The sequence below is a fragment of the Notolepis coatsorum genome, assembly GCF_963971535.1.
Source record: "Notolepis coatsorum genome assembly, chromosome: 9".
NCBI classification, from domain to species: Eukaryota; Metazoa; Chordata; class Actinopteri; order Aulopiformes; family Paralepididae; genus Notolepis; species Notolepis coatsorum.
The window spans coordinates 132,109,578-132,181,666 of record NC_140173.1 but is presented as its reverse complement, the minus strand read 5'-3'; the positions used below and the strand labels follow the sequence as shown (position 1 = coordinate 132,181,666).

Genomic DNA, 72,089 nt, shown 5'->3' with positions numbered 1-72,089 from the left:
AATTAGCTTCACTCACAAACCATTTGTCCTATGGTATAGTATTTATAATGCTGCTGTCTGTAATCTGTAGTACCCAGGGGATAATACTGGTAGCTGAAGGACTCTATTAGTCATGTCATTCTAAAGTAGTAGCCACTGCCCACCCAGGTTCACCCAGACCCAGTCCATCCCATCAGGACTGAGCATACACCTGTTAAACAGTAGGAGACATCTTTCCACTCCTCTCTGCCTATTATGTCACCATGGTCAGTTAGAACATGAACAGCATGAAACAGTCCCATGATTCAAAGGGAAAAAAGGCCTGCACACACACACACACTCATACATGCACGCACGGACGCAAGCGCACACACAAACACACACACACACACACACACACACACACACACACACACACACACACACACACACATACACATACACATGCACATGCACATGCACATACACACACACACAACATGCATGCACGCCCACCCGCGCACACACACATGCACTTCAGCTCAGAAAAATCATACTCTATCACAGGCATCTGTCGGTCTCGCGTGACAGTTGGAAATCAACTGAACACATTGGTCTCTTATCTCTCTCAGCGAGAAAATGAAGGCGAGAGGCGGAATAGAAATTCGAGCAGGATGAGATAAAGTGAGTCCTCTCCACATCCTGATATCTTTGTGTTCTCAGAGAATATTCAGATTTCCTGCCAAGATTTCATAAGAAATCAGCCGAGAGGGCCAGAAAAAAAACCCTAAGGCCAAGTATTTGTCTGTAATGCATGCCTGTTCTGTCCTGTTTTGCAAATAACTGTGGCTTTGTGTTTTTTCCTTTCACATGTCAGAGTCAGACCTTTCCCTGTAACGTTTTGGTTTGCTATCCCTCATCAGCCCGGGACAAGAACATAATTTCCTCTTTGAAGCTGTCTTGTTGAATGCCTCATATTTGCTCTCTTCGCTGCGCCTAAGCCAGGGGCTTTCCAGAGGCAGGGTACTGTACAAGTTCAAGAGCAGTAACGAGATAAGTCACTATGAGGTAGGGATGGGAATTGATGAGATTTTATCGATATGATTCCATTATCGATTCTGCTTATCGATCCGATTCTTTATCGATTCTCTTATCGATTCCTGGTGCATTTATAATTTAAATAAATAAATTGGAAATGCAACAGAACTAAGCTGGTTAGAATAACATCATGCAACTTGACATTTCTGATTGTCATTTATCATTTATTGTTGAGCCCCCATGTCAGAAAAATACAAAAACTGTAAAACATTTTTTAACTATACACTTAAATAAAATTATGTATTTGAGAACAAATTTAATCTATTGAACTGTAGTTGCATTCAAAATTATTGCAAAAGAGAATTTGTTAGCAATAACCTACCTGTATAAATAAAGGCCAGCTCAGTGTTCTCTCTCTGTGTCTCTCTGCAATGAGCATGGCTATTTAGCTAGCTAGCGGCTAACGTTACTTTACTTTCAGTTTTCACTGTACACACAAAACGGTCGCAATATCGAGCCCTTTAGGTTTTGCTAGTCAATGAATCAAATAGTCTGCTATGGCTGCATGCGTGGCGCTAACGTTATTGTTTTTAAAGGAGCAACTGTCGTAAAAACATGGCATCGATAAGAGAAATCGATAGTCACGGAGGCATGCGATTCCAGGAATCGGACAATTAGGAACCGGTTCCCAATCGATTCCGATTCTCGATTCCCATTCCTACTATGAGGTGCATTGGGAGGAGGTGTGTGTGTGTGTGTGTGTGTGTGTGTGTGTGTGTGTGTGTGTGTGTTTGTTTGTCAGAGAGGAAAGGGATTAAGTGTAACAAAGGATATCTCAAAATGCAACTGGATGAATAAGGAGATGTGTGTGTGTGTATGTAGTGTGATTCTGTAATACCTAATCACGTTTCCTCATTTGCAGTTAATCACCTCAACAAATTCTCGACACATTGTCTAAACACTCTTCACCTTCGTAGAACCAGTTTCACAGTTCACACCCAGTTTTACGCTTCACAGACGACAACAGCAGCTGTGAATTAGAAAGACGGATACATCCCCAATTAAATCACAGTTTGTATTTAGGTGGGACTCGGAGGAGAATGTAAGAACACATAACCATAGAATAGAATAGAATAGAATAGAAATACTTTATTTATCCTGAGGGAAATTCAGCACTACATATTCACTGACATTAGGATAGGAAGTCGACGAGGCATAATTGTGTGTGTGTGTGTGTGTGTGTGTGTATGTCAGAGAGGAAAGGGATTAAACAGCCAACATGTGATTGTGTAGTAGGGATGCTTGATTATGGCAAAAGTCATGATTATTTTGATTGATATTGAAATCACGATTATTAAACACCATTACTCATTGATTTGAGAATATCATATGATGACGACTGAATTTGTTTGACCTTTCTTCTCGACCAAAGGCTGCTGTCATCTTCTACAAGTTACCAAAGATGTTTTTAAATAACTGGAGAGACGCGCTGTGGCTCCCTCCTCCCGCTCAACTCAAGCTGAAACTACTTGGGGGGGTAAAATGAGGGCAACACGGCATATGGCACAATAATCGTCTTATCTTGATTATTTTGTTTCATGAATACGAAGCCAAAATTGTAATTTAAATTGAATCTTGATTAATCGCCCAGCCTTGATTAGGCTATTGCGTAGCCTGCGCTCAATTGAACACCACAAACGCAACACCAATGAATAATTCAAGTGAATGCAAATAAGCCCCTAAGAAATCCACAAATTGATTGATTGATTGAAAACTTTATTAACCGATTGCAGAATGGGTACAATACAGTACGGCTCAATACAAACAACTGCTAAGAGGATGCAGACCAGAAAAATACTTTAATCTTGTTTACATAAGGGTCCTCCATTCTTTTTCTTTTTTTTAACATGTTTTTGTAGATCTTTATTGGTTTGTACTACCGGGCAGTCCGGTAGAGAGAGAGGGAGAGGAGGAAATGGGAGACAGAGCAGGGGAAGACATTCGGCAAAGGACGCCGGGTCCGTGAGTCGAACACGGGTTGGCCGTTTCGCGACTCAGCGTGTTACATGGTGTGCTACTAGAGCGCCCCAGGGTCCTCCATTTTCAATTCATCAAGACATTTATGACATACAAGACATACAAATATACAGTACTGTGTACCCCGCACACACAAATGCACACACACTGTGTTTAAGTTATTAAATCATAATAATTGTCCAAATCTCTTGTCGGTTTTATTTATTTTTTAATAGGCCTTTATTTTCACAAGTACATTTCGGACAAGTAAGTTTAGCTAGTAAGTAAAATATCTGAGCCACTTGTCCGAAGGTTAATGTCAAGCCCTGGAATATATATATATATATATATATATATATATATATATATATACGGTATAAATATATATACTTACCATATATATTCGATCCACATCTGTCTGTACATACTGTATATACTATATCTATAATATCTGTATATAACCCTACTATACCTACTCTTACTAGTTATGCTGTTGCCCAGTGTGACTTACTACCATAGTGTCTTTATACTTGTATGACTGTACATAATAATACTACAACTCTTATTACTCAGTAGTAGTAGTATCCAGTTTAATCAGCTGTACATTGTATATTACTACTGCACTACATTTGGTAGGTAATATTTGGTTGGATGCCAAACTTCTTTTCGTTGTAATAATAATAATACAAAAATGTATGTTGTTGTTTACATGCGTGCATGTATCCCCTCCATACTTCCCATTTCCCCATGTGGAAGGCACTTGATTGGATAAATGACAGGCTGGTGCTCTAGTGCGACATCTAGTGGCTGAATGTTAACTATAGTTATAATAGTTAATTAATTAACAAATACATTTGATTTATAGCACCTTTAAGATTGCATAGCAATAGCATTAATATACAGTATATTGTGTTGGTTTGTCAAAACACGCCCTTGATGCACACACATGTGTTTGGTGAGGGACAACACATCAAACCGCAGTACAGATAATGTGCACGTGTATCTGTCTGTACCCTTGAAGCAGAGGCTGTATGTTGTGACGTATATATTGATTGTATTGTGACGAGCCTGGTGGTGTTCAGGCTCGACACGGTTCAAAACAAACAAATTGAACTGTCCACACAAGCACAATTTCAATAAATAAAATATATAGCTATTGAATAGACGCAACAATAGTCCAATGGGCAATTAGAATAGTCGGATAACAGTCCAGGGTCAAAAACACATATCAGGCTCTCGTACAAAAAAGGGAATGTTCAATACTCAGGGTTTGTCTTCCGGTCCAGGGTCAGTTTCACAAGGGGGTTTCTCAGCCAGTCTAGGGTCCAGTACCACGAACACCTTCTCGCTTTCTCCTCTCCTTACAACTACCTCTCACCTCACAAACTCTGGATATCGCTCTCTCTCTGCACTCTGCTCCTTCCTCACCTCCACTCACCATTACTCTGTCTTTCCTAGGGTTTTATGTTATGTGGTGTGTGTGTCAGCGTTTCCGTTAGAACATATTCGTGCCGGTCTGAGTGTCCTGCAATATTTCTATCACCGGACATATTCAAGAAATTCCGGTCAGAGTTTTAAACAGCAGTCTATTATAATCACATTTTTATGAGCTAACGAATTCCGTTATAATTGGACATGTGTATTAATTACATCAAGCGAAGAATGAGAAATTGATTTGCAGAATCAAATTACTATCTCTCGCCTCTCAAGTTAGTGCGATACGCTACCAGCATCAAGCTCCCGCCCTGCAGGCTCCCGCTGCAGCAGCTCTGTCACACGCACTCCCAAATGAATCTCGAGTCGACATCGCTTCACCTCGTTGTATCAGACACGTCACACATATCATAATGTTCAACTTCACACACAGCAAACTGTAGTTGATCATCACATTGCCTCGTTATGCAGAGAGGACGAGCCACGTGCGCGTAACGCATTTGTTAATTTCATTATAGGTTATAGCCTACATTTAGTTATAATCAATAATATGCATTACTATGTGACACGGCAGTCAACCAACAGTTGCATATGATTAAAAATGTCAACACTCACTCACCCCGTCTCTCGTTGTGACTATCCGTTTTGTACCTGCGACGGCTGCGAGAACAGTGACTTTAGTTGCTGGTTCGACTTTAATAGATCCCCATTGGAACAGGCGAGGCTCGCAACGGTAGCAGCAGACTGGGGATGCTCTTTGTGGTTCAATCAATAAATTAATAGTAAAAGTACGCTCGACATTTTTGTTTCTTTTCCGCGGGTGCCACCACGGCATCAGCGTCAGCGGTCTCTGTGACTTCAAGTTCAGAAGACTCATCTTCGTTGTCATTATTAGACCTGCTTGTGCTTGGTTTCATGAAATATTTACTAAGCTTAGCTTGTTTCGCCATCTCTCTCTCTTCCTCGTGTACCTGTTTGTCGTTATGATGGCCAGAGCGTGCAGGCTCAAAAAAAAAAAAAAGTTAAGTTTCACATTTGCGCGGCGCCATCCTATCAGAGTGAAGCAACAATGAAACTGAAAATAGAATTATTGTTTCATTCATCGCATAGGCTATTTAATTTTAGCCGATTTTAATACAATTCAAATAATAAAATTGTGCTTAGAGGAATTATTTTCACCGGACATTAAGACCGGAGATATTTAAATAGTCGGACTTCAACATATTTTGCCGGTCAAAAACCGGTAATTACCGGCTAACGGAAACGCTGGTGTGTGTGTGTGTGGGATGTGGGTGATCACGTGGTGCACAGGTGTGTTCTATCACTCCTAATCATCTCCCTAATTGACTCCTCTGCCCGTGACATTAATAATAATATATATATTTTTTTTGTATACTAGTGAAGCACTGCCTCACTAGTAGTCATGCATTAACCTCCACTGCTCCACGTAACCATGGAACGGGGGATGATATCTGCCACAGTATGTATAGAAGAAGTGAGGCCTGGAATCAGAACTACAGGAGTCTGCCAGTCTGGTTATATAAACATTTATACAGAACATCATCTAAGAGTGTAGCATGGTCTGTCTCAGAGTGATGGAGGTTACAGCCACCCTTCTAGAACACAGCCTGACCTTCTAGGGAAGAAAGGAGACACAATGTTACCAGCTGAACAACAACGCCAGGCACTACTATGTTTTGGAGATTAGTGGAACTAGCTGTCCTAACAAGGCACATGTTACTTGGGTCATTCGGGGACTCAAGATGGGGATCCCTCAGTCAGCTGTCTGAATGCAAATCAATATTAAGACATTGATAATGATGATATGATATTATTATGATATTAATATAATGATATTAAGATTAAGGGAGTACATACACACAGTATAAAGATGTGTGTGTGTGTGTTCGTGTGTGTGTGTGATTGATTGATTGATTGAAAACTTTATTAACAGATTGCAGAATGGGTACAATACAGTACAGCTCAATACACACAATTGTTAAGGGGATGCAGACCAGAGAAAGACTTTCGTGTGTGTGTGTGACTGTGAATACACACCATACAACATGTGTTGTACTATATGTTTCAACTTGGCTGTCAACTGGCAGTCCTCTGCCTAAAATATTTCCAAATGTGTGTGAGTGTATGTCTATTGTGTGAGTGTTGTGCACATACCCATGGAGATGTGGAGAATTGTATACTGACTTCTGTCAGACAGGGATGCCTCTTATCTTTGTGTTTACAGAGAAACAGCGTGATTCCACTCCATTTATCAGTTTACATTCCTTGCAGCGTGCTGACATCGCTGACATCGCTCCACACTCCCAATTTGTGTTTAAAAGCATCTCCGCATTTTTTACAGAGAGTATTTGTATTTGATAGTTTATTTGATAGGGACAGCACATGTTAATGAACATCAAGTACAAAATACAAAATGTAAACATGCAGGGTTGTAGCAAGAGCTAATTTACACCCGTAGTCCCTAAACAGGAGACAGCAAAACTCTTTCAATAAATAAATAGCCTGCTTAGGGCATTGTGACAAATAATGATAAAAACAACAATAAAAACAAGAAACAAGTTACATAAACTAAATCAGATTAAAAATTATCACAGTTCTGGTTTGCCTTAAGATGCCGTTAAGATGGGTCTTGAACATGGAGTATGTGGGGCACTCTCTAATCACAACTGGTAGACTATTCCAGTAGTGCACCTTTAACAGAGAACACAGTTTTAGCAAAGGTAGTATACCGAAAAGGCACCTTACAGTCCCCTCTACTGATGGCCCTGGTGGTAATGCCAGTGTCTCCTTTTTGTTGGATGAACTCATTCAATGTGGGAGGGGCAAGTCCATGCAGAACCTTGTACATGAAGCAAGTATATTTGAAAACTTGGAAATTCTCGAAACTTAGCATGTTATGTTTTTCTAAAATATTACAGTGATGAAATGAATTTGGTTTCCTATCAAATACTTTTATGGCTTTTTTGTAGAGTAATTCTATTGGTGTAAGAGTAGTGACATATGAAAGAGACCAGTTGATAAAACAGTACTCAATGTGTGATAAAATCATTGAATGCAGAAACATCCTTGCAGCATTAACTGGAAGGCAGGGCCTGATCTGCCTGAAGTTTTTGATGTTAAACTTGACTGTGTTTGTTACTTTCTTCACATGACTTTTGAAGGTCAATGTAGAGTCCAATGTGACCCCAAGATACTTAAACTCGTTTACAATGTCCAGCTCCGCCTCTCCCAGAAACACATTAGAGTGAGTGACCTCTACTGGTGACTTTGTGAACACCATACACACTGTTTTCTTGGTGTTAAGTAAAATACATGATTTTGTTAGCCAGTCTTGAACATGAGTCATTGCAGATGTCAGAGTTGCAGAGGCATCTTGTATTGATTTTGCAGATGTAAAGATTACACAGTCATCAGCATACATTTGGACATTGGTGTTTTGGCATGCATCAGGTAGGTCATTGATAAATAATGAGAACAGTATTGGCCCAAGACTTGAACCCTGTGGAAGGCCTGTATAACAGTCAAGGTAGGGAGATTTGACACCATCAACACAAACACATTGCTTTCTACTGGATAGATATGATTTCATCCACAAGAGAGCTCTTTCAGAGAAATTAAAATGTCTAAGTTTGGACAATAGAACTTGGTGGTTGACAGTATCAAATGCCCGCTTACAATCAACGAAGACGGCACCAGTGTCCAGTGAGTATTTTACTTTTTCTAAGAACATAGTTTGCTGATTCTGTTGAATGATGGACGCGGAACCCGAATTGCATGGGGTGCAAGAGGGTACAGCTTTTATTTAGATGTTCATTCAATAGCTTTACTACCCACTTCTCAGCTACTTTAAATATGACGGGAGAATACTGATTGGCCGGTAGTTAGCAATGTCATTTTCCCCCCCAGATTTAAAGATTGGGGCAACCGTGGCCACCTTCAATGCTGAAGGAACAGTTGATTCCCTGAAGGACAAATTGACCAGATGTGTGATTGGGGGGACCAAAATAGTCTATATGGGTTTTCAAAAAATTGGTATCAAGCCCATAGGCATCCTTAGCTTTGGAACTGTTTAGTGTACCAATAATATTGGTCACCTCCAACTCTGTTATTTCCTCTAAATTAAAAATAGGCTGTGCATATCTGTGGTATATCTTTGCTCTGCATGCTGACAGTTGGAAGGCTGAGAGTAACAAGGGAGACACAGGAGGGAAGGCTCGTGGCAGATGCACCGTGTTTGAGGCAGCAGGGGTCCTCACTCAGTGCACAGTGCACTCAGTGCTCCCCTTAAAGTGCTTACCGGCTTTTCCAGAGTCAGACAAGATGATAGATACCAATTTTCTCCCTGTGCATTCAGTAGAAAGTTATCCAGCTGCGAGCTAGCCTATAGTATACAGATCAGCCAACCTAGCTTAAAACTCCTGATAGAGGTGTTTTATGGTATCCGCCTCCATTAATTTGTGCTAAGCTAGGCTAGCTTGCAGCTGGATAGCTTTCCACTGAACGCACAGAGAGGAAATTGGTATATATCTTCTTAATTTCCCATAATGTTGGCATTTTCCTTTAAAGTTTGGTTTAGGTTTATTTTATTTGTTCAAGGGGGACAGTGTACATTAATAAAACATTTTACAGATGTAAATGCACCCAATTTTAGCCAAAAGGCTAATTTCCATTGGCAGTCCCCCTGCCAGAAGGTACAGGCTAAAATCCTGTGTAAAAAAAGGGTTAGCAATAAAAACAGAATAAAATCAAGATAAATAACATTAGAATATTAAAAACACAACAAAAGCACATAGACATAGTAGGGATACAGGTCACAATACAGTCATGGACACAAGGACAGAGCACATCATGACATATTAAGAGACCCAGACATAGACAGACGCACCATATCCACGCACACACATACATACACAGACACCTCAGTGTTAACAGTTCTGGTTTTCAATGAGCCAATCCCTAACCCTGCACTTGAATGAATGGTATGATGTGGACACTCTAATTGTTTGAGGAATTGAGTTCCATTGGTGGGATGCTCTGTATGATAAGACGGCCTGGCCAAATGCACTTTTTTTTAAAGGGATTGTACAGTCCCCCCTTAAGTTAAGGGTGGCGTATTAGGTTCTCTTCTGAGTGTGGCGGTGGTGGAGTTCTACCTGATCTCATTCCTTGGAGGTAAAAGGCCCGCAGATTAGGCACAGTAAACAGTGGCGTCCTTTCAGTAAAAGGCAAGGTATGGCGAAGAGGGGGGGGGGGGGGGGGGGTGAAGGGGGGGTTTCCCCCCCTTGGTGGAATTTTTTTGTCAAATCAGTTGTGCAATAGTCACTTTTGGTGAGTTGTTTCTATACAATTCAGTTATATGACATTTAGGTATGACACAGGACTACACAAGCATTTTTAGTATAGAAATGTGTCAACAGACTAAAGCAGGGAACCACAATATTTTGCATACGAATTATGCAGAATGTAATATCATAACTGTCTATTACTTTTCTTGCAATTGAGCCAATTTTCCTTAGGTACGGTTTTGAGGTGTGTGTTCAACAGAATGTAGTATCAAAAACACATTCACAAAAAGTATGGGTTACTGAATGCTGAACTGCACTATTATAATCACTAAGCCAGACCTTACCTGTGTCCCTGTATCACTTGTCTCTGCTGCCCTTTGATAAAAAAAAACTCCCTATGTCCATTTTCCTTTTTTTTGGCATATTTCAGTTAGTCACAGTAAAAGTCACCTAGTAAAAGTGAGATAATTGACAATATCAAAACATGCTAGGGCTGTTCCGAATAGTTCGAAGCTTCGTTCATAATGTTGACATTCGAATTCTAAATCAACATAAAAAATTGTAAAAAAAATATATATATATATATATTTTTTTTACATTTTTATTTGCCAAGGTATGGCGAGTGCCATACCTTGCCATACCAAATGGACGCCCCTGACAGTAAATAATGACCCACTGAGTGACACGCCACTGGACTGATTTTTACTATCGAATGTCATATCATAGGTATCCCTGCTCTAGCCATGATGTGGCGGGTCTTGCCCCCCCCCCCCCCCTGAACATTCATCAAGGCGGCTGTGAGCCATGGGTGCATATATGTGCGCAGTGTGTTGGACAAGAGCCCAGCATAGCTCGCCACTTTGGAGCTAGTGCAGACAGGAGTCTGCAAGCTCTCAAGGAAAGCCATGACCAACTGGCATTGTAAACAGGCCAGTGTGAAAGACGTGTGAGCTACACAAGGCATGTGTAACCTTCTGTGTTGTGATCGTCCATCACTCTCAACATTTGTGGTCATTGGGTTACAACACCATCTAATGTAAGCAGTGATGCAGTGGTTGAATAACAGGTTGCTGAATGATCAACTCAAGTGAGTGTTCACAGTTCACAGAAACATCGATAATCACCCATTTAACCCATTATCATGTGACCATTCAGCATTGGAAATCAACTTCATTAGATTTACTTGTCCAATGGATTATTTTTTTTATAAATGTTTAAATTAAGTTAAGTTTGTTTCCAACCACAGATCAATTCTAGACCCATGATGTCTAATGCTTGTGTACTCTACTCCCCTCTCTTTCTTTCACGCACGCACGCACACACACACACACACACACACACACACACACACACACACACACACACACACACACACACACACACACACACGCACACGCACACGCACACTTGGATTTTGTCCACGAGCAGCCACTATCTCTAATGGGTATAGATGGTAGAAAGGTAGAAAGGCCAGCGAATGATTGAATTTAAACTATATAAATAAATACAGTAGCTGAGACCTCTGTGTGAGACCATGGGACAATAGTTAGTTCTATAAAACCTGTGTCAAAATGATCTGTTTTATAATTATAATATGCAATATGACAATTGAACCTTTGCATTGAAGAACCATATAAGTCAGTTTTGAAATGATTTGGACAGCCCATATATTTGCAGTTGTAAAATCAATCCAAATCACTTGGAGTCTGAATGTGATATATGGCCAGCAGGTACTTAGCCCCTACTGTCTTTAACTATGAATGAACACAATACTTACCATCTTTATACAGTTTGAAAGCATTATTCCTCTGAAAACGTCAAATGGACTCATATTATTCTTCGTCTGAGGTACTCAATTTCATTATCCACTAACATCTCCAGTTTGTCAAATCAATCATGCCTACTGACATATATTGTGTATGTGTATTGTACTGTCACTTAAATATGATATATTTTTCATGGTAATATGTACATACGTAATCTATATTGCAAACATATAATATATACTTGTCAGCATATATGATTTATTTGACTAACTGTCTGTAATTCAAAACTAAAAACGGTGCTGGAGTTCATTGTTCCTTTGTTGTCAGCCTTCTCTTCCTGTGCACCTGTCCACCTACACTCTGGTGTCCCACTCTGCTAACCATCTATGATTTTAAATAACAAACTTGTAAATTGTCTTTCTTTCATAATATGTTTAATATATTACAGGATACAAAAAACAACATTTGATTTCTTGCTGTTCCTGAGATCGAGCTGCTTGCCATGACAATTTTATAGTTGGCAGCTTGACATTTACAGTTCTGTGCAGTCAAAAAGACATTGGCATGTCGTTTTTACTTTGAAAATAGTAGTCTGATATTATTACATCGTCATTTCTAGCTTAATTAGGGCTTTTTCAAATAAGTCCTATCTGAAGCAGTGTAGCCTGTTTCATGTCGGTTACACAGTATGCTGTAATAAATTATGACTTAATGTCATTCTTGTGTTTTTTGTGGTTCCATTTTTAACAGCTCCCCAGTGTGGATATCGTAACTATCGTGCAATGAGAAATAACATCAAATTAGATAATGTTTATGTAACTCACTTGGACTGTGCTTTCATTTCAGGGTCCATTGGGATTGTTCAATCTCGTAAGACCCTGAAAGGAAAAGAAAACTAAAACGTGTTACTGGTTGAGGAATTATGAAAAAGGTGTATTAAAGATTATTTACAGCTCTGTGCCTTGCATTCGACAGTGCACAGCTCCAGAAATAACAGCCTCTGGTTTATTTTTTACTCACACGATGGGAGAGGTGGGAGAGAGGGGGGGGGGGGTACTTCCACTTGCCCTACTGCTTCTCCACCTGTATCAATACATTCTTGGCATCATGTGTAAAACCGTCATGTTGAGAAGTGATATTTTCAGGTTAGCAAAACAAAACTCTGCACCATATGGACTTCTTACTCATAGGGAATAATGGTGTGTTTTTAGTTTTGAATTACAGACTGGTCGTTATACTGCCCTTGAGAGTCTCTTACCAGAGCTTTTCTCTATTTAGTCCTCATCAGACGCTATGGGGATGTACATCGTGCGGACCGCACACACAGCTGCTGACCTCAGACTTATTACAGGTAACCATTGGGGGAAGCTGTCCAGAGTAGCCCCCTTACATCTGAGGTATTCGTGCACGGAAGCCTCACAAGTGGAGTAAAGCGCCCTCAAATACCTTAATCTCAGTATAACACACAACACATGGTCCTTCAGAAGTGTGGAAAATGACCTTGTCTTAAGTGGAACTCTGCTACTGCTCAACCCTCATGCCGAAATAAATTGCTTTACCCTTGTGTTTTAACAACTGCTTTTGATGCAACTTGATACAGTACGTTTTTGGTTTTACAGGAGGTCCAGCTGAAGACATGGAACCAATGAGGGCACATTTGGAGGGAAACTGTGACCTCCATGTCGCCATGTTTTGATCTACGCTGGATGGATGTTTCAATGTTTTTTCCCCCCCACATGTGACACACAAGCTCCAATAGATGAACCTTTAACACTTTTCTAAGACAAACTACCCTCCGACTTTCTCATTCCCTCCCCTACATGTCTGCCACTGCCCTCGCGTCAGTATGTCACTATCAGACGACAAATATGAGGGAATTCCCCAAATGGATGACAGACACGACTCTACAGAGGTAAACAAATACAGGAAGAGGCCCGCGTTGCGCTGGTTTGACCACAGTCGCGCGGACTCACCCGAAGGTCTCGAGGTCAAGCGGGATCCTCGATGGTCGTTGGCGGCTTTGAGGAATATCACGAAAGTAAAAGTGGTTAGCTTCCTGTTGGGTTTGACGTTGACCTTCCTGATCATGGCTTCCTACATCCTGACCTGGGACAGGAACGGAATTCTGCTGACCCCGCCCCCCTTTCAGCTCAGGTCCCTCCCCATCGGCACCGTTGCCCCGGAACCTTCCGCTGATGATAATTATTTAGATCTGAAACCGCTGGTCGAAAGCATCAGCTCCAAACTTGAATACGCTCCCCGCAAAGTCACAGAAGAAAGGGTTGTAATTGACACCGACTCCCATGTAAGTTCTGGAAACAGTTTTTCACTCGAGTCGTGTTGGCTTGGGATGGAACAATCTTCACTGATGAACGTAAACACATGGCCATAAGAAATACAATATTATTTGCTAATAATTTACATTAAACTCAACATATTCATTACTATTCAGAAGTGGTATGACATACTTACCAGTAGTGTAATCGATGTCATAGCCATTAGCTGAGTTATCTCAATTCTGGCTGAGTGAGCCGGGCAGCTTCAGACAGACAGCACACAGGGTCTGTTAACAAATTTGTTTTTAAACCACACTACAACACTGTATGTGCTATTTCACCAGCACAATGGATTAATAGATGAGTAATGAATGTGTTATGAACATCTAGTGCATGTAAACCGTTACCTCTCATTTAAATGTTGCTAAAGGTTAATTATCTGAGAGCCACCTTTTGCCTAATTTTATCACTGTCCACTCCACAGTTATTCTCAGCGATTCCTCGCCAGTTCCTGTCCAGCGTCAAGAGCCCTTGCTGGCACGAGGAGCTCCCCGGTGAAACCACCGTCAACCCAGGCAGGAAGAACCTTTTCACTTTTCGCTCGCAAAGCTTCAAAAATGTCTTTGACTCTCTGAGGACTAAGTTCGACAAACGTCTGTACTATAGAGATGGCAAACAGTACCGCCTGCGCTGCCTGCCCTACTTCTACATTATTGGCCAGCCTAAGTGTGGCACGACGGACCTGTTCAACAGACTGCTGCTCCATCCTGAGGTCAGGTACACCACCATGAAGGAGCCACACTGGTGGACCAGGAAACGCTTCGGTGAGAACTCTTACCTGTATTCTGACGGACTTATGTGGATTTTCTACGACCTGTTGTTTGTGGTTGTTGTCGTGGCGATTTCTTACATGTTCACTCAACTTTTATTGCTTGCGAGCAGGTTCCTCTGACAGATAGTTCTAGGCAGAGTGGAACCTCAATAATCAGGCATTCCCAGTATTTATACAGTTGCCTAAATACAGTACATGTATCACATTGGTATACGCTTTTTTTTTTTTTTTTTTTTATATATCTTTTTCCCCCTCCTTTTTCCTCCGATTTTCTCCCATCCCAATGTTAGTCATATGCCAATTCCCAATCCCTTCCTGGTCGCTGCGCACCTACCCCCCACAGTCAGATCATCTGGGAGAGTGGAGGCTATCACGTGCTTCCTCCGACACACGTCCAGCCAATCAACCGCTTCTTTTCACCTGGCAGCGCGGATCCTCCCTGAGAGGGCGTAGCGTGTGGAAGGATCACACTATCCCACTCAGGTCCTATCCGCGCTTAGCAGGCGCCCCGACCGAACTGTAGGAGTCGCTGTTTACAACGACCCGGACCCACCCCGCCTGCTTCTCCCACCCTCTAATACAGCCAATTGTATTGTATACACTGTTCTTTTAATGTTTGTAGATGTAGAGGGTAACCGCCCCAGGCGGTTTTGGTTAAGCCTTCGCCCTTTTCCTGTTTTGCAAATGTTTAATTAGTCACACATATCGCTATAACAATATCTGTAGAGTTTGTTACACATGACCCAGGACTTCACATCACGCTGACAGTCTGGGGTCTATTTGCTCACATCCACAGAGATCTTCTCTGTTCCTGATGATTCCATTTCGATTGAGTCATTTAGCTGACGCTTTTATCCAAAGCGACTTACAAGTTTTGTACGACAAGTCAGCAGAAAGCGTACGACTCTCACAACTGAGTAACAATGTTCATCAAACAGTGCTGAAACGTGGGTGCTGCAGTGATGAGTGCATAGTAGTAAAGACTTAGGGCTAGATCCACAAAGAAAGGATTGCACGGAGCAAGTTGCACCCTTACTTACAATTCATAATTAATTGAAAATGGGGGACCCTGATGTAAACAAGACTAAAGTCTTTCTCTGGTCTGCATCCCCTTAACAATTGTGTGTATTGAGCCGTACTGTATTGTACCCATTCTGCAATCTGTTAATAAAAGGTTCATTCAATCAATCACCGTGCAGATTGATTGATTGAATGAACATTTTATTAAGAATGGGTACAATACAGTATGGCTCAATACACACAATTGTTAAGGGCATGTAGACCAGAGAAAGACTTTCGTCAGGGTCCCCCATTTTCAATTCATAATGAATTGTAAGTAAGGGTGCAACTTGCTCCGTGCAATCCATTCTTTGTGGATCTAGCCCTTAGTGTAGTAGAAAGAGTGCATGATAGTATAAGACAGTAAAAATATTAGTTTTCTTAAAAAAGAATTATTCAGATATTGATTAAAGAAGTGTGTTTGTATGTGAGCTATTTGTGCATCTGGCACATCAGGTTAGCATAATACTTACAACACATTGATGACATAGCAATATTTAATGTACAATAGCATTTATGTAAAAACAGAGTAGACAGATTGTATTACAGAGAGAATGCAGATATAAAAAGCCCTCTGATGTGCGAAAAGAACAAGTGTTCAGCTATAATCTCTGCGGAGGAACTCTCTAACCTGTAAGTGGTGCTCAAGGCTTCTGTTGTCCAAGAACCTTGGTGTTGTCCTCGACGACCAGTTGAACTTCTCTGCTCACATCGCAGCGACAACCAGAACCTGCCGATTCCTCCTGAGCAACGTCAGAAGGATCCGCCCCTTCCTGACAAAAGAATCCACCCAACTCCTCGTCCAATCAACAGTCATCTCCCGCCTCGACTACTGCAACGCACTGCTCGCTGGCCTCCCGGCCACTGCCACTAAGCCTCTTCAACTCATTCAGAACGCAGCGGCCCGCCTGATCTCAAACCTACCGAAGTCGGCCCATGTCACCCCACTTCTTAGGGACCTGCACTGGCTCCCCATTGCTGCACGAATCCGCTTCAAGGCCCTCGACCTAGCATACCGTGCGGCAAAGGGAACTGCTCCCGCCTACCTCCGGTCAATGGTCTCTAACTACACACCCTCAAGACCCCTACGCTCTGCTTCTTCTGGCCGCCTCAGACCTACTCCTATCCAAACTCCGGGAGGGTCATCAAAGAGAAGTCGCCTATTCTCAGTCTTTGCCCCACAATGGTGGAATGAACTACCCACCCTAGTTAGGACAGCCGAAACACGTCCAATCTTTTGCCGTCGACTAAAGACGCACTTCTTCAACCATTATCTGAATAAAAAAAATAAAAAATAAAAAAATTATCTAACCCTAACTAACCATACTGCCATGCACTTGTCCTAATAAACTAACCTACACTGTAGCACTCAACACTTTGACGAACATTGTTACTCAGCTGATAGAGTTGTGCCCTTCCTGATGGCTTGTCGTACAGAACTTGTAAGTCGCTTTGGATAAAAGCGTCAGCTAAATGACTAAATGTAAATGTAAATGGTGGGTTAGGGTGCCACCTTTTGTTTTTAGTGCTAATTGAGTGGTTTGCGTTGCATTCCGGTTCCAAAAGCAGCCAGCGTTGGTGTGGGGATCACACACGGCTATCCGCGCTGACAGCACTGATCACGTGGCTCCATCTGAAGAAGCGGCAGCAGCGGACTTTGTGGGTGTTGAAAGTGCCAGGCTATGTTACGTCTGACTCCTGTCTTTGTTCCAATGGAACATACATGCAGATATTATTGACCATCAGGCTCTGAAAAAAACCTAAGCTCTACACACGGGTGAAAATGGACTCTTTCCAGACAATTACGTAACGGCAATATATACAGTATGGCTAGGGATGCTCGATATTGGCTTTTTTACCGATACCGATATACCGATATTGTCCAACTCTTAATTTCCGATACCGATATCAACCGATATCAACCGATACCGAAATATGCAGGGTTTCCCCCCCAAAAAACGGAATAATTTATTTAGTTGTGGAATTAACACATTATGCATACTTTTGACAATAAATAAAGTCAGAATTTGTTCTTACTTGCTTTTGCCTGGGTAAATAAAGGTTCTAGAAATGTAAAAAAAAAAAATTAAAATAAAGAAATTTGAAAACCGATACCGATATTTTCCGATATCACATTTTAATGCCGATATCGGCCGATAATATCGGTAGGCCGATAATATCGGACATCCCTAAGTATGGCCTATATATTTCGCAAAATAGATCATGGTCTGAGATTGGTGGGTGTCAGTGGTGAGTAGTTGATGGTATGCAGTGAAGTATGCTCACCTCTTTTCCCCCCAAGGCACACAGGACATCACACTCTGCTACATCACGCTCTGTACATCACACTCTGTACATCACACTCTGTACATCACACTCTGCTACATCACGCTCTGTACATCACACTCCACACATTACACCCTGAAAAACGGGGGATCGTCGTTAGAGATTGGAGGAGTTGCGGTAAAGAAGCTATTACTTTGAAGCAATATTTAGCCCCCTTTCGGGTAAACTAAGCATTTTTGGTATCAATATGGATTCCTGGTAAATCCTGGTAAGATTCACATGATATCACACTAGCTTACCAACTGAGCCTGGCAAGGCCTTTAAAAGACAGTGATGGTGTAATGATATGGGCTGATAGCATTAGCTAACCAAACAACTTTCACATTCTACCACTGGCACCGCCAACACCGCCCTTGGGTCTGGAAGATCTCCTGCTTGTTCTTGATATAGAGTATAAGGGCGCCAGTGGCTCATGCTTGTTCTTGATATAGAGTATAAGGGCGCCAGTGGCTCGTGCTTGTTCTTGATATAGAGAGTATAAGGGCCAGTGGCTCAGGAGGTAGAGTGGTCATCTGGTAATCAGAAGGTTTATGATTTGATTCCGGCTCCTCCCAGCAGCATATCGAAGTGTCCTTAACCCCCAACTGCTCCCGATGAGCAGGTTGGCACCTTGCCTGGTTGCCTCTGCTGTCGGTGTGTGAATGTGCTCACAGGCACAGCACCTTTATTTTATTTTATTTGAAATCTTTATTTCGAACATGTAAATACAACAATATAAAATCAAAACAAGTCATTGATCTCTAGAAATTAAAAAAAATTAAAAAAGCAAAATGGCCAATGAGTCAGTGAATATGTAAGCCAAATTATGGTGGTTTTGTGGTTCCTTGTGGTACAGGTTATATCCGTTTTAAAGATGGCCTCCAGGATCGGTTCCCTTTGGGAGATTACCTGGACCTTTTCGACCTGGCAGCTTACCACATCCAGGAAGGCATAATAGGAAATACATCCAGAGATCACAGAAAGCTCCAGCTCATCACAGGTAAATACAGCTTTAAAACACATCTTTTCTAGAGTGTATTGGATTTATGATGTGTGTGTGTGTGTGTGTGTGTCAAGTCAAGTCAAGAGTTTTATTTGTCACGGTATACGAGTATACAATGAAATGCGGGTGGTCTTGCCCGCAACGTTGTGCAATACAGTGGGTACAACATATAATAGAATCCAATACAAAAACATTGTGCAATAACAGGTAACAGGTAACATGGTGTGACATCTCGGTATCTGTACATAGTTATTTACAGAGCATATAGGACATGCTAGGTAGCTTTGGTAGTGCAATACACTGTTACTGTTGCTAATACTAATTTAAAGTGGCCTTTCCTTTTGGCAATAAGTGTGGGTGTGTGCGGCATGAGTGTGTGCCCGCTCATGTTAAAGTGTTAAAGTGGCTGCTAGTGTGTGAGCGTGCACAGCGTGCGTGTCGTGTGTGTGCTCATGTGTGCTTATGTGTGGATAGTTCAGTGTTCTGTGGTACTCAATGTTCATTGTTCAGGACTCTGATGGCCTGGGGGAAGAAGCTAAGCCTAAGCCTCTCTGTCCTAGTAGCTGGGGTTTGCAGGCGTCTGCCTGATCTCAGCAGCTGAAACAGGCTGTTATTGGGGTGGTGGGGGTCTTTCATTATTCTGCAGGCTCTGGATTTGCACCTCTTGTTGTATAGAACCTGCAGGGGAGGTAGTGCAATACCCGTGGTACGCTCGGCTGAGCGCACCACTCTCTGTAGGGCCTTCTTGTCCTGTGCCGTGCTGTTTCCATACCAGGCAGTGATGTTTCCAGTCAAGATGCTCTCTACAGCCCCTGAGTAGAAGGACTGGAGTATCTTCCCCGATACTCTGAACTTCCTTAACTGTCTCAGGTGGTAGAGGCGCTGTTTCGCCTTCTTTACTACTGTGTCTATGTGTGTTGACCATGTCAGATCCTCTGAGATGTGGACCCCCAGGTACTTAAAGCTGCTCACCCTGTCCACGGTAGCCCCGTTAATCATCAGTGGTGTGTGCGTCTCCTGCTGTCCTCTCCTATAATCCACGATCAGCTCCTTGGTTTTACGAATGTTCAGGAGTAGGCTGTTGTCCTGGCACCAGCGTTCCAGTACCTCAACCTCCTCCCGGTAGGCCTTCTCGTCGTTGTCCGAGATCAGCCCCACCACCACCGTGTCGTCTGCGAACTTCACTATGGAGTTGGAGCTGAACTTGGCCACACAATCGTGTGTGTAGAGTGAGTACAGCAGGGGGCTCAGAACACAGCCCTGGGGGGACCCGATGCTCAGGGTGATGGTGTTGGAGGTCTGACCCCCCACCCTGACCGCCTGGGGTCTTTCACTCAGAAAGTCCAGTACCCAGGCGCTCAGGGCGGAGCTCAGACCTAGCTCGATCAGCTTGTCCACCAGTCTGGTGGGGACTATGGTGTTGAACGCTGAGCTGTAGTCAATGAACAACAGTCTCACATAGCCCCCCTTCTGACGGTCAAGGTGAGAGAGGGTGCTGTGCAGTACCTGGGAGACCGCGTCGTCAGTGGACCTGTTTGTCCTGTATGCAAATTGCATAGGGTCCATATCACTGGGGAGGGAGGCACAAATGTGGTCCTTGACCAGCCTCTCGAAACATTTCATGACCACAGAGGTGAGTGCCACCGGTCTGTAGTCATTTGGACATGTTGGGGAGGGTTTCTTCGGTACAGGGATGATGGTAGACATCTTGAAGCAGGCAGGGACCACTGACTCCGCCAGGGATTGATTGAATATGGCGGTGAACACCGGGGCCAGCTGGTTGGCACAGGACTTAAGTATGCGTCCTGTTATACCATCTGGGCCAGCAGCCTTCCTGGTGTTTACCTGCATAAATGCTCTTCTCACACTGTGTTCCGACAACGAGAGAGCGTCCCCGCCCCCCCGCGGTTACCCCCCCCCCCCTCCACAACAGCCGGCGTGCCAGTGACGTCACTAGCCGGAGAGCCAGCAGCGCCACTGTCTACACCAAACCGAGCGTGTGTGTGTGTGTACACATGTTTTTGTATGAGGTGTGTTTGTGTGAGGGTGCATACTGTAGCTACTGTACCAGGGTTATTATAGTTTTGTATTTTTCATTCGTTTTAAATTGTAGGTTTTCGATTCAATTTAGTTTCTATTTGTTTCCCGAGTGGGTTTGCTAGTTTCAGTTTAGTTTTTATGGTTTAAAATTGTTTAGTTCTTATTAGTTTCATAATTAGATTTATACTTTTCTTTGTAATATGGGTGGTATTTGTCAGGGGCAAGATTTAAGAAGTTCAGAACAGGTGGCATATTCTGTAATACAAATCACTCACAGTCATGTAGACATCTGAGTCTCAATGAACATTATGCACCAAAGCTTCCTCATGCTTGTTGTGTTAACTTTACCAAATTGACAAAGACTGAAGCTAAAGACACTTTATGTATATTTCTATTTTATTTTAGTTCGTTTTCTAAGTACACAATGCAGTTTTAGTTAATTTTTTTTCTTTCTAAAGTCTAGTTTTACATTTTTATTTCAGTTAAAGGGTTTGGTTAAGGTTCCTTTAACTAAAATGTTTTTTTCCCCTCACACATAGCTTTAGTTTTTCATCTAGTTTTTGTTAACTATAATAACCTTGTACTGTAGTACTGTATGTGTCCAGTGGCGTAGGGGAGGCCCCCGCACCCCCCACGGCGCGGGGGAGCCCCGGAGCTTAGGGGGCCCCGCCCCCACTGTAGGCTATCCTCATAGATTTCGTAACGCGGGAACAGGGCGCAGAGGGCGGGGCCCCCCCCTCCCTGCTATGTTGCTAGGCACCCCATCCCTGTCATGTGTATGCTGTAGTACAACAGTGTATCATTATAATTATCTCCAGCGCAAAGACGTGGACCTGTTACAGGCGACAGCAATGCTTGGTAACGCAACCGACACACTTGCCCAACTCCGAGGAGAGTTTGATGGCTTAAAAGCGCACGCGCAAGAGCTGGCATCATCATGGGGGGTCCACAGTCTCTTCAAAGACAGACGCGTAATGCTCTTAGGCCTAATACTATAAAGAACATTGAGCGTGGAACAATCAAAGACCTTGCACAAACCCTGCTCATTGAAAATCAGTCCATTTTGCCAAGTATCCCCGATGTTGCCACAGCACTGAAATTGTTTTTTAACTATACCCGTGACTGTTGCCAGTGCTGAGAGATCTTTCTCAAAACTTAAATTAATAAATACCTATTTGAGGAGCACAATGTCGCAAGAGAGACTGTCTGGGTTAGCTGTCCTTAGTATTGAGAGCCGACGCGCGCGCGCAGTATAGATTTAAAGACTGTCATACAGGACTTTGCGCAGAACAATGCCAGGAGACACGCTCGTATAAAATAATAGGCCTACAAAGCAGCTCCTGATTGCATCCTCTATGTAGCCTATAGGATGTGTTTTGTTTGTTTGTTTTTTGTAGGCTACTTTTATACAGAATGTTATATGTGAACTGTTCCGTTGTATGAACTCCAATGATGATAGCGTTCTACAACCTTCATGTTACAAAAAATACACAGCCACTTGTTTGTATTTGTCAATGATGTTTAAATCAGATGTATATTATTATACAGTTCCTACTGACCTTACTGTTTAAATCAGATGTATCTTTATACAGAAAGTGCCTACTGACCCTATACTGTTTAAATCAGATGCATCTTTATACAGAAAGTTCCTACTGTTTACAAAAGATGCCTGAAAAAGATAAACATTTAAAAAAGTGGCCGCGATGTCTATCCCATGTACTCTATTATTGATTTAGGGGAGGGGGCGGGGCCCCATGGTCCGACCTGCGGGGGAGCCCCGACATATTGCGCAACGCCGTATTTAAGCATTACATCACACGCAGGAGTGGTTTGTGACCAATAAACCATGCCTAGGGGTGGTTGTTAGGCCCGAGGCGCAGCCGAGGGTCGTTAGACCCCCCTAGGCATGGTTTATTGGTCACAAATCACGACTGCACGTGGTGTAAAGCTTTTATACAACTGCCAGATTCATCCAACCTTATTTCTATACAATAAACACACATTAATCGAAGATTTATTGAAAAAACCATCCGCCAGAAAAAGTAGTTCCCACAACTCCATGTGGAAGCAGCTTGAAGTGCATCCAACCAAACTAACACATCCAACTGTGTATTATTGGAATGATTGAGAGAAGTTGCCTCATGTGGAAGCAGCTTGAAGTGCATCCAACCAACTAACACATCCAACTGTGTATTATTGGAATGATTGATTGAAAATTTATTAAAACGTTTTCTTTGCCCTATAGGAAAAAAACGTTTTCTTCGCCCTATTTTTTTATTTATTTCTTTTAGCCTAAACTTAACCAGTTGGAAACCAGGGGTACAGTAATAAAATTAGCAATCAACCAATCAATCAATTCAATAGACCATGCTCACTTAAAACAGCGCTGCTTCTCTCTCAGTCTGACTCCCCCGCTGTTGCAGACAGGAGTGTGTGTGTGTGTGTGCGTGTGTGTGTGTGTGTGTGTGTGTGTCACAGTGTGTGTGTGCGTGTGCGTGTGTGTGTGTGTATGTGTGTGTGTGTATGTGTGTGTGCGTATGTGTGTGTTTGTGGGTACGCCAGCGTCGGACAGTGTGAGAGAGAACGCTGCAGTCGGAAAGTAGGAAGGAAGAAATTTAAATCAATCAATTAATCTATCAATCAATCCGCGATTTTTCTTTTGTTCTAGATTGAGTCAAGACCCATCAATTACATCATCCAACATTGTTTAAAATACTAACACATTCCCCTTGACAGAATCGCTTCATATTTAGTCGTTATGGTGCTTTCAACATAACCATTTGTTCTCCGCGATCCTGTTTTCTCCCGGAGTGAGCCGGGGAGGGTTATGTGATTTGGTTGTGGGCGGGTCCTGAGCCCAGGACCGTGGATTGTTACCAATAAAGACGTGTGAATGGCCAATCAGAATCGAGAAATTTGCATGCCGTTGTATAAGTGTCCATACTTTCTGTGTGAGTGTGTGAGTGTTCAGATGCATGCATCTGTTGTCTAATTAGGCAGCGTATCCATGGGAAACATCCTTTTCAGCTGGCAGTGGCTAAGGGAAGCACTAAAAACAGCGCTGGTCGTCCCTACTGTCCCTACAATTGAAAACTCTTGGGAAGCGCGGTTGTCTTTAAAACATTTTTTATTTCTAGCACTTTTCTTCCTCCTACTATTATCTACTATGCTACTATGCCTATACTACTATCTACTATGCTAATATGTCTATACTACTATTTACTATACTACTATGCCTATACTACTATCTACTATGCTAATATGTCTATACTAAGGCTGTCAAAGTTAATGCAGTATTAACGCGTTAACGCACAATTCTATTAACAGCACAATTTTTTTTAACTCACAATAAACCTTTTAGAAAAAAATACATTTATTTTTTTAATATTTTTTTTACTAGACTTCACTCAGGTGTATTATTGATACTCTCATTTGATACTATGTTTGTTTCTGACTCAAAGTGTGCGTGTGTGTGTGTGTGTGTGTGTGAGATAGAGAGAGAGAGGGGGTGAGAGATGAGGAAGGGGCAAGAGAAAAAGAGAGTTGGGAGAGTGTGTGTGTGTGAGAGAGAGAGGGGGGGGTGTGAGTACTCAGCCCTTGTGTGGGTGAATGTAACAAGTTCCTAACGTTCTTTCCCCTATTATTTCATGCACACTTTATTCATTGTTATAAGTTATTTTGTGCATCACTCTGTTTTGAATTTGATGAAAATTTGTAATGCATGAGGGTCATCCTTTTGTGTTAAATGGCTGCATAAAGCAAGCATTTGTTGACTCATGTTGATAAGAGTATTAAAACTTGGGACTTGAAAAATATCCGTTTAAGGTAGATAAATAAACAAATACAAATAAATTAGATTAATTAGCGATTAATCGCGAGTTAACTATGGACAATCATGCGATTAATTAGATAAAATATTTGTATCGATTGACAGCACCAGGGCTGTACGCTAAGCTTTTTCACTAGGGGCACACTTGCCCCTAAATGAGAAATTTAGGGGCACAGAATATTTTTTAGGGGCACATTTTTAAATAACAATTTTACCATTATAGTGCAAAAAAATATGTTCCTCCTGCCTCATTACTGTGGTCCCTTTTTTTTTTTTTTTATATATCTTTTTCCCCCTCCTTCTTTTTCCGATTTTTCTCCCATCCCACTGTTAGTCGTTATGCCAATTCCCAACCCCCTTCCTGGTTGTTGCGCACTTTCCCCTACTGTTGGTCCGAGAGGCCGGAGACTGTCACATGCTTTCCTCCGACGCATGTGCAGCCAGCCGGCAGCCAGCCTGGCCGCGCAGATTCTCACTGGGAGAGTGTAATGTGTGGGAGGCCGCACTACCTCTCACCAGATCCTACCTTCGCTGAGCAGACGCCCCGACCGAACTGTAGGGGTCGCTGTCCACAACGCCCAGGACCCACCCACGGCTCCCCTCCCCCTAACTCAGCCAAACGAGTTAGTATAGCGATCAGCCCGAGCCAAGGTAATGCTGACTCTCCGGCAATGGTCCTTTTATTTAACATTTAAGTGCGTTTGTTTTCAGGTTTGTATCTTTTATAATGAACCAACTGAGAGTGTGTAAATCACTAATAGAACAAAAACAACAAACTGTGTGTGTGTGTGTGTGCGCGCGCTTGTAGTGCTCCTTGAATGAGATCACCACAACACACACACACCATTGCATTAATCAGGAGGACAAGAAACTCTGCATACCTTTGTTTCACAATGAAAAGTGCTTTATACATAAAATGAATTATTATTATTGTAAATAACCCCATGAAAGGTTTATTATTTTTATGGGTAATTACTCGCTTCATATTTGTGATGTTACTGGTTTCAGGGTGTGCCTAAAGTGATCAATGTGTTGGGCCGTTTATAGAGATCTATGCCAATTAATGTTTATGTATATCCAGGACTTTTTTTAATAAGAATTGAGGGGTATTTGTATATGTGACCTTTATTTTGAAAACCGTGTTGCGACGCAACCTTGTTTAAGTTTGCGCTTTTGACAGTAAAATGTTCAGTTCAACTTAGCTCGAAGGAAAGACTCTAATCAAAAAGGTTTAATTGACCCGTATGAGGCTCTTACGGTAGGACTTTGATTGTTTATAGAAGAGGAATGTAATACTATGCAAAACGAGAAATAAACAGTGATTTTACCAGCAGTAAGTTGCAAGCCACTTTCATACGGGGAACCGTGACAATTATTAGTATTATCTTATTTGCATATTGTCTCATTATTAGATAGATAGATAGATAGGTGATACTTTATTGATCCCCGGAGGGAAATTTAAGTAGACGGTATTTAAGTATTGAAAAACGTCCTAATAGTGGGCGACTCACCTAATGCATGGCTGAACCTGAACGTTAGAAGTGTGTCCCCGTCAATCATCACTGCCAGATCGGACTTAATTTAATCGGCTATGGTCTCTTATCATCTCTCCACATTGGACGTGGTTGTCATAAGATGGACTGATATCCGCTCCGTTCTTCTTGCAGAGCTAAATTAGCGGCTTAAATTTATTGAAAGGAAGATGCCACATTCAGTTTCGATTCGATTGTTCGCTAGGAATTATGGGATTTGGTGTTGGATGTATGGACTCTATGCAGACGGGACATGGTATTTAATCGCACGATAGACTACAACTACGAAGTAGGCCTATATAGCGTGGCCCAGATTCACTTCACACGCAAATCTTTTTTTCACACAGGCAGCTACGCAGTAAATTCATTCATTGCCGACAGATTTTTTCATAGCACCGCAACATTATGTCCCACTGTACAACCCTGGTTGTAGGCTAATGTTTAAACAATTTTTTATCCAATTTGTATGGATTAATTTAGGAGTGAAATGCGAATGAAGGGTTTAAATCACTACTCGCAAGGTTGCCCCCAAATATTATTTTCCACTCGCACGGGCCAAATTAAGGGCCAATTTGCGATAATCTCGTCGCAGTGTACAGCCCTGTATACTACTATTTACTATGCTACTATGCCTATACTACTATCTACTATGTCTATTATTACTATGCTACTATGCCTATACTACTATCTACTATGCTAATATGTCTATACTACTATTTGCTATGCTACTATGCCTATACTACTACCTACTATGTTAATATGTCTATACTACTACTTACTATGCTACTAGGCCTATACAACTACTACCTTCTATGCTACTATGTCTATATTGATTGATTGATTGATTGAAAAGTTTATTAACAGATTGCAGAATGGGTACAGTACAGTACAGCTCAATACATACAATTGTTAAGGGGATGCAGACCAGAGAAAGACTTTCGTCTTGTTTACATCAGGGTCCCCCATTTTCAATTCATCATAACATATATGACACACAGGACATACAGATAGACAGTACTGCTACATCTATACATTTATGACATACCAGATTTGCAAATACAGTACTGTTTGTGATACAAAAAGTGTCCAGAAAAGAGTGTATATACATTTGACGTAGAAACTGTACATTGGAGGAGGTTGGGTAGGTGGGGTGGGGTTGGGTGGGGGGGGGACTGTACATTGGAGGTGGGGGGGGGGGGCACACTGTACACTGTACATTGGAATACTGACAAAGCCTTACTTGGTAATTTACTGTACAACTGGGTTAGGACATTTGTAGGGGCCAGTTTCGAATTGCAGTCTCCCGTAGGTGTTCTTTGAGAGTGTTTTTGAAAGTGGGTAGTGATTCACATTCCTTTACAGCTTTGGGTAGGGCGTTCCACATTGATGTGGCATAATTGCAAAAACGTGTTTAGTCCCTTGTTTGAGCCGAATCTGGGTTTAACATGATTTGTGGAGCTCCCTCTGGTGTTGTGATCGTGGTATTCACTGACCTTTGGGAAGTATTTTGACATGTACATGGGTACCTTGGTCGTGTAGTGTATCTTGTAGACCAGGCCCATTGCAAGTTGCTGTACTCTGTCGTCTACTCTAAGCCATCCTAGGTTGTCAAAGTGGGCAGGGGTGAGGTGGGTTCTAGGAGTCAGGTCAATCAGTAGTCTGACTAGTTTGTTTTGAGATGTTTGTAATTTGGTTTTTAGTGCCTTTGAGGTGCTTTGGTACCATGAGGTGCAAGCATAGTCGTAGTACCCTTGAATGAGTGCTCCTGCCAGAGTCTTCATGTTAGGGTTTGTAACCGACCCCAAGCGCAACGGCACAGAGAGAGTTGTTTCAGAGTTAGCCAAAAACAAGGGCGTGTTTATTCACAGCGTCACAAGATTGAATTAGGTGGAAAACAGAACAAACGGGGAATCTGGCATGTGAAGAATGTTTGCGGCTCTGCAGATTCTCCCAGACGGTGATGGTGAGGAATTTGCTTGTGACGTCTGAGCCGCTCTGCAGATCCCCCCAGCATACACTCCAGGTGGAAACGGAGGGGGAGAGAGAAATCCCAGTTAGCTCAGCGCACAATAGAAACAGAGAGGTGACTGATCCAAACAATATATCCAAGTGACTTGATCTTCGGTGTGATACACACAGTTAGCAGTGTCCAGAGAAAAAACAATACGGTAATCCAACGTGAAAATCCTACAACAAAAAATAGGTGAGAACAGTATAACAAAACGGGATCTCTTCGGTGTTTCACAAACACACAAAAACGATTGATCCAAAAAAGACTGTTTCCAAAAACTCACCAGAGCGCAACGCGTAAAGCGGGCAGATAAACGAGGCGTAGCTTCGTATGGGGAATCAGGTTCTCCAACAGGGATACTTCACGAGAGTCCTGGGGAGCAACAGACAGCGACGGGAAAGAAAGGCAGATGCAGGGAATATTCAAAACGATCCAACATCGATATTAGGGAGATCAGGGTATTTAAAGCCACGGGGCGCTTAATGACAAGCTGTGACAGCTGCGGGATGAAATTGATCATTGCTCCAGAAGCGTGTGGTGGGGAGAGCACCAATCACACGGCATCTTACAGGAAAGAAGCGTGAGGCGCGGAATGCAATTAATTAACAAAATACCTTAAAGGAACGGAGCGAGTGGGTGGGGAGCGGACAAAACCTCACACTTCAGGGTATTCTTTTTTACCAGAGAGGAGATCCGGTACAAGAATCGAGTTCGTTGGTTGACTTTTTTTATTACATTGGATGCCATTTTGTCACATGAAAGATTAGCCTCTAGGATGGAACCCAGGTAGGTAATTTCATCTTTCCTTGTGACAATATTGTCACCCACTACTACTAATACTACTATGCTACTATTATGTCTATACTACTACTTTCTATGCTACCACTGCCGCCAGAGGTGTAGGCCTACCCCTCCTGCTGACTTGTTGTACACAATTTGTAAAATCGCTTTGGATAAAAGCATCAGCTAAATTACTAAATGTACAGTAAATGTAAATGTTTCAACGGAAACACTGCATTGCAATTTCCTGACATCCCTGAGAGTGAGCATGACGCTCACTGGCCCACTGTTTGAGAATGGCTCATCTAGGACCCGGGGAACATAGAACCCTTTTTTTGGGAGCGGGGAACATAGAAGCCGGGGAACATAGGGATGACCCCGCACAGATGTATGCTCCCATTGCACCCTCAACACCCCAGACAACTATTTCCATGCCACCTGGCTCTGCCCACCTGTTCAAGACTTCTGGAATTCCGTAATCAATACACTATCCCGGGTCATGAGCAGCAGCATTCCTCTCTCCCCCTCCCTCTGTCTACTCGGGGATACTACTGCTATCCATTTAATAGTCCAGAACACCAAACCCCTGCTCATTTCTCTAGCTGTCGTGAAGAAAACTATCCTCTTAAACTGGAAGACAAGACAAAATGTGAATACTGGGCAATGGTTGGGCCTTCTCTCAAATTACATATCACAGGAAACAATCTCAACCGTGGATCACATCGAAGTCTCACAATTTAATAGCATCTGGGAATTGCTTGTGGATAATCTAGGCTCCTAATCACATGAGATTGACCTGTGAGCCACTCCACAACCCACCCTTCTCTCAATCCCCCTCCTCACCCCCTACTTTACTTACTCCCCTCTCCGAGAGGGCAATGAAATGTCACGATTTTTCTTATTTTACTACAATTTTTATTGTATTTTGCATTGTAAATAGTTAAAATGTATAATAAATAATACAGTAAAGTTGTTCCCCGAAGAGGGGGGGGGGGGGGGGGTGGATGGAGTGCCCTAAAAAAAGGGCAAAAGATAAATAAATAAATAAATACAAAATAAAGGGAAATGCTGCTAATTTTAATGACAGTTCCTTGTTCTCTGAACTCTAAATCTAAATCTCACAGGATGTTGAGTCTGGAATCAGACTCCTCCTACAATGTGCTATATGGTGATCAGGTCAGATTGACGTGGACCTACAGAACGTGAGAAAGAAGAATGAATATGCCTTCATAAGCCCTTACAGGGCTCGAAATTAACATTTTTAAAAAAGTTAGCAAAGGGAGCACCAGCAAAAATGTAGGAGCACCCATCAAAATGTAAGGAACACCAACAATATATATGTAATATATTCTTTTTTATTGATAAAAAAAAATGACAATATAACAGTACTGTAATGCAGTAAAACAGTGAAAGTAGCCTTAAACTATAGTAGTGTAGACCTAGTAGTGTAGCCAGCTGGCCTACGACGAGAGGCTGCCACTCTCGCCCTAGCAAGGAAGGCAGTGAAGCATGACTGGCACATCCTACACAACACCACAACAACAACAGCACCTATGAGCAGACTCAAGTCCCGCCACCCCTACAACAAGGTGGCACAAGAGATGCTCCGTTCCACCGCTGAGGACCTATCCAGAAATGGATGGCTGGCGGCAGCCTGGAAGAGAGAGTGGGAGAGTGCTGGGCCAACCCGTATCCACCACCACATCTGGGATCCAGGAGATGGCGCCACAGGAGACGATCTTCCACGCCGGCAATGGGTTCTGCTGAACCGTTTAAGATCTGGGGTTGGTCGCTTTAAAGCATCATTAAAGAAGTGGGGCCTGGCAGACAGTGCTGCATGTGAGTGTGGAGACCCTGAGCAGACTGTTGACCACATCCTGACCATCTGCCCCCTATACAAACCACCCTCGGAAGCCAGCCTCTTTGATGTGGGACCAGAGTTAAGGGCATGGCTACAAGATACGGAGTTGGACCTCTGACGTTACACGAAAGAAGAAGAAGTGTAGCCTATAGTGTAGACTAGGCATGTGCCGATATGACATTTTGAGGATACGATAACCTTGGGCAAAAATACCACGGTTTCACGTTATTCGGTACATAAAAAAATCCCCCATTGAACGAAACGTCTTTTATTACAGTGCACAATAAGCTTTTCTGTAAATGTTATTTACGAATGTGTGACGACTGTCTGTATTACACACAGAGGGAACTGTCTGACCACTTTCAAACAGTATACTTTTCAGAATATACAATACTTCCATTTGACATTAGCTATTTATGGGTGGAATATTCCGATTCTAGCTCACTAGATCAGTCACTTTCTTTTTGTATAGCTTATAGGGGTGGGCTTGAGTAATCGATTGATCGATTACTCACGGCTATGAGAGAACTCGATCTTTCAGCCAACAACAGCCAGCTAATGAATGAATGAATGAATGAATGAAAACTTTATTTAACAGATTGCAGAATGGGTACAATACAGTACGGCTCAATACTAGGGGTGCACCGATATATCGGTCGGGTATCGGTATCGGCCGATAAGTGCCTTGTTGACTGCCATCGGCCTATCGGCCAATAAATTCAAATTTGCCGATGGCAGCGGCCGATAAATATCTGTCAATTTGTGTTGCGTCAATCTGGTCCACACGTTCAAACTTTGAAAAACTTTTCAGTCAAGCAACCTGCACAACCCCGCCCCCACACACACACACGCTACTGCATCAAAGTTAACAAAGGCATTTGTTTTGTGGCATTAACGTTATATAGTTACACATTCAATAACATCAGCGTATTTACCCGACCATAGCAAGCATTACTCATTCATATCTCTCACTTCCTTCCTTTGCTCAGAGAGCCCGTACTGAATTGTACCCATTCTGCAATCTGTTAATAAAGTTTTCAATCAGACAAATGTATAGAAAAGCTTTTATTATAACATTCGTTGCAGTAAAATCATTATGCCTCGTTTAGTACTCCTGCGGAGCGCTGGTAGTCTACTGGTGGGCCGCGGAGAGCTAACGTTATTAGTAGTGCTGTCAAACGATTAAAATATTTAACTCGATTAATCGCATGATTGTCCATAGTTAACTCGCGATTAATTGCAAATTAATCGCATCTTTATTTTTAATTTTTTTTTATACCTTAAACAGATCTTTTTCAAGTTCCAAGTTTTAATACTCTTATCAACATGCGAGTCAACAAATGCTTGCTTTGTGCAGCCATTTAACACAAAAGGATGACCCTCATGCATTGCAAATTTGCATCAAATTCAAAACAGAGTGATGCACAAAATAACTTAAAAGAAAATAATAATTTAAAACAATGAATAAAGTGTGCATGAAATAATAGGGGAAAGAAAACGTTAGGAACTTGTTACATTCACACACACAAGGGCTGATTAATCACACACCCCCCTCTCTCCCTCACACACACTCTCCCAGCTCTTTTTCTCTTTTGCCCCTTCCTCATCTCTCTCACCCCCCTCTCTCTCTATATCTCACACACACACACACACACACACACACACACACACACACACACACACACACACACACACACACACACACACACACACACACACACACACACACACACACACACACACACACTTCAGAAACAAACATAGCATCAATGAGAGCATCAATAATACACCTGAGTGAAGTCTAGTAATTTTTTTTTTTTTTTTTTTTTTTTTTTTTTTAGTTAATCTTGAGTTAAAAAAATTAGTGACATTAATAGAATCGGGAGTTAACGCGATATTAACGCGATATATTTGACAGCCTTAGTTATTATTAGCTACGGTAAGTTTGTTGTGGTTCTCTCGTGAAGATCAATGGCGGACTTCCCGGAAGTAAAAAACGAATAAGCTCTTGCCGATTGGTGGTAAGAACAGCAGGAGGTGGGTGCAAGCGGTGTGACGTAATTGGCAGAATCGACTGTCAATCAAAATTGTTCTGTTGTACCTGACACGACACATCATGCATTGCAAACTCAGATTATGGAGATATTACTGGAGAACATGGAGCTTTGTTCGAGAGAGATACAGTGAGTGCTGTCTCTTAAACTCTTAAAACTCATAAACTTTTTAGTCTTTTTAGTCAAGTTAGTCTGTTAGGTTATGAAAGCCAGTGGGTATTGTATGACTCAGACTTCAGCAATAATCATGAGCATTATAAAATATATAAAAAACACACATGGCATGATGGAATACCATAAACATATTTCTTGATGTTTTCTTTTTTAAGTAAGTAAAGAGGCCTATGTTCATATCGGTGAGCACAATTTGTAACACAAAAAGAGAGACGTGTAGCCTATTTATTTATTTATTTAATATTTTATTTATTCATTTTATTATTATTCTTTTATTTGTTGCCATGCCTACAATAATAGTCAAGCATAGGGCTAAAACATTTTCATAAACAATAATATCATTTTTTGTTATATGGTTATAATAAAAGCTTTTCTATACATTTGTCTGATTGATTGATTGAACATTTTATTAACAGATTGCAGAATGGGTACAATACAGTACTGCTCAATACAACAACAGTGCTAAGACTGGAGGATGAAGACCAGAAAAAGACTTTCGGCTTTTTTACATAAGGGTCCTCCATTTTCAATTCATCAAAACATTTAGAGACATACAAATATACAGTAGTTTCATATTTTTTTTTTTTTTTTTTTTAATTGTCACAAATATCGGTATCGGTCGATTGTGTTAGTTGAACAATCTGTATTGGTATCGGCCGCAAATTTTCATATCGGTGCATCTCTACTCAATACACACAATTATTAAGGGGATGCAGACCAGAGAAAGACGTTTGTCTTGTTTACATCAGGGTCCCCCATTTTCAATTCATAGTGAAATTTATGACATACACAACATACATGACATTTATGACATAGGGACATAGATGGCATACAGGTATATAGTACTGTTACATTTGTGACATATACAATATGCAAATATACAGTACTGTTACCCAGAAATCCTAACATAAAATATATACATATGATGGGGAGGAGACTGTACATTAGGAGGGGGAAACCCCTCTTTATCATCAATGTACATAGATACACAAACTACTGCACTATGAACTGCCAGCCAGCTAGCTGGCTACCCGAATCCACGACAGCCAGGCAGCCAACTGTACAAAATACAGTCTCAGCCAATCACATCGATTTGTACAGTTAGTTAGCTCCACTCCATTGCGAATTAAAAGGTAGTAGTCAGTATTAGCTAGCTACAGTTGCTAGGTAGCTAACGTTAGCTAGCTAGCTAGTCAACAGCTGCAAAAACGAATGCCTATGATGGTATCAGCCGTTGACACGAGCGCCTATCAGTAGCTAGCCAGCTACATAACGTTAGACAACGCCGTGTGCATTAAACTAAAGTGAATAGTTTACTGAGTCATTTTGTTAAGTGATGTTGAAAGAGGAGCTGCACTCTTGCTCTCTTCAGAGCGAATGAGAGATGTTGACTATACGGGTCTGTGAGGGGGAGGGGCAGGGGCAATGCGAGCACTGGGAGCAGCATGTGTGAACGTGTGTGTGCGTCAACAACTTTCTGTAGGATGAGAGAAGACAGCGAGGCTTGAAGGCTAATATTTTTTTTATATTTGATATTTTCTATTCGTTTTTTTTAGACATTACAGTAGACAATACGAACGTGACATACATACACTTATCGACAAAACAAACAAAAAACAAACAAAAAAACAGACCAACACCAAAAAATATGTAGAAAGAAATATATATATATATATTAGGGCTGTCCCCGACTAAGGATTTGGATGGCCGACTATGATTGGCCAAAATTTGCCATTAGTCGACTATTGGTAAAAAATTTTTTGGATACATCTTGATATTTGTCTAGTCTAGTGTGTTCATTAGATGGGTGAAATCCTCTTTCAGTGCCTCTGTGACTGTTTTCGTAGGCAGTTAGCCTCTGGTATGCGTGCCATTAGCGTTAGCCACGCTTCTAGGCCTCTTTTCTTTTGGAAAGAATGATAATTTTTTTTATAAAAAATAAAAAATAATAAATATTTGCTTTTATTTATTTTTTTATATATTCGACTAAGAGGTTGGCCAGTCGACTACGGCTCCTTTCAACCGATTAGTCGACTAATCGACTAATAGGGGTCAGCCCTAATATATATAATAATAATAATAATAATAATAAAAAAAATAAAAATAAACAAAAAAAATTATTAAAAAAACCAAATAAAATAAAAAAGATGTATATATATATAAATAAAAAAATATCAAAAAATTCAAAGCTCTCAGAGTATTTCATGTTACAGAGTTGTTCCTTTACAGTATCCTTGTTTCAGGAGGTGAGAGACGTAGTCAACCGTTCCACATACGAGATAAAGGGTTGCCACACCACAACAAATGTCCCACTTGATCCCCGTAACGTATATTTAATCTTTTCAACTTTTAAATGGTACATTACATCGCAAATCCACCTGCCAAATGAGGGAGGAGGCTAATCTTAACCAATCTAAAATCAGCATTAAATGTAAGAACGTCAAGCTCACGTTTGATTGGTTAGAATGGTCACTGTCAACTCACAAGGCACATACTGAGTGACAAACTAGCGAATGGACAGAGAGAGGGGGGGGGGAGGAGGTCGCACCAGAACAATTATTTGCACTCGCACGAATGCTCCCAATTATATTTTGAGGTTGCACCGATACAATTTCGGTCGCAATTTCGAGCCCTGCCCTTAGCTTAATACATCCGTATATATATGTACCCTAGGCTTAACACAACTCCTGTATGGTATCTATGATATAGATGTGTATCATCGGGGCAGACACAAATCTTCCCCGACGACACTTCTGTGTTCGATCACTAATCGAACGTTGAATGGAGGTGGAAACTTAAAACTCTAGGAGAGGTGTTTTTGGCCAACAGCTATAGGCTAGTGGTCTATATCCACTTCCATTAATTCGTGCTAAGCTAGGCTAGCTTGCAGCCGGATAATTTTCTACTGAACGCACAGAGAGGAAATTGGTATCTATCTTCTTCTCTGACTCTGGGGAAGACAGTAAGCGCATCACTCATAATGTTGGAGTGTTCCTTTAATGGTAACTGTTGAGGCAACACTCTTATCTGAACATACGTGTTGAATGGCCTTTATTTCATTTCAACCTTTATTTAGAATAATTTCTAATTAGGTTTCCCCTCATTTACAGAAACAACGATCGTACAAATGCAAAACGGACACAATAAAGCAGCAATATTCACAGAAAATTAAACACAAAGAATCAGCTAAAAACAGCTACAGCTAGTCACACAATGGTCTGAAATCATATGCTTAAACATTCTAAGGGAAGAGAGAACCTCCATCTTCAGAGAGAGGAGGACATTCCAAGAGTTGGAGGCATCAAAGGAAAAAGCTGATTTCCCCTGGATCAGAACATACTTGAGGGACCCTAAGAACCATCCAATAATTAGATCAGAACATACTTGAGGGACCCTAAGAACCATCCAATAATTAGATCAGAACATACTTGAGGGACCCTAAGAACCATCCAATAATTAGATCAGAACATACTTGAGGGACCCTAAGAACCATCCAGGCATTAGATCAGAACATACTTGAGGGACCCTAAGAACCATCCAGCCATTAGATCAGAACATACTTGAGGGACCCTAAGAACCATCCAGTCATGGTACAAACTTCCCTGAGTCCTCTTATCAGTGGCGGCCTGTGACACGTGAAGTAGGAGGGGCGCGGGGGGGAAAGGGGGCGATTTTCTTTGTCATATTAGTTGTGCAATACCGCATTTTCGCAGACGGTGGCGCCATTTCTCCATGTAAACGACCGAGAACACTGTGTCACACTGTGTGTGATGTGCAGGAGAGGTTGTTAATAACAAGGCTTAAGTAAGGGTTAAATACACTGGTGTGGGACTCTCATATGTAATATGCAATATGTATATGCTCTTAAATGCTAAATGTGTACAGGGCGAATTAAAGAAATTAGTTTTTTGTTTTATCTGATATGTGCTTCAAATCGGTCATTCCTGTCTGAATCCATGCTGGGTCTGATCCTCTCATTTGAAAAAGAAGGCAGGGAAAGCAAAATAAAGCTTTGTTAGAGCGCTAGAAAGCCGCGCCCCCAGACATCATATTTGATGACCCTGATAGGCTAAATGTATATTGCTTGTATTTGCTTGCGCGCAGTGACGCAGAGTCAGTGAGCGTTAAGTCAAGCGCTCAGGTTTGGAGGTAGATTTCTATGAGAGAGTGACGTGAATCACAAACGAGGGGGGAGAATAGCACGCACAAAACAATGATTTATATTTGATATATTAACGTTATTATGCATTTTAAAAACAAACATAATTAAAATGTGTAATTATTATTTATTTTAAACATGTTTAGTTTATTTTTAGGGGTCCATAATCTAAAATCAAAAAACACAATTTCTTCTCCTCTCTCCACCAGGGGGGGCGGCGCTCGAGCGCCCTCTATGGACCAGCCGCCACTGCCTCTTATGTGGACTCTGCATCACCTCATACTATAATTTTGCGTTTAAGTAAATATACAAAAAGGATAAATATATGAAGTTAATAAAAATGCTGAAATGATAAATTTAAAGCGGGTACAGTATACGTCAAACAGTCAAACGTGAGAGTAAGATCTGCAAACCACCCAAAATCTTCCCGATATATACTGATTGACTAACTAAAGATTTCATACTTGATTACATTCTTGATTACATACTTTTTACACGTGTTCCCCCCCCCCCCCCCCAAACTTAAGCAAAAATCACAAGATATGATCTTGCTTCCACAACACATTACACTGCAGAGGTCAGGTCCAGCTTCCGCTTATCTCCACCAGTTCACTCCCACATATGTTGAAAGTCTGCCATTATCCGTGACTCCATCGGGTCGCCGCAAATCGCTGCATCTCCATCAACCTCGTTCACAAACAACTTTAGTTTCCTGCTCTCTGAACTGTACAGGAGTCAGAGTTCTCACAAACCACTTCAGTCTCCGGCTCTCTTAACTGTACAGGACAGTTCTCACAAACAACATTACTTTGCTCTGCCTTTAAAATCTCCTTTGTTCCCTGTTCCTGAGAGGAAGCTGCTGTATCCGACATGTCACGTTCCACGACAAGATACCACCTTTTCACTGCTCATAGGGTTCTGTTCTTGTCTTTTTACCCATACAGAGTACCGATCCAATCTGTTACTTTTAACATTATGGACTTAGATAATTAGTTAGATATTGGACAAATCTTTCACTTGTATCACCTTTAGAGGGATCTAACACCTTTGCTTTGCTTTGATTTCTGACACTGGATTTTATTATTGGGGGATTTCTCCCAATACCAATACTCTACTAACGTGGCCTGACGTGGTTAGATCTATACATCATTCTGATTTGAAATCATTATGGTTGCTAGTGCAAAATTACATAACTTTTCTTTATCTGATTTTACACAACATCTGATACTGTGTGGAACCATGCAATTGCAAGCATTTAAATATAGCTTATTGTACAGAGCATAATTACTGTGTGTCAGACAACTGTATGCTAAGAGATGGTGTCTACTGTTACCATGGAAACAGGTCTAAACCAGTTGAGGAGCATTATACCATATGCCTGAACTTCTACAGTATTTCTCCAGCTGCTGTAGATGAGACACAAGCTGCATGGCTGTCACCCCGTTGCACCACGTTGATTTCACAGAGCTAGTGCATCTCACAAGATTAATTTGAACATCATTAGAAAGCTTGTGGTCTAGGTAGAAACAGGTATCTCTTTTAATCCCATAAAATATGTCAAAAATATTATCAACTAGAAGAATGCACTTAGACAGAGCGCAAATCTCCACCAGGCAGTATGCCTATAAACTGGAGTCAATAGACGGGTTTCTTGTTTATAAACATACTGTGTTTTGTGTGTGAGTCTTTTACCTTTTACATTATCTAGCTTTGGCATGGATTGATTTTTTAGATTGCTAGCATGGCTAACAAATGCAAATACTGTATATTGTAGTCTGCCCCAGTGCCCCACTGTTCTGTCCAGGATTACGTACCTTTTTGCCTCCTTGATGCGCAGGCACACTGAGTTTGACGTGGATGAGAAACCCGTCTATAGAAGGTGTTCACAGAAAGATGGAAGAAACAACGGTTGCTATGTGCAAAACAACATGGCTAGCTATTATCTAGTCTAATTAGACTGAATAGCCAGACAATGAATGTGCCTCATCCTCTGAACATCATAATACCTCTGAATAGCCTGAAGACTCTGGCAGGAGCACTCATTCAAGGGTACTACGACTATGCTTGTACCTCATGGTACCAAAGCACCTCAAAGGCGCTAAAAACAAAATTACAAACATCTCAAAACAAACTGGTCAGACTACTGCTTGACCTAACTCCTAGAACCCACCTCACCCCTGCCCACTTTGACAACCTAGGATGGCTTAGAGTAGACGACAGAGTACAGCAACTTGCAATGGGCCTGGTCTACAAGATACACTACACGACAAAGGTACCCATGTACATGTCAAAATACTTCCCAAAGGTCAGTGAATACCACGATCACAACACCAGAGGGAGCTCCACAAATCATGTTAAACCCAGATTCGGCTCAAACAAGGGACTAAACACGTTTTGCAATTATGCCACATCAATGTGGAACGCCCTACCCAAAGCTGTAAAGGAATGTGAATCACTACCCACTTTCAAAAACACTCTCAAAAAACACCTAAGGGAGACAATTCGAAACTGGCCACTGTAAATGTCCGAACACAACCCCCTCCAATGTACAGTAAATTACCAAGTATGGTCATGTCAATATTCCAATGTACAGTTTTGTTTGTACAGTTGTACAGTGTACCCCCCCCACCCCACTCCTACCCAACCTCCCCCCCCCCCCCCCCACCCACCCAACCACCTCCAATGTACAATCCCCCCCCCCCCCCCACCTACCCAATCCAATGTACAGTTTCTACGTCAAATGTATATACTTTTTTTTCTGGACTCTTTTTGTATCACAAACAGTACTGATTTGCAAATCTGGTATGTCATAAATGTATAGATGTAGCAGTACTGTCTATCTGTATGTCATGTATGTCATATATGTTACGATGAATTGAAAATGGGGGACCCTGATGTAAACAAGACGAAAGTATTTCTCTGGTCTGCATCCCCTTAACAATTGTATGTATTGAGCTGTACTGTACTGTACCCATTCTGCAATCTGTTAATAAAGTTTTCAATCAATCAATCAATCACAGGGTAGCCACAAAATAGCACACAAGTAGTTCAACAAAGCAGGAGCTACACATTTCTTAGCTCTCACTCAAACAAACACGTGTACAATATATAACAAATACAGAGACCATTTATTACCATTAATCATAATTGCCAGTATCCAAACTCGTGCACAACATACACAGCGATCATTGACATGTTAGTGAATCAATAAAGGTGGTTATGATTAGCTTTACATAATTAGGTGACAGCATACAAATTTGCAATTCATTTAGTCTACTATACTGTATATGATCAAAACCACAGTGAGGCAACCCCATGGGACCTCTTGAGCTAATGTTTGTTAGGAATGGTGGGGTAGTGAGGGAAGGAGAGGAGAACCCAGTTTTGCGGACAGGAATGGAGGAGGCAGAGACGGCAGGGTAACGCGTATATACAAACTTTACTAGACGACGACAAGTTACAAAAAGAAACATAAACGGCTCAGCCGTGCTGGCGCTATTAACAGAACTGAATTGTGAACACGGAAAATAAAACTCAACTAAACGAACAGGGCAAGACGACAAGGGCAGGAACAAGGGGTAACCGGAGGGATGACGCCACAAAGAGGAGAACACAAAGGAGAACACAAAAGCACCACGGGCTGGGCCTGGGGTCGTTACAAATGTTTATCTTAATAGTACATGGTTTGACCAAGCAGCTAAAAAAAACGTCCTCTCTGCTATTTTCAAATGAAATTAATTTGTATGGATAAACTCAACATACAAACCTTTCAGTGCTAATGTAGGGGGGCGGTCTCCATCTACATGCAACCATTCTTTTTACAGCTGTTAAACCTGCCAGGAGGATTCTGTTCTCATTAATAGAAAGCTGTAAGAGTGAAGTGTCACTAAGAAGCATACGCATCTGTGAGTTGGGTATAATTCTACCCACTATGATAGAGAGGAGGAAGACCCTCCTGAGACCCTCCTCCAACATTAACACTTTCCGTGCCAGCCGTGCCAGTCCTAGATACCCCGTTGAGTGCCAACGCTCTATTCAATGACAGAACGCTCACATTTGTGAACGCATAAACTATATCTTAAATTATGGCTATGTGTCTAATACGACCGTCGCTTATCAATGACTTGTTTGCAGTCAACATTGTCGAAACGGATTTTTTTAAATTTGTTAATTTCCGTTTTATACCAATTTGAAAAACGCTCATTTTTTGAAACTTTCAGAAGAAAAAAAAAGATTCGGCAGGAATCGCGCTTTACTGTAATACACAAAACACGTTGTCATTTTTCGGCCTATTTATGAATCGTTTTCAAATAAACGCTAGATTATCGATAGTATATGTGTACTTATGCACGCTATAGAAGCGGGCTGAAAATCGATTATCTTATTTCCTGATCAGCACGCACACACTCACAGCCCACACACATATGGGACATGTTGATATATAGGTGAAAACAGCTCTGATTATCCCAAGACTGGTAAAATAGATTCCTTACCTCAGATCAGATGTTCTCCAAAAAGATTATTCCAATTCCTGATCGCCATTCCAAATATCGATCGCGTTTATTGATCCAACGCTGGGTGGTCGAAAGACATATTCCACGCTGTTCTGATGGTGGGTGATGACTGCAATAGGCTCGGATTACATGCCTGACAAGTAAAATGTGGAATCCGGACTCTTTTTTCCCCATCCATTTCATTCAGTCCAATCCAATGGGGTGCAATACCATCCGGAGAGACGATAGGGGGCGGTATTTTCCCTGTTCGAGCTCAGACAGATCCCCACTGGTAACGTGAGGCTAGATTGATGAAAAATGTATAGAAATCGATAATAAAAAAAAACGATTAAAAACTAGATTTCTCGTCGGTTGGCACTCAACGGTTGCCATGAACTAACGAGAATTCTCGTCGCTGCCACTCAAAGTGTTAAGAGACTCCTGGGCATTCCCACACCATGTGCAGGAAAGTGCCTATTTCATTACCTGAGCATAATAACAATTAGGTGTTTGTCTTTGTTGCATACAAAATAGTTTGTGTGGGGTGACATACGTTCTGTGAATAAATCAAATGTAACATTTGATGATTAGGACTTCTAGAAGAGAGGGAAACATTGTTCCATATTGTTAGCCAGTTAAGTTCAGAATTTGTTATTCCAAAGTCCTTTTTCCAAAGAGTGTCAATTGGTAAAAGTCTATATGACGCCTTCACCATTATTTTATAGTGTTTTGAAACAATGCCTCCTCCACAGATACATTTTTACAGTGAGTGAGTCTCAAGTATACTCCCCTGTGGTACTCCACAAGCACACATGGCAGACCTCAGTTGATGATACAAGTAAAAAGAAGAGACCTCTTTCATCTATGATGTCTGAAAGTTAAATAATCCCTTTGCTGCCCCATTGGAGTAAATGCATAGGTTTCCCAATATCAAAAGATTATGATTATTGAATATGATTATTTAATGTGGAGTGCCAACTACTGTATGATTAGCTTTACAAAATGTCTCAGCCGATCGCCATGTTAGAATAAGATGGGTTATTATTGAACCAAATTTTGTTAAAAAAAGATTTCATGGGAATGTTTGCATAGACATTGTAATCTATATGGCTGAATTGTCTTTTCTTCATGGGAGCGCCAATCAACATTCGCCTCTGGATAAAACCATATTAACAGCGGTTTTAGGATGAAGCACCATGAGGACCATTCAAAATTAGGTCAACTAAGACCTCCATCTTGTTTTCATCATTGAAGGTCAGGGTCTTAACTCATTGACCGCCACGCTTAAGTGCGCGAGAGGGCGCTAGAGCGCCACCGCTTTAATCAATGGGAGGACTGGGAGATTTGCGAGTGCTTAAAATGTATCTTAAAGTATGGCTATGGGTCTAATACACTCGTCGATTATCAGTGAGTTGCTTGCAGTCAACATGTACGAAACGGATAGTTTTTTCATCAGTACATTTCCGTTTTTATACCGTTTTGAATACGAGTATAGTTTTGGTGATTTCTAGTAATTCCAGAGAAAGACGCGATAATAGCCCTTTAGTGGAATACACAAAACACGTTGTCATTTTCCGGCTGATTAACGAATCTTCCTGAAATCAACGCTAGATCATCATTATTGTCCTTCCTCGTGCATACATGAAATGGCCCTCGTAGCGCGTTCTTACCTTGTATCTGATGTAATGCAAAAGAAATAATCCAATTATCTGATCGCCATTTGAAGTACTGGGCACGGAGGTCCGTGCCACGTTCAACAGCATTGCATATGGGGGGGGGGGCAGCTTCCCAGATGTATCGTTGAAATCAGGTTACCTTGCCTGATTATTTAAACCACGCCTGCACGGCTTGGATCGTCCCAGAAAAAAAACTATACCATTCCCAGTGGAGTGCAATACCAGCCGGAAGGCGTAGGGGGCGGTATTTGCCCTTTTGCGAGCTCCGACCCATTCCCAATGATAACATCAGGCAACGGACCACGACAACCAGCCCCAGTCTCTCCCCTACATTCTCATTCATTGCTTGATATACTCCTGGTAATGCTGTTTGATCATTGATTGACAGGTGACGCTAGTGCATCAACTATGTGGGACAACGAAGCCTGGGGCTATCTCCATGATGGCCGGGAGGAGATAGAGCCACCGCTGCTTGTCCAGGACTTCATCCACGCAGTCCAGCCCAACGCTAAGATCATCATCATGCTCAGAGACCCAGTGGAGAGGTAGAAAGATTAACCTACAGCACACATCTGGCTCTAGCTTTCAAACAAGGATTTGTTCTCCAGGGGCTGTAATCATGGAGCCAGTTGATTAAATTGATGCCTTTAGGGGTTTGGGTTTTAGGCTACTTTTCCCTTGTTGAAAATCATGCAAATGTCATGCTTCATCGAATTGTTTTAGCCGTGATTTACTATAGCTATAATTTTATACTTAATGAAGTAGCCTATATATCCAGCTCACGTAATCCATAATCCAAAATAAATTAATACACAAGTCAAGTATTCCCTTATTGTTTCTCTTCCTACTTTGTATTCATTGACGACTCTGTGCTGTTTTGTCCCAGGCTATATTCAGATTACCTGTACTTTAAGATGGCCAATAAATCAGCCGAGGACTTCCATCAGCGGGTCCTGGATTCTGTCCTGCTGTTTCAGTCTTGTCTATCAGGGAACACCCTTCGTGCCTGTGTCTACAACACCAGTCTGTTCAATGCTATGTCGGTCAGTTAAACTCATGATAATCACCCAATATTGTCCGGGACTCAGTTATCTGTTAAACATGTTCATAGCCTTTGTTACAAATCGGAGGAATACTGTAGTAGTAAATTATGTAACAACAAATTGTCTTTTTTTATTCTTTTACCCACTTGTGTTTGACATCATAATTGTGATTTATATATCTTATAAATGTATTTGTGAATTAATACATTCAGTAGGTTCTAAGGATGTCTGATATTATCGGCCTACCGATATTATCGGCCGATATCGGCATTAAAATGTGATATAGGAAAATATCTGTATCGTTTTCATTTTTATTTTTATTTTTTTTTAACATTTCTATAACCTTTATTTACCCAGGCAAGCAAGTAAGAACAAATTCTGATTTTATTTATTGTCAAAAGTATGCATAATGTTGTGTTAATTACACGACAAGAGATATGTAATGTTAATTACCTGAAATTATTCCGTTTTTGGGGGGGGGGGGACCCTGCATATATCGGTATCGGTTGATATCGGTATCGGAAATTAAGAGTTGGACAATATCGGTATATCGGTATCGGTAAAAAAGCCAATATCGAGCATACCTAACTAGGTTCAAGTTCAAGTTTCAAGTTTCAAGTTTCTTTAATAGTTGTCATACAGAAGTACAGAATACTTTTATACAAAATGCTTCTTTCTGTTACGCTCCAGAGACTGTGCTAGACAAAAGATAAGTATAAAATAAAATAAAATAGTATAGCATGTAAAAATAGAAGTAAAAATAGAAGTCACGTATACGTAGACACAATGTTCAGTATTATACATATGTACAATGTTCGATGCAGAATAGAGTAACTGAGTTACCGTACAATATACAATATATATACACATTGGTACTCCCCTGGGAATGGGCTGAGTCACGGCCTCTGTCACGTAGCCTCACCTCTGCAGAAGGTCACCACTAATATGTACTGAAGGCTGCAGCACTGCTCGTCTAGTTATAGAGTGTCTGTCACATTACAAGCAATTATAAGTATGCAGCCAAGCTTGAAAACCATGCAATAACAGAATTAAATGGAATGAAATTGTGTTATACTGTGTTTCACTTCCTTCTCACAAGTATATAAGATATATCCTACAGATTACAATAGGATAGAGGTATATATATATATATATATATATATATATATATATATATATATATATATATATATATATATATATATATATATATATATATATATATATATATATATATATATATATATATATAGTCCTGTCACCCAATCACCTCTAATGCATTTTGAAAAGTAGGCAAGGTGCGGGAATCTATTCAGCTGTGAGATGCAAGTAAGGCTTATAGAACATCAACAGGTTTGCACTTTCAATGTTCAATGGACAGACCTACTCTGTGTCTGCACTACGGTGCCCTCTTTTGGGCATAACGTCTACATGCAGACAGGAAAACTGTATTGTAAGATTTCTCACTTACTTGCACATTCTTGCTCATGGCTGTCCGCATCACTGTCAATGATGACAACGACGACGTCATTGTTTATGCAGAAGACCATTATTATTTATTTTTTCACCATACAATTTTTGCAGCAGTGGTCGAATCTGTGCCTGACATTGGACTCGTTGTGTTTTATTTGTACTCGCACTCGCAGGTGAGACTGAATCTAGGAATGTACATCGTTTACCTCCTGGACTGGCTGACAGTTTTCCATAGAGAGCAAATTCTAATTCTGCGCCTGGAGGACTACTCCACCAGCCTGAGGCTGACGTTACAGAACGTCTTTGACTTCCTGAGTGTTGGTATGTACTGAAATTAAATGACCACAATAGGTTGATGACACAATTCACACTATGCTCCAACAAACCTTTCATTAATTTCAAACAATCTGTATGACAACGTTTCAACCCTTGTATTTGGCCTCTTGTGGTGCAACCGGATTCATCAATTATGCCCGTGGACAGATCTTCATGATCAGTGTAGGTTTATTAGTAAGACACATGGATCAACGTACATGTGTACATGTAGGCTAAGAGGAGTGTGTTCTCATGGTGGCCACCAAAATCACACAGAGAGGTCAAGGGTTAGGGGGGCTAGGGGTGGAAGCGAGGCCATTGGCTCTCATATAGGTGTGAGATTTAAGCTATTGTCTTAGAATAAACAAAGGGGATTCTTCCAAAGTCTTCATCAGGTCTCCGTGTGTTAGCAATGCATTCATTGGACAAGATATAAGTCAATTGGTTTGTATCCACCCCATCACCTGGTTGACTAATCAAGGGTACTGGTGTGCCCTCTAGTGGGCAGATAAGTATGTCATGCCTATCTTGCCCTTACAGGGACATAACTTAACACTTTGGTTGCCTAAGGTTAAATTAATGATATACCATAGATTGCCAGCGCTATTTGTCTATGGAGAAAGTCCCCTTCTTTGCAGGGCTATAACTTTTTAAATTCTATTGCTACATTGCCATTATTAGGGCCCATTCAAAGTCCTATATGTATTGTTCATTGTGTAGCAACGTTAAACTTTTTCATTCACATATTCATAGTAAAGTATGGTCTAATGTATAAGTATGTTTTCATCTCTTTCTGCAGCTTTCTCCAGAACGTGATATATAGCCCCAAATGCATTATATTGATGATGAAATACAGTTTGATGGCAATCAGCGCGATATAAAAAATTCCAACTAGACGTACTTCTAGAAGTTACTACACGTCATCTGATGTTGACCGGATGGGCGAGGGGGCGTTTATAATTCCGTGGGCAGCGTTATACCAATCATCTAATGTGGGTCAAATGTTGATAATATCAGTTATTATCGAAGAAGGTAACGTTACACGCTGAAACTCACCCCAGTCTCCGCGCGCCGTTGGGCGATCATCGTCGAGTAGAAATTTTATCATTATGGGATATATTTTTACCCGGTCCATCTCCAGCTTGTATAATGGTATATACGTCCAAATCATGTTGTTTATCGAGTTATTGGCAATCGATCACCGTGTAGCGTGACGAGCCAGAGTCACATGAACCATAGCGAGCGCCCGGAAGTACTACGGTCGTCATGACAACCTCTATTCAACATCCTGTTTTGGCGATTGCGCCGATCGGCCACCAGATGGCGCTCCTGAACCGCCAGAGAGCTCAGTGGGTCCTGCTGGTGGATCTCAGGCCAGCGGAGGGACATTATGAATCCGATCGCAGATTTTTGAAATATTGATATAAGGACGCTGTACAGCGTCCCCCGGCAACTTTAGCATGGCCAGCAAAGACGTGAAAAGACGTGTCCCGGCACTCAAAGTGTTAAAGGAAAACTGCAACATTTTGGGAAATTAGCTTATTTGCCATCTACCCTGGCGTTTGACAAGAAGATACATACTTTTTTTCTTCTCTGTGCATGCAGTAGGAGTAGGAAGACGCGCACCGTTAGCCTAGCTTAGCGTCAGTCACTGGAAGTAGGTTCCTCCATTAGCCTAGTTCCCAACGTCTTCCTACTCCTACTGCATGCACAGAGAAGAAAAAGGTATGTATCTTCTTGTCTAACTCCAGGGTAGATGGCAAATAAGCTAATTTCCCAAAATGTTGGAGTTTTCCTTTCATCTTCAACAATGCAAATAACACAATACATAGAGGATAACATTAATCTAATATCCAAATTAAATTAAAAACAAAAAACAACGTACCCATGACAACTCTTTCCATTGCTGAGCAAATTTAACATCAAAATGTCACACCTTCATAACCAAATGCACCCTTTTGTGTTTGTACTGTGTAATGTGTTGCCTAATCCTTAATGTATTTACTGTGTAGTGTGTTGTCTAATCCTTCATGTATTTTTTCCTTCATAGGAATAACATTTATGTGCAATTGCATGTGATTCATGCTCCTACAGTCAGCAGATACCATAATTGCCGGACTATAAGCCGCACTTGAATATAAGCCACACCAGCTAGATATAGAACGAAAAATAAATGTGTACATACCGCACCTGACTATAAACTGCACCTGACTATAAGCCGCAGGTGTCCACTAGACACCTGCGAGAGCGCCCCTGGTGGCCGTTCGCTGTAAAAATCCATAGATTAGCTGCATCGTTGTATAAGCCGCAGGGTTCAAAACATGGGTAAAAAGGTGCGGCTTATAGTCCGGCAATTACGGGTACTTATTATATGGAGCCACTACTGTGTTTTTTTCTTCTTTTACATATATACAAAAAGGAAGGACTGAGGGTACGGTCATTAAACTCAGAGGTCAACTCTGCACATAATACGATGTGCATATGACTACTGCAGAACTACTGCAAACTTAAGTTGACACTGCCAATATAAATATAATCAGGTTCAATTAGTTTGTACAATTTAATTTGAATGAATTACATTTACATTTAATCACCACGGTTAGGAAGTACCAGATTACAGGTACATTCTGTTTAGGAATTGAGACCATTACTATAGAACAAAGCTCATTAGGGTATAGAAACTCAAACAAACATTCTGTGGGTCCACAAAATCAGTCATTCATTAATTGTCAATGGAGCAGCTTTATACATTTATAATACTACGTAGAGATACATAAAGATACATACTTCTCTGGTTTCTGGCTTTGGAGGTAACTCATTGAACTTTTCCAGGCCATGGAAATAACACATGGGTATTCTTAATCAGGGTTGAATGTGTTCCTCATTAAAGGTAAAATATATATATATATATATATATATATATATATATATATATATATATATATATATATATATATATATATATATATATATATATATTATGGTTGCAAACATCATTTTATATAAATCAAATGATTAATCACCTTTTTCAATGAGAATATAGTTAAAATTGCAGTCAATTTAGAATAATTCTAAATTGGAATTAATTGCATGTTTCACTTTATGGATTTTAAATTCAAAGACAAAGTAACCCGAAAGTAACTGAAAGCATTCTGATTATGTTACTGACTTTGTGTCATCTAACACAATCACTCAAATCAATCAGTAAACAAGTAATCAGTAATCTGTAACGGACATTTCGAAAATAACCTTCCCAACCCTACTAACCACTTATAGGACTACAATGAGAAAACTGTTGTTACAGCCCTTCCTCAATATGCAGTCATGTCAATGTCTTCCTCTCTTCCTCTGTCCCTTCTACCTTCTACCTCTTCCTTCCGAGTTCCCAACATAACATTCTGCTTCTTGGTCCGCTGCAGGTCCTTTGTCAGACCAGGGGGAGGCAGCATTGACCAAGAGGCCCCTGTCCAACACGCGCAGGGCAGAGGACAGGAGCCTGGGTCCCATGCTGCCCATCACCAGGGACCTGCTCAGAGACTTCCACCAACCCTTCAACCACAAACTGGCCAGTGTGCTGGACAACAAGGCCTTTCTCTGGACGGACACCTGAAGAGCGATGGGCCAATTGAATGTGGACGTGTGTGTCTGAAGGACAAGCGGGGGGGGCAGCTGCAACGAGCAACGAAACAGAGGCACATATGGATCAGAACTCAACTACAGTGGGACGACTCGTAGTTAATTGAATGGACCCCCAGAATATTGCGTTTTCACAAAGTGCATAGGGACTGAGTGCGTTTTTGATAAGTGATATTTATTTGCCTTTGAACAAAATGAGATTGACTCTCATCAAGTTGGATGTAAATTGAATGACTATGCCCTCTGGTGGGCATATACTGTATGACAATAATGACTCAAGACCTCCTCACAGTCAATGACCAAACAATCAACAATACAAACAGATGAACACACAGACAGACAGACAGACAGACAGACAGACAGACAGACAGACAGACAGACAGACAGACAGACAGACAGACAGACAGACAGACAGACAGACAGACAGACAGACAGATGAAATCAAGTGGAACACTCCACATGTAAGAGTACTTGGTTTGTGATTTGAGATGTATAATATTTTTTTAAGGATTTAAGTCACTTTTACTGTATGAATATACTATTTGCAAAAACACAATCACTGAATAAAGGAATTCAAACAAATTAATTCGCTGTCATGGCTCTGTGGACAAAGGTAAATATCATGTACTATGGATGTTCAAGGGGTTAAGTGGGCCTCACAACCTCTGTTGCATACTATACTGACAATAAAGCAGAAAGGCCCTATTTCTAATCGTAAAAGTGAACAAAGCATCGATCATGTTGCATACTATTCCTCTTGCTCCCATCTTTCCTGGCAATCTCTTGTCCCTATACTGACAAATAAAGCAGAACGGCCCAATTAATAATCTTAAAAGTGAACAAAGCATTGATCAATCACATAATCAAGTTAATCTGTCCGATTTTACACTGATTCGACAGTCATTATTTATTACATGATTATCATCATTACATTATTTAGACATCAAGCTGAGAGACCTGAGATACCTCTTGTTAGTCACAAGAGGTCAGCTACACCACAGGGGATGAATTAATCTGCATTTAATCTACTCACCAAGTCAGTCCTTGATGCACAGCCACCAGATGATAAAAAAAATAAAGATTGTTTTTAATTTTTTTAATGCAGTCAGGCCACTGAACTTAGAATCAGGCCAGGCCAATAGTTAGATAACCTAGGTGGGGAACAACCAGGAGATCACTGCAACCCACACAAGTTGGAGAACTGTCTCACTCATACACACACACACACACACACACACACACACACACACACACACACACACACACACACACACACACACACACACACACACACACACACACACACACACACACACACATTTTAATACTTTATTTGGTTCCACAAATTATATTACATAAACAGGGAATCAAATGTATCGGGGCCAAGCAGCACTGAACACTTAAGGGTACACATAGCACCTCCTTCTCCACGTGGCTAAGCTGCCAATAATAGCTGAGACAGAGCAATATTTGGCTATTTGTTTGGCTTTTCTTTTAGACATTGCAGCAATTCTCAGACCGGTCATGGTGGATTTGTGTACATGGCCAAGACTTCCGAACACAAGTACACCATATCTACACCTATACCCAAGGTCAGTCATCACACTGAGCAGTGGTTGGTATTTGATATACTTGTCCCGGAAGGCCTGGTCCATGTACAGGTCAAAGGTACAGCCTACTTCTATGACCAGCACCTCTCCGTGGCTGGTGTCAACAAAAACAACGTCCGGTGTATTGGGTATGTTAGCAAAAACATCGTTGGTAAGGCCAAACCACTCTGGTTTTACTCTGGCATGTTTGTACATTGTTGCACTAGCTGGTGATATGTTCCGTACCGCATCAGACACAATGTCCACAATACGGTCATGACGAGCGATGTACAGGTGTTTGTATGCATTACATCCGTTTGTTATGTGTGCAATGGATTCTAGGTGTTGTGAATCCTGATGGTTTAAACAGAATGGACTGTGAGTTTGAGGATACCAAGTGGACAGATTGTATTGGGTGGGTAATACCTGCAGTCTTGCTTTGATGGTAAATTTTAAAACATCCTCACCAACAGCGGCGTTCTTATACACTGAGTGTGAGACTGAGTGGTCAGCAAACTCCAAACAAGCTAGTTTGCCCTGTAGTCTGAGTCCACACCAGTGCTGCCTGATCTCAGACTGCTTCATGCTAAGCAGACACACACACACACACACACAGCTAGCGGAAAAAAAATCTAATCTACGAATTCCAATCTGGCTTCAGAACATCCCACTCCACTGACACATGCCTTCTCTATTTGAATGACCACATCAAACAAGAGGTGGACACGGGCAAATACTGCGACATGGTCATGCTGGACCTACAAAAGGCCTTCGACATTGTCAATCACTCCATTCTGATTGACAAGCTAAAAGCAATTGGTTTTGATAGTCTATCAGTGAGCTGGATGCAATCCTACCTTGAGGGGAGGGAACAGATGGTGGAGGTAAACGGTACCCTATCCCCCCCCCTCACAGTGAGCTGTGGTGTTCCACAAGGAAGCATACTAGGACCGCTACTGTTCCTAATTTATGCAAATGACATGTCGTCAGCTTGTGACCAGGCCCGGACTGGCCATCGGGAGCACGGGAGTTTTCCCGGTGGCCTGGCCTGCACAGATAAAAAAAAATAAAAATTTGTATTATAATTTTTTTTATTTATTTTTTGTCAGGCCATTGTTTCTAGTTGTGGCGGCGGCGCGGCGCGATAGTTAGATAACCTAGGTGAGTGGGGAACAACCAGGATTTCACTGTCTGCGACAGAGTTGGAGAACTATCTCTCTCTCTCCCTCACGCGGATCACACACAGAAATGGAGCCGTGCTGCCACTTGTGATTGGTGGAGGCGGGACCAGGCGATACAACTGATTGACAGCGGAGGCGGGGAATGGAATGGCAGATAAAGAGAAAGTCAAAATAATTCAAAGATAATTCAAAGATTACACACCTTTGCCACATTGGCTACAAACATAATCACTGTAAAGTTATCAAAAAAATAAGAATCTGATCAGACACAAGGGTTAAGTTGTTGTTCCCTTTCTAATTTCCTCAAAAACATCTAGTCTAGTTAATGTGATCAATATTATTTGACAATTGATGCTTTTTGTTGGAAATTTCAGTCAGTGAGCTCATACTTTGAGCTCATTTTATAGTTAAAATGATTGAGACAACGCAATCTTCTGGCAGTGGCTACTGTTATTATAGTATTGTAATGAAAGGTCTGTTATTTAATGTTTGTGTAAAGGGCTATTTTAACTGTTGATGTGAGGTTCGCCTGTCCCCTGGACCTTTAATTCCCTGTCACCTCACCAGCCCCCACCCTTGCGTTGTTTTACTCTCCTCTGCTCTTCAACAGCCCCCACCCTTGGACTACCTTTCACAGCTGTGATAAGTTATGATTAGCGCCCCAGAGGGCTTTAAATACCTGGACTTCCCCTCCAGTCCTCGGTGGGGTCGTTCTGTATGCTACCATCTACCGCCGCTCTCCTGGTGAGACATCGTCATCGCTCTCTATTCTTCCACGGGAGGATTCCTTTGTTCTCACTGGGAGACGTTGTGCCATTCTGTATGCTGGTTCTTTGTTCTGGACTCTGTATCCTTTTCTGTGTTCAGTGTTCATGGAGTCCTGGACGTTACCATCACCTGCCGCGTCTCCGGCGTGAGACAAGGTGCCAGCCATCGCCACCTGTCGCCGTTTGCCTGGAGTGGGACACAGTCTGCGCTCTCTAATTCTCTACGGGAGGTTTTCCAGTGTCCCACTCCAGACCCCAAGCCGGCGCGCTCCACTCCAGACCCCAAGCCGGCGCGCTCCACTCCAGACCCCAAGCCGGCGCGCTCCACTCCAGACCCCAAGCCGGCGCGCTCCACTCCAGACCCCAAGCCGGCGTGCTCCACTCCAGACCCCAAGCCGGCGCGCTCCTACTCAAGACGCTCAAGCCGGCGCGCATCGCTTCCTATCCCACGGGAGGATGCGTCTCTTCACTTCCGAGGAGGATCTCCTTGCCAGGCCTCCGCCGTCTGAACCCTGCCATCCCTGTAAGCAGCTCTGGCCCTCGCCCTGTCCAAGGCCTTAACCCTGTTTTCTCTGTTCCTGTCTCCAGCCCGCCTCCCCGGGCCTCTGTCCCTGTTCCCCTCTCCAGTGCCCCTGTTCCTGCCCTGTCCTTTTGCCCTGGCCCTGTCCCTTAGCCTTCCCCTTAGCCTGCTTGCCTCTTAAAGGCACAGTGCGACATTTTTCCCTATTTCTTTGTTCCAGTGTTTTTGTGTTCTCCCTTAAAGGGACAGTGCCGCTTTTTGTTTGTATTGAATAAATGCCCTGTTTTGACTTACTCTCATACCTGTCTTGTGTTGTGCGATTGGGGTCGGTTACAAACCATAACAGTTGATGGGTAGTGCATCAGTAAAGTGAATATGGTATTGTGCTCTTGCTCTGTTTGAATAGGTGGAGAGAGTGGTTAACTGTATTATAATAGTAAATAGAAAAATATGTTGTGCGCTTGCTTTTTTCTTTTTGAAGGTGGAGAGAGTAGCATTGCTAGTGCCACAACAGTTTTATTTGAGGTTCATAAGAGTACATTGTACTAAGCAATTGTTGGCTCATTAGTTTGTGATTCACATGCACTAAAATTCACCAGAATGCTGTCTTTGTAACAAAAAAATTCCGGGTGGGGGACCCCCAGACCCCCTGCTTAAAAAGTGGCCTGATTGGGGCTATATTTCGCGCTATATCTCCCGGTATGAATTATTTCCCCAGTCCGGCCCTGCTTGTGACTGCAACTTGTTCCTGTTTGCGGACGACTCAGCCCTGCTGGTCTCTGACAAGAACAAGTTACAGGTTGAAAAAACCCTCAGCTCGGAACTAGGCAAAATCTGCATATGGCTCGCTGATAACAAACTATCATTACACATGGGCAAAACAGAGTCCATTCTCTTCGGTTCAAATAACAAACTCAGCAAGACCGACGGCTTCTCAGTTACAGTGGGTGACAATATTGTCACAAGGAAAGATGAAATTACCTACCTGGGTTCCATCCTAGAGGCTAATCTCTCCTGTGACAAAATGGCATCCAATGTAATAAAAAAAAGTCAACCAACAAACTCGATTCTTGTACCGGATCTCCTCTCTGGTAAACAAGAATACCCTGAAGACTCTGGCAGGAGCACTCATTCAAGGGTACTACGACTATGCTTGCATGCACCTCATGGTACCAAAGCACCTCAAAGGCGCTAAAAACAAAATTACAAACATCTCAAAACAAACTGGTCAGACTACTGCTTGACCTTACTCCTAGAACCCACCTCACCCCTGCCCACTTTGACAACCTAGGATGGCTTAGAGTAGAAGACAGAGTACAGCAACTTGCAATGGGCCTGGTCTACAAGATACACTACATGACCAAGGTACCCATGTACATGTCAAAATACTTCCCAAAGGTCAGTGAATACCACGATCACAACACCAGAGGGAGCTCCACAAATCATGTTAAACCCAGATTCGGCTCAAACAAGGGACTAAACACGTTTCGCAATTATGCCACATCAATGTGGAACGCCCTACCCATAGCTGTAAAGGAATGTGAATCACTACCCACTTTCAAAACCACTCTCAAGGGACACCTACGGGAGACTGCAATTCGAAACTGGCCCCTGTAAATGTCCTAACCCAACCCCCTCCAATGTACAGTAATTTACCTAGTATGGTTTTGTCAATATTCCAATGTACAATTTTGCTTGTTTGTACAGTGTCTCCCCCCCCCCCCCCCCAATGTACAGTTATGCTTGTTTATACAGTGTTTCCCCCCCCCCCCCTAACCACCTCCAATGTAAATTACCCAGTATGGTTGTCAATATCCCAATGTACCCAACCCCCCCCACACAACCCCACCCAACCTCCTCCAATGTACAGTTTCTACGTCAAATGTATATACTCCCTTTTCTTGACTCTTTTTGTATCACAAACAGTACTGTAATTGCAAATCTGGTATGTCATAAATGTATAGATGTAGCAGTACTGTCTATCTGTATGTCATGTATGTCATATATGTCCTGATGAATTGAAAATGGAGAACCCTGATGTAAACAAGACGAAAGTCTTTCTCTGTTCTGCATCCCCTTAACAATTGTGTGTATTGAGCTGTACTGTATTGTACCCACTCTGCAATCTGTTAATAAAGTTTTCAATTAATCAATCAAAGCTGCTTCTTGTTGTGATTATCCCAGGTGCGTCTCCTTACCCGCTGTGTATTTCTGTCCATGTTTTCTCTTTATTTCTTGTGGTGTCATTGTTCAGTGGAGTGTTCAATGTAAGTATGTTGTTCAGAGTGTCTATGTGTATCTCTCTGTTCCTAGTGTTTTTTCAAGCTTAGTCCTCTCTGTTATTTTTCTAGTTATTTCAGTCAGCCCTTTTGCAGGTGTTCCTGTTTCTTTGTATCCTGTGTCCTCTTATTCTGCAATAAATGCACACACACAACACACACACACACACACACACACACACACACACACGCACGCACGCACGCACGCACGCACGCACGCACGCACGCACGCACGCACGCACGCACGCACGCACGCACACACACACACACACACACACACACACACACACACACACACACACACACACACACACACACACACACACACACACACACACACACACAAAGGGAGCCGCATGTGATTGGTGGAGACGGGACCCTTACAAAAAAAAAAAAATCCATCAAAATCAGTGTTGTTGCTAATCATACATATGCTAGCCTGTTTTTTAACAATTTGGGATGCCATCACAAACACTGGCATTTAAAGGGTACAAATAAAAAAATGCCTACACCAGAATGCAGGAAATGAAGTCTTTGTAACTAAATGTCCTGGTGGGGGACCCCCATACCCCCGCTTAAAAAGTGGCCTGACTGGGGCTATATTTCGCACTATATTTCCTGGCCTGAATGATTTCCCCAGTCCGGCCCTGGTTAAAAGCCTCCAATGCTTATTAGTGTGTGTGCGTTTGAACGTTTGCATGTTTCAAACATACATTTCCATTTATATAAAAAAATAAATAAAAATTATATATTTTTTTACCTCCTATAATAGTGGGGGTCGCGGCTCTCTGACACTGTTATTTCGGGGGTCGCGGCCTGAAAAGTTTGGGAACCCCTGCTGTATTGTACCCATTCTGCAATCTGTTAATCAAATGTTCAATCAATCAATCAATCAAAGAGTCCTGCCAATCAGTCATGGAGACTGTAATATGAGCTTAATTGGAGACCTTATCATCAACCATTGTATTGGAACTAAGGAGGAAATATGTTTCTCATTAGAGAGGATATTCATCTTTTTCAATAATATATACAGTATGGCATTTGAGTGTAAAGGACAGTATGACATTTGAGCTCTGGAATAGGCCTAGTTTGTAATGTGACCTCCAGGCTCATTAGGCTTATTGAGAGGCATTCTGCAACCCCCCCACCATTATGACATGTCACAGAGTCACAGGAGTGGTTGGAAAGGCCACACTCTTCATACCAAAGATATTGGATACAAGGAAGAACACCCGTTCCAAGCTGTGCTGGCAATGGGAGGAAAACAGCTGTTGCCCCATGAAACCAAGGGATGCATTTCAGGAAATGAAAAGTCTCTATTCCTGCTCTTTCTGAGACCCCATCAGTTAATTCCCTCCATCTCATTACAGTGTGAGTCCAAATAAATCAGATCGCACTGCAGTGACCATCATTTAGCTGACGCTTTTATCCAAAGCGACTTACAACTTCTGTATGACAAGTCATCAGGAAGGGCACAACTCTATCAGCTGAGTAACAAAGTGTTGAGTGCTACAGTGTAGGTTAGTTTTTTAGGACAAGTGCATGACAGTAAGGTTAGTTAGGGTTAGATTCTTTTTTAGTGCTGTCAGGCGATTACAAAAATGTATCTAATTAATTACGGGATTTGTAATTAATTAATTAATCTAATTAATCATATTTTAATCGCATAACCATTTTAGGCCTGATATTCTATATTCTATAATCATATTTCAAATTGCATGTGTCCGGATGGCAGAATTCAGTACTGTATCTACAAAACCTTCTGTTTAATCATCTTCCATTTATTCATTTGCTTAGATTTTTCAGGTCATTGACCGGAGGTAGGCGGGAGCGGTTCAATTTGACACACGGTATGCCAGGTCGAGGGCCTTGAAGCGGATTCGTGCAGCAATGGGGAGCCAGTGCAGGTCCATAAGAAGTGGGGTGACATGGGCCGACTTCGGTAGGTTTGAGATCAGGCGGGCCGCTGCGTTCTGAATGAGTTGAAGAGGCTTGGTGGCAGTGGCCGGGAGGCCAGCGAGCAGTGCGTTGCAGTAGTCGAGGCGGGAGATGACTGTTTATTGGACGAGGAGTTGGGAGGAACAACCAAACAAATAAATAAAACAACTTTAGTGTAATTCTCTTGCCCATGGTCCCTTGCAGGCTGGAACTCTTGCTTCTATCAAGGGAAGAAGAAGAAGAAGAAGAAGAAGAAGAAGAAGAAGAAGAAGAAGAAGAAGAAGAAGAAGAAGAAGAAGAAGAAGAAGAAGAAGAAGAAGAAGAAGAAGAAGGGAATAGACAACAATTTGATATATACTGTACTCAGATAGAAATGGTGAGTGTCTTCTTTTTCTGTAACTGTGATGCTGAAATCAATCGATCAATACATCCATTAAACAGAAGTGGGTAATTAGAAGTATACCTCTGTCATCTTTCTCTCCCATTACAGAAGCCGAGACCCTGACACTGGTAACGTCGAACCGTCCGACTACATGCCAGCTGGACCAGCTACCCTCCCCACTCCTCCAGACCATAGCACCGGACATCCTCCCATTCCTAACTGCAACCATCAACTCCTCACTCAACTCGGGGGTGGTCCCCACCTCCCTAAAACAAGCCAGAGTCACGCCGCACATAAGAAAACCAACCCTGAACCCCACCGTCATAGGCAACTACCGTTCTGTCTCTCTTCTCTCCTTCCTTTCTAAAACACTTGAACGTGCTGTATCCAACCAACTTACTGCTTATCTCTTACAGAATGACCTCCTAGACCCTAATCAGTCTGGCTTCCGGACTGGCCACTCCACAGAAACGGCCCTCATTGTGGTCACAGAGGCACTTCACTTATCAAAAGCGAAAGGCCTCTCCTCTGTCCTGATTCTCCTAGATCTATCTGTAGCCTTCGACACAGTCAACCATCAGATCCTCCTCGCGGCCCTCGCAGGAATGGGAGTGGCTGGCTCTGCGCTGACATGGCTGACATCATACCTCAATGACTGCTCCTACCAAGTGTCATGGAGAGGGACCCTGTCGGTGTCCCCCAGGGCTCAGTTCTAGGACCCCTTCTCTTCTCCCTCTACACTAGCATTATCACGTCTCATGGCTTCTCCTATCATTGTTATGCCGACGATACTCAACTCTTCCTCTCCTTCCCTCCCTCAGATATCCACGTCTCTGAGCGGATCTCCGCCTGGATGACGACCAACCACCTCAAACTGAACCTAAGCAAAACAGAATTGCTCCACCTGCCGGCCAAATCCTCCCCCCTGACCGACCTTTCCATCACAGTCGAGAATGCAGCTGTGACCGCGTCCCCGACCGCCAAGAACCTTGGTGTTGTCCTCGACGACCAGTTGAACTTCTCTGCTCACATCGCAGCAACAACCAGAACCTGCAGATTCCTCCTGAGCAACGTCAGAAGGATCCGCCCCTTCCTGACAAAAGAAGCCACCCAACTCCTCGTACAATCAACAGTCATCTCCCGCCTCGACTACTGCAACGCACTGCTCGCTGGCCTCCCGGCCACTGCCACTAAGCCTCTTCAACTCATTCAGAACGCAGCGGCCCGCCTGATCTCAAACCTACCGAAGTCGGTCCATGTCACCCCACTTCTTAGGGACCTGCACTGGCTCCCCATTGCTGCACAAATCCGCTTCAAGGCCCTCGACCTAGCATACCGTGCGGCAAAGGGAACCGCTCCGGCCTACCTCCGGTCAATGGTCTCTAACTACACACCCTCAAGACCCCTATACGCTCTGCATCTTCTGGCCGCCTCAGACCTACTCCTATCCAAGCTCCGGGAGGGTCATCAAAGAGAAGTCGCCTATTCTCAGTCCTTGCCCCACAATGGTGGAATGAACTACCCACCCCAGTTAGGACAGCCGAAACCCGTCCAATCTTTTGCCGTCGACTAAAGACACACTTCTTCAACCATTATCTGAATAAAAAAATAAAAAAATTAAAAATAAATATCTAACCCTAACTAACCTTACTGTCATGCACTTGTCCTAATAAACTAACCTACACTGTAGCACTCAACACTTTGATGAACATTGTTGCTCAGCTGATAGAGTTGTGCCCTTCCTGATGACTTGTCGTACAGAACTTGTAAGTCGCTTTGGATAAAAGCGCCAGCTAAATGACTAAATGTAAATGTAAATGTAAGTATACCTCAATCTATCGCTATCTGCAGCGCAGATTCAGACCACATGTGGCAAATCTTGCCTCTGACGTCATCATCCCCCACTGATTGATGATTGAAAAGGGGCTCAGGACTGAGTCTAACTGGCTGTATGGATAATGGCAGACTCTCAGGGGCCTCAGGACTGATGTGCTACTGGCTGAACAACCTTCTTATATCAACTGTAATCCTCCACAAGATTATAACAGGCAGAGGAAACGGAGTGTGTGTGTTGAGGGGGGGGGTATTATTTCCCGCCCATCACTATTAGGTAGTCCGCAGTATAAAGATGGTAGTTTCTATATTCTATATTCTTGGCCAGGAGTAGCTGGCCTTCAACTCATCACCTGTGTGTGGTCGTAATCATGATACTGTAGCAAAAAGCAATTGAAGCTTTGGAGCATCTTCAGTCCAGTGATTACTTGATCAATTGAGACCTCAATGCATAACAATCAGTGCATCTAGAGCCTGGGAGGCTTATAGCCACTGTATGGTAACAGCGAGGAGAGGAGGTGCATTCTAAAGGCATACTGAGTAGAGATATGCTATAGAACAATGTATAGACTCATACAAACATAATTATTTTCAATCACCTTATGACCCACTAGAAGTGTGTCATTTTGCTGTGCTCAGGACGCTTCTCTGGGTGTCAACCTTTATGTTTATGTGCCTGGAATGGAATGCACCTGATTGGATAAATGTGCTGCTAGGGGGCAGTCCCTGGTACTCTACTCCCGTTTTCAAAAAGAAAATGGCGGTTTGTTTGCTTGTCAACTTTTAATTTTTCTACCTAAAGTCCTAAAATATGTTTCAGTCATATTTCATCTGATTCTGCCTAGTTTGACAGTTTGATCTGAACTGTTTAATGGTACAGCGTATCCTACTGTATGTACTGTAAGCACCACTTTGTTTTTGTCTGACATGCTGGTACTCTAGTGACATCTAGTGGCTGAATCCTACTCATTGTGCCTTTAAAACAGACTACTGAGGGGGAGTATCTTGTCCAAGTTCAATATTTGTTTTATTTGCGCATATAATGTACATTACAGTGACATGCTTGGTTTTGTATGAGCCCCCTGAGATTGTAATTCATACAATAAAAAGTAAAAAGAATAAAGACCAAACACTATACAAATATACAATATACAAACTAAAGTACAACCTAAAGTACAAAGTGAAGTACAAATGCAAGCTTTTAAAAAAAAGCGCCAGGTTCTCCACCTCTCCCAGGTAGGCCCTCTCGTCGTTTGCAGAGCCCAGGCCCACCACAGCTGCGTCATCAGCAAACTTGATGATTGTGTTGCTGTTGTGCTTTGCCACACAGTCATGCGTGTAAAGCGAGTAGAAGAGGGGGCTCAGAACACAGCCCTGGGGCTGGGGGTGTGATGCTGCCGTGTACATCACATGGGCTATGGCGTCCTCCGTCGACTTGTTGGGGAAATGGGGCGCTATGCAAATTGCAAGGGGTCCAGGGTGTTGGGGAGGGAGGAACAGATGTAGCCCTTCACTAGCTTCTCAATGCACTTGATGGCTATGGAAGTGAGATCTACAGGGCAATAGTCATTGAGGCAATCCGGCATGGGTGTTTGGGTACAGGAAAAATAGTGGACTTTTTCAAACAGGTGGGGATGACAGACTGTTCTAGGGACAGGTGGTTGAATATGTCAGTCAATACCGGGGCCAGTTGGGGGATGCCATCCGGTCCTGCTGCTTTCCTGGTATTCACTTTCAGGTTCTCTAGTCTATTCGACTGACTCACACGTTACATCACACAACCCTTACTCGAGCGCTACCCACGCCCCTCTCTTAAAGGCACAGTAGCCTACAGTGTAACTGCTAGTGTCTCACAACCTACACGTAGCATAACAGGACATAACATTCCCCCCCCCCCTTCCCTTTTGCAACAGCAATAGAACATTCCAGTTCATGAACAGAAACTGAACACTTCAGTCCACCAACCCGTGGCATTTACCCAGTAACAGGGCCGGACTGGGGAAATCATTCAGGCCAGGAAATATAGCCCCAGTCAGGCCACTTTTTAAGCAGGGGGTTTGGGGGTCCCCACCAGGAATTTTTTTGTTACAAAGACTTAATTTCCTGCATTCTGGTGCAGGCATTTTTTTTATTTGTACCCTTTAAATGCCAGTGTTTGTGATGGCATCACAACTTATTGTTAAAAAACAGGCTAGAATATGTATGATTAGCAACAACACAGATTTTTATGGATTTTCAGTTTTTTGTAATTGATAAATACAATATTTTATTCAACTTCAGCCCTGATCATAACACCACATATTCATTTTATAATTCTAACCCTTTAAATGCCAGTGTGTGTGATGGCATATATTTGCAATATATCAAATGCAAAGTAAATTTTTCTGGGGGGGATTATTACAGGGTAGCATGTGTCAATGATTAGCAGTTTTTCGTAAGGATCCCGCCTCCACCAATCACATGCGGCTCCCTTTGTGTGTGTGTGAGAGCAAGAGAGAGAGAGAGAGATAGTTCTCCAACTTGTGTGAGTTGCAGTGATCTCCTGGTTGTTCCCCACCTAGGTTATCTAACTATTGCGCTGGTGCAAATAGAAACACTGGCCTGGCCTGCTTCTAAGTTCAGTGGCCTGACCAATTTTTTTTTTTTATTTTTTTTTTAATCTGGCGACCCCCCAGCACCCCCTGCCGTTTTATAGTTCCCGCGTGCCTGGCACCACTCTCTGTAGGGCCTTCTTGTCCTGTGCCGTGCTGTTTCCATACCAGGCAGTGATGTTTCCGGTCAAGATGCTCTCTACAGCTCCTGAGTAGAAGGACTGGAGTATCTTCCCCGATACTCTGAACTTCCTTAACTGTCTCAGGTGGTAGAGGCGCTGCTTCGCTTTCTTTACTACTGTGTCTATGTGTGTTGACCATGTCAGATCCTCTGAGATGTGGACCCCCAGGTACTTGAAGCTGCTCACCCTGTCCACGGTAGCCCCGTTAATCATCAGTGGTGTGTGTGTCTCCTGCTGTCCTCTCCTATAATCCACGATCAGCTCCTTGGTTTTACCAATGTTCAGGAGCAGGCTGTTGTCCTGGCACCAACGTTCCAGTACCTCAACCTCCTCCCGGTAGGCCTTCTCGTCGTTGTCCGAGATCAGCCCCACCACCACCGTGTCGTCTGCGAACTTCACTATGGAGTTGGAGCTGAACTTGGCCACACAATCGTGTGTGTAGAGTGAGTACAGCAGGGGGCTTAGAACACAGCCCTGGGGGGACCCGATGCTCAGGGTGATGGTGTTGGAAGTCTGACCCCCCACCCTGACCGCCTGGGGTCTTTCACTCAGAAAGTCCAGTACCCAGGCGCTCAGGGCGGAGCTCAGACCTAGCTCGATCAGCTTGTCCACCAGTCTGGTGGGGACTATGGTGTTGAACGCTGAGCTGTAGTCAATGAACAACAGTCTCACATAGCCCCCCTTCTGACGGTAGGAGTAGGTCTGAGGCGGCCAGAAGATGCAGAGCGTAGGGGTCTAAGCTGGTTAGAATAACAACATGCAACTTGACATTTCTGATTGTCATTTATTGTTGAGCCCCCATGTCAGAAAAATACAAAAACTGTAAAAAATAAAACATTAACTATAGCCTACACTTAAATAAAATAATGTATTTGAGATTCTCTTAAAATGTATTTATTTTTTTATTCTTAAACTAATTTAATCTATTGAATAACAGGTCGTTATTCCTCTGACTTCTGTCTCACACACACACACACACACACACACACACACACACACACACACACACACACACACACACACACACACACACACACACACACACACACACACAGAGCTCCCTCCCCGGGCCCCTGTCCTATAAGGTATTGGCTTGTGTTGCTACACGGACACATTTGTATGTTGCACCACCACGGTACTTCCTGGCTTACAGTGTACAGACTTGTAAACAAACACTCCGTCTCTTATTATATGTGAACTAAAGAGTACAAGGTTTACACAACAGCCCCCACCTGCTGTTTTATTGTATTTGTACCTGTACTATCCGCTGTCAGCTGTTTATCTCTCTTTGTGAGCTTGATTAAATAGCGTTAGCTCACGTTAGGTAGCGTTAGCTCCGCGGCTAATTTGAGCTCACCCTGAACTAAATCAATGACTAGGTTCTAAAGCATTCAAGTAGTTTTCACTGCACATAGAAGTAGCCAAACAGCGGGAGCATTTCCGGAGCATATTACCAAAACCCAGGCAATTTCGAGCCCTTAAGGAATCAAATAGAGTCTGCCATGGCTACATGCTAACGTTATTGCGCAACTGTATGAAAAACCTGGCAGCGATAATGGAATCGAAAGTCACGGGAGCCACACGGTTCCAGGCATCGGCCAATTAGGAACCGGTTCCCAACGGGAACCGGTTTTCGATTCCCATCCATACCCCTCACGTCAACAAACCATTACGGCAAGAGTCTAGTGTATGAGCAGCTCAGGGCTCCTCTTTCAACATGCTGCCTACCTACTGTACCCGGCACTGCAAACTGGGAGCTGCTAACTGGCTAACGTTATGAGAGCTAACGTTGCTACCTACTATACCCGGAGCTGCTAACTGGCTAACGTTATGAGAGCTAACGTTGCTACCTACTATACCCGGAGCTGCTAACTGGCTAACGTTATGAGAGCTAACGTTGCTACCTACTATACCCGGAGCTGCTAACTGGCTAACGTTATGAGAGCTAACGTTGCTACCTACTATACCCGGTGCTGCTAACTGGCTAACGTTATGAGAGCTAACGTTGCTACCTACTATACCCGGAGCTGCTAACTGGCTAACGTTATGAGAGCTAACGTTGCTACCTACTATACCCGGAGCTGCAAACTGGGAGCTGCTAACTGGCTAACGTTATGTGATGAGAGATGAGATGAGACCCCCCGCCTCTCTCTCCATACAGTACCAGCAGCTGCAGGTCTGACGAGCACAGAGTTGCCAGTCGATAATTCTTGCTATTTAAAAATATTCCTCTTCTTCTCCCCCACTACTCCTCCAACGGGTGGTGGATGGTTTTATGTTGACGGTAGATGGGGAAACACAACTAACACTCATCTTTATTAAATGTTGTTTCGGGTTTTCCCACGAGAATGCACGCCTGGTTGCGTCTATTATGGAGAGAGAGGCGGGGGGTCTCATCTCCATGTACAGTAGCCGAACCTAAGAAGACACACAACAACAGACAGACAGCTCAGTGATTGAAACCTACGTGTTTGTGCGACCATGTTGACCTGAACAATGGGGCATAATAATAAGAACGAACTGCCTCGGGGGCCTGGAGGGAGGATACCGCAGGCGGAAGACGGCCGCTGCTGCTGGAGCTGGACCGAGTCATGTGAGACAAGCCGGCAGCAGCAAGGCGCACGGAGCCGGGGAGAAACCACCGCCTTGCCCCGCTGGTGCTTCACAACGTGTCTCAGGCGAGAGCGTAAAGGGGGGCGTAATAGCATAGGTCAGTTAGTGGCCAATCAGAGCGCAAAACGGGAACCCGGAAACACGAACGCGTTGGTAAAAGCATACACGCGGAGGGGTCTGGGGAACAGGTGCTCCTCACAGCTTGGCCTGGAGGACGGTGGTGGGGTCTGGGGGACAGGTGCTCCTCACAGCTTGGCCTTATGAGAGCTAACGTTGCTACCTACTGTACCCGGAGCTGCTAACTGGCTAATGTTATGAGAGCTAACGTTGCTACCTACTGTACCCGGAGCTGCTAACTGGCTAACGTTATGAGAGCTAACGTTGCTACCTACTGTACCCGGAGCTGCAAACTGGCTATCGTTCCTGTTTAAACAAAAATGTTAATAAATGGGAGTTTCCTCAAACAGCCATCTCTTTCCCGACAATCCCCTCTGTGCACGAACCCTTACATATTAGGGATGCCCCGATCGATCGGCCACCGATCGTTATCGGCCGATAATCAGTATAAATATGCGATCGGGGAATTCCGATAATTAGTCATATTCGCCGATCGCGGAAACTGATCAAGTGGATATCTCACTCGCTTGTCTCAGACGCACAGGACCTGCAAACTGCTCCTCCTCCCTAGCCCCGCCCGTACCCGTGTAGAGTTTGTAAACACACAGGAGGCGGACCTCCTCTGCTGAGTCTAGATAGTGCATTCGACCTGAGCTAACGTTAGCTACCTAGCTATCGTTACTGTTTAAACAAAATTACCCAGTCAACTATTCACTTTTAGTAGGCATTGTCTAACGGTATTTAGCCGGCTAGCTACTGATAGCTCCGGATATCAACAAATGCCCCAGGAAGTCTAGTAGTCCATGTTTATATCTCCGTTAACTTGCGTTAGCTTGCGTTAGCTGACGTTAGTCACAGTTCAAAACGAAATGTCCGATTGAACTAAATAGTTGTCTTAACGTCATCTAGCCGGCTAGCAGTAGCTACAGATAGCTCCTGATATCAATGTCTTATAACATTGATTGAATGCGTATTCGAGCTGAGGGCTTGCTGAATGTGAAATGACCAAAGCATAACGTTACCAATAGGGTCCCGCTGCAGCGCCGGAGAATCCTTTTTGGAGCTGGAGGCTAGAGTACACACAGACAGTGGAGCTGTTTGCAGATAGCGAGCATTTTGACTTGTTGCGTGGTGGCGATGTCTCGTAGATAATACAAGTACAAGTCTAATTATATAATATATATATTTTATTTAAAAAAAATAAAAAATAAAAAATGTATATAAAATAATTTTTAATTTCTTTTTAATCAAAAACAACTGCGGGTGAACGGAGGGGGGGGGGGGGGGTTTATAATTCCGTGACCGACGTTAAATGATTTATGTAGTATGGGTGATATATTGATCAGAGCAGTTTGTATTGAAAATGATAAAGAAAAACGCTGAAACTCACGTCAGTGTCCTCGTACCGTTGGGCGATGAGAGTGGAACAAACAGATCCCAGTTATGTGGTGGGGATCGAGGCGATCCAGTTCCGGTTTGTATAATACTAATATACGCCCAAATCATGTTGTTTATTGAGTTATGGCAACGATCCATGTCCACGGTGTGTGGATTAAGTCCCGGGACGATAAACGAGTGGCCGAACGGAATTAGGGGACGGACCGAGCTCCAACGAGCATTTCCGGTTTGGCAACTCGCCGATCGGCCACCAGGTGGCGGTATTGAAGCGTTGCAGAGTTGTGATGGCTCCCGCAGCATATGACAAGGCTCCGTGGGTGAAATATGAATTCCATGACGAAAATATGAAATATGAACTTGAAACACGCTGTACAGCGATATTGGCAGACAACGCATGGCGGGCAATAACGCTGAACAGCGATATTGGCGGGTAATGGGTAAGCAAAGATAACTTTAAATAATAACAACGGGCGAGATATCCGACTTCTGCCCGTGGACGGCTGTTCCCAGTAACACTGCTGAAGGACCGACAAAAAGAGAGAGGCAAGGTATTACTATAAAGGCCTCAACACAGCCAGCAGACCCAATCAGCACCAGTGACACAAAACACAGGCAGGTGACAACAATCAGGGATAGTGAGAGAAAGCCCAGACGTTACAGCGATTACCTTTAGTTCTTATTTATTTATTTATTTATTTATTTATTTATCCACTGTCATTTCAGTGTTGGTGTATAGGCTATATAGTGTATTTCAATATAAGTTTAATTGATTAATGATATATTCGAAGGAATGCAGGTTTATAGCTATATCAAACAAAGGTCTATCCCATTGTATACCAATCAATGGGATATATTGCATGTTGACCTGCATTCTTTCAAATGTATAATTAATCATTAACAGATATGTAACAAATAAGAAATACAAATTCCACAGAAGGCATTAAATAATTATTATTTTCAATCATTTCACAATAATTGCATAATTGTGTTTGAATATCTGAGTAATTAAAGTAATTATACATTTGTCCAAAATAGCTGGTTCAGATATGGTTAATCCAGCTGCCCTGTGATCAGATGAATCCATATTATTTATTTTTCCGACATCAAATGCGTAATTTCTTATCGTACAAATATTGTCATTTATTTGAATTATGATTAAGTAATTAATTCCAAGGAGGCCTGTAGCGTTAACATGAAGGAATCACTACGAGAACACAGTCTGTCAAGTTAATAAAATGTTCAATCAGTCAATCAATCATAAGTGTGCTCCTCACCACTCTTAAATTCTGCTCTCCGCCATGGCCAAATCCGATCTGAGGAAAATTTGGGGAATCGCGCTACTAGCGCTAATGTGTCTTAAATGGGCAGAAATCTGCCTAAGAGGAAATTTTTGGTCGTAAATCCGTTCGGGAATGAGACCCATTATCTTCAAGCACTTTATACAGATCCATTCAAAACGGTCTAAAGCTTTTTCTGCATCAACTGACATTAGTGTTAAATCCTTCTTATACTCATTTGCATATTGTATTAAAAATGGACATGTAGTAGTACTCAACCTCTCAACTGTCTTTATGTTCCACCCGTGGGGTCCATCGGCGGACCGCAGGTGACATCATGTCATAAATCAATATTTTTCAGAGTGTTGTATAAAAGTAGCGATTTTAATTTCAAACGTATTCAAGTATTAACATCATAAACATGTCACAACAGCATGTAGAATGTATATTATCATCAATACGTCAATACTAATGTACAGTCCCCTCCCCATCATATGTACTCTGTCAGGATCTATGGGTAACAGTACTGTATATTTGCATATCGTATATGTCACAAATGTAACAGTACTATATACCTGTATGTCATGTATGTCCCTATGCCATAAATGTCATGATGTCATATATGTTGTGTATGTCATAAATGTCACTATGAATTGAAAATGGGGGACCCTGATGTAAACAAGACAAACGTCTTTCTCTGGTCTGCATCCCCTTAACAATTGTGTGTATTGAGCCGTACTGTATTGTACCCATTCTGCAATCTGTTAAATAAAGTTTTCATTCATTCATAGCAATAGGTTAAAAGTGTCATTAGATAGATTAAACTTTTCGATTTGGTCAATTCTATCCGCGAGGGCGACCATTTTGGATATTTTGAACCATGGGAATTGTAGTATTTTTTGCTGCCATTTTGTAGCAGCCTTCCACAGATATGGTTCTGCATTGAAAGTTTTTAAAACTACACTTCCTGGAAGATTCTATGGGGTTCAAGGTTCAGAGTTCTGTATGAATTATTTCAATAACTGTTATTATTCGGGATAATAAGCCACAAACGGTAACGTTTTTGACAAATATTGAAAGGCTTTCAAGTTTCTCTTCCCTATTGTTAACATGTAGGAACAATGAGATCTGAAATTATGTTTAAAAACGGTTGCACTGTGGGGAAAATAAAAAAGTACAGTAGATTACAGTAGATTTCATTATCTGTTCTTATGCACACCTGGTGATACTAAATCAAAATTGAACTCGGGCATTTGAAAGATAATATATGTATATATATATATATATATATATATATATATATATATATATATATATATATATATATATATATATATATATATATATATATATATATATATATAATGTGCGAATTGGCTATAATAAGGTAATTTATAAGCCTCCTATTCTATATTCTATAATAATATTTCAAATTGCATTGGTCCGGATGGGAGAATTCAGTACTGTATCTACAGAACCTTCTGTTTAATCATCTTCCCTTTATTCATTTCCTTAGATCTTTTGTACACATGATCTCAAGAAGGTACTGAACGAGATCAGTGGCAGTTTTTAATGTTTGGTCATTATTAGCATGGCGTTATTCACCGTCAAAGATGCAAAGAAAAATCATAATTCATATTCTCCTTTGTTTCATCACAATTTAAGCAAGCCTAGTAGACACAATATTTCTGACACTGTGAATACATTCCCTGAGGTCCGTAGATGTCCGTATCAAGAATATGCAAATGAACCTTGTAGAAGTGGAGCAATATTCCATTTACCTATATATATTTTAGGCGGATTTTCAGAAAATATTCCACGGGTGGAAGAGGTTAATGTACGACATAACTTACCATATTTAGATAATTCAGTTTTAAATCATAGTTCCTCTGAAAACTTAAAGTGGAATTATACAATTATTCATCTGAGTGAGGTGTTCATTTGGAATTCAGTAAAATGTGAGAATTGGGTCAATAATCTAAACACTTTTGCAAGGCACTGGGTGTGTCTTGAATTCATTTCAACACTCAAATATGTTTCCATTGAGCTGACAGACCTAAATGTAAATGAGTTGGTCGGTATTTCGTAACATTTGTGTGTTTTAAAGTGAACAAACGACAATACAAGACTTGGGATACGTTTCTAGATGAAGGTTTATTGATGGTGATCATTTTAGTAGTGAGAAACATGCCACACATTAAGCATCTAAACCTTCTGAACTGCCTCCGAATGTGTTGATCACCTGTGTGGAAACAAACATAGAAATTATAGATAAACCTTTAATGTTGAGGCACAATTCTATGGAAGATATACAATTAAAATGTAAATGCCAGAAGACAAATATGAGAGTAATCATGTCATAATAAAAAATCGGAAATGAAAATAGGACAGTTGAGATTAAAAAGACAAAGAAAACTAAAATTGCCATTTGAAAGTGGAAACTGAATACCTAAAATAAAATTTGAAAATATGAAATGTTAAGTGAAATCCCCCAAAATAAATTGAATATTTTTTTCTCATATTACTACAATTTGTTTTGAAAATTGAATGTTGGCCTGATGGTGGCGATGGAAAAAAGGTTATGGAGTCACCGAAACCAATAGGGTTTTTCCATTTAGGTGTTTAGAAAATCTAAAAAGATTTAAAGAAAATCTCTTCCAGTTATACCCATGGATCTGCTGCAGTAGCGGATCCATAATCCATAATCCCCCTAATTCTAATAATATAATATAAATTACATATGTTTTTTTTATTACAGTGTCTATATTCATGTGTGAAAAGTTGTTGGTTTACTTTAAGAAAATTCTGAGCTATAGTTTCACTTACAGTTTAGCACTGGTACAGCTTATTGATCCTGGTGATGTCGTTCTGACTCATCTGCTTGGCCTTACCGATCTCAACGTTCTGGTTGGGGATAGGCACCATGGTAGGCTGGTTGTTCTTAGAGAACGCATACCTGGAATCGCACAGAATACAACCAGCATTAATGGGGATAGTATACACTGATGTATAGTGTAGAAAATCTATTATGTTGGGAATCAATGGTTCAACGTTTTTTTTTTTTTTTTTTTTTTTTTACTTTATTTTTTAGCGTTTATCGCTTTTCTGGTCAAGCATGACCGACAGATACAGGGTGAAACGGGATATAGATCAGGGGAAGACATTCTGGCAAATGACGGCGGGTCCGGGAATCGAACTCGGAGTCCACCAGATCCGTGACGCAGCACGGTTTTCCCCGACGCAGAAATAGCGCCGAGATATGCGGTGAGCTACTGGAGCTCCCCTGGTTCAATGTTTTTTGTGGGCAACGACTATTGTCACGACAGAGGCTCT

The 72,089-nt window shown here is 42.1% G+C and overlaps 1 protein-coding gene across 1 annotated transcript; it reads left to right on the top strand.

The window, feature by feature from the left end:
- Positions 1-13,392: 13,392 nt before the first annotated feature.
- Positions 13,393-50,635, top strand: LOC311234104 (carbohydrate sulfotransferase 15-like). The gene is made up of 7 exons (XM_084321218.1): positions 13,393-13,823; positions 14,279-14,618; positions 18,867-19,010; positions 44,011-44,167; positions 44,509-44,665; positions 46,312-46,459; positions 49,873-50,635. Exons 1-7 carry the CDS (start codon positions 13,404-13,406, stop codon positions 50,061-50,063), a joined length of 1,557 nt encoding a protein of 518 aa, XP_084177344.1. The 5' UTR covers positions 13,393-13,403; the 3' UTR covers positions 50,064-50,635.
- Positions 50,636-72,089: the final 21,454 nt, after the last annotated feature.

Bases quoted from the DNA above. Each gene is read 5' to 3' on its own strand.
- LOC311234104 (XM_084321218.1), top strand. From the start codon at position 13,404: ATGGATGACAGACACGACTCTACAGAGGTAAACAAATACAGGAAGAGG. The intron at 13,824-14,278 runs GTAAGTTCTGGA...TCCACTCCACAG, and splicing joins TAATTGACACCGACTCCCAT to TTATTCTCAGCGATTCCTCG. The intron at 19,011-44,010 runs GTAAATACAGCT...ATTGATTGACAG, and splicing joins AAAGCTCCAGCTCATCACAG to GTGACGCTAGTGCATCAACT.